This window comes from Lolium perenne, chromosome 4, assembly GCF_019359855.2.
Source record: "Lolium perenne isolate Kyuss_39 chromosome 4, Kyuss_2.0, whole genome shotgun sequence".
Taxonomy (NCBI): Eukaryota; Viridiplantae; Streptophyta; class Magnoliopsida; order Poales; family Poaceae; genus Lolium; species Lolium perenne.
The window spans coordinates 147,763,780-147,835,868 of NC_067247.2; the positions used below are offsets into that span (position 1 = coordinate 147,763,780).

At 43.5% G+C, this 72,089-nt stretch overlaps 3 protein-coding genes, 1 long non-coding RNA gene and 1 pseudogene across 4 annotated transcripts; 3 read left to right on the forward strand and 2 right to left on the reverse strand.

Annotated features, from left to right (window-relative positions):
* Positions 1-13,849: 13,849 nt before the first annotated feature.
* On the reverse strand, positions 13,850-14,789 carry LOC127347471 (dehydration-responsive element-binding protein 1H-like). Its single transcript, XM_051373654.2, has 2 exons — positions 14,766-14,789; positions 13,850-14,233 (listed from the first exon to the last, which is right to left on the reverse strand). Exons 1-2 carry the CDS (start codon positions 14,787-14,789, stop codon positions 13,850-13,852), a joined length of 408 nt encoding a protein of 135 aa, XP_051229614.1.
* A 3,843-nt stretch (positions 14,790-18,632) lies between these two features.
* Positions 18,633-21,953, reverse strand: LOC127347470 (dehydration-responsive element-binding protein 1H-like). The gene is made up of 2 exons (XM_051373653.1): positions 21,840-21,953; positions 18,633-19,061 (listed from the first exon to the last, which is right to left on the reverse strand). Exons 1-2 carry the CDS (start codon positions 21,951-21,953, stop codon positions 18,633-18,635), a joined length of 543 nt encoding a protein of 180 aa, XP_051229613.1.
* A 1,904-nt stretch (positions 21,954-23,857) lies between these two features.
* LOC139839162 (uncharacterized) lies at positions 23,858-27,254 on the forward strand (annotated as a pseudogene).
* A 6,506-nt stretch (positions 27,255-33,760) lies between these two features.
* Positions 33,761-34,286, forward strand: LOC139830540 (uncharacterized). Its single transcript, XR_011742907.1, has 3 exons — positions 33,761-33,906; positions 34,016-34,117; positions 34,222-34,286. It is a non-coding gene; the product is annotated as an uncharacterized lncRNA (long non-coding RNA).
* A 543-nt stretch (positions 34,287-34,829) lies between these two features.
* LOC127294825 (cytochrome P450 CYP94D108-like) lies at positions 34,830-36,125 on the forward strand. The gene has a single exon (XM_051324721.2). It carries the CDS (start codon positions 34,926-34,928, stop codon positions 36,123-36,125), a length of 1,200 nt encoding a protein of 399 aa, XP_051180681.1. The 5' UTR covers positions 34,830-34,925.
* Positions 36,126-72,089: the final 35,964 nt, after the last annotated feature.

A 72,089-nucleotide genomic window follows, 5' to 3' on the forward strand; every position in this document is an offset into this window, starting at 1 on the left:
GGACAGAAAAAGATTTTGAAATCTCTAATTAACTAAAGAACTTTGCAAAACAAAAGTTCTACAGCAAGTAAAACAAGTGGAGGAAGAAAGAGATGTTGTTTACCTCCTCTATGCATATAAAAAAGTATTTGTTAACAAGGTTGATCAAGTCTTGCCACCAAATAAATTTTACATAGCATAAGAAGAAATAAACCTCAAATCAATCATGTTACCTTGAATTGTATTGATATGGATCCAATCATAAGATTTTGATATCCTTCTTTAGGCTCATATATAGGACAATCAATAGTTCCCACTTTGATAGTTCTCACATTAGAAATGGTATTAACTCCACATACTTTATCAATCCTCTTGGGGAAATAGACGGTATGCTCCTTATCATCAACATTGAAAGTAACTTTTCCTTTTGCAATCAATAACAGCCCCTGCGGTGTTAAGAAAAGGTCTCCCAAGAATAATAGACATATTATCATCTTCAGGCATTTCCAACACAACAAAATCAGTTAATATCAAGCAGTTATTAGTAACTTGAACAGGAACATCCTCACATATACCAACAAGAATAGCAGTAGATTTATCAGCCATTTGCAAAGATATATCAGTAGGTATCATCTTATCTAAATAAAGTCTCTTATAAAGAGAAAAAGGCATAACACTAACACCGGCTCCCAAATCACATAGAGCAGTTCTAACATAATTATTCTTAATAGAACAAGGAATAGTAGGTATACCTGGGTCGCCCAACTTCTTTGGAACTTTGCCATTGAAAGAGTAATTAGCAAGCATAGTGGAAATCTCCTCATTAGGGATTTTCCTTTTGTTAGTGACAATATCTTTCATATACTTTGAATAAGGAGGCAATTTAATAGCATCAGTCAAAGGGATTTGCAAGAATAAAGGTTTCATCCAATCACAAAATTTATTATAGTGTTCTTCTTCCTTTGATTTTAGTTTCTTAGCAGGAAAAGACATTTGCTTTTGCACCCAAGGTTCTCTTTCATTACCATGTTTCTTAGCAATAAAATCTTCTTTAGTATACTTTTTATTTTTAGCATGCTTTTCAGGTTCATCTTCAACCTCTTCTTTATCAGAAGCATCATTCTTATCATTATCATTATCATTATCAAGTTCATTACCACTTTCAGTTTCAGCATCGGAAATAGAAATACTATTATGATCATTAACAGGTTCAGAGGATTCTACAACATTTTTATGTTTCTTCTTCTTTTTCTTAGAAGGGGCACTAGTTTCAATTCGTTGAGAATCTTGTTCAACTCTTTTGGGATGCCCTTCAGGATATAGAGGATCCTGGGTAGAGACACCGCCTCTAGTTGTTACTTCATAAGCATGTTTCTCTTTAGAATTATTTTTTAACAAGTCATTTTGAACTTTAGTGAGTTGATCAGTTTGAGTTTGTACCATTTGAAAATGTTTAACAAGCATCTTAACATCATTGGAGGTTCTCTCCACAATATCATGCAAATTGCTAATAGCTTGAGAATTTTCCATTAGATGATTCTCTACTCTCACATTAAAATTTTCTTGCTTAACAATATAATTATCAAACTCATCCAAGCATTGAGCAGGAGGTTTTGAATATGGAATATCTTCCCTAGTAAAGCGTTGAAGGGAGTTCACCTCAATCATGGATGAAGGGGGAATTATCTCACATAAATCTTCTATGGGAGGTAGATTCTTCACATCTTCAGATTTAATACCTTTCTCCTTAAGAGACTTCTTGGCTTCCCTCATATCTTCATCATTCAATTTAATTAAACCCCTCTTCTTCAATATTGGCATTGGAGTTGGTTCAGGTGTAGTCCAGTCATCATGATTCCGGCCTATTTTAGCCAATAATTCTTCAGCTTCGTCTGGAGTTCTTTTCCTGGAAACACAACCAGCACAACTATCCAAATATGCTCTAGACTCAACGGTTAGTCCACTATAGAATATATCTAGTAAATCATGCTTTTCCAAATCATGTCCAGGTCGAGCTCTGATAAGAGAGCAAAATCTTGCCCAAGCTTCTGGCAATTTCTCTCCATCTTCCTAGTCAAAGATATAAATTTTCTGTGAAGCAGCATGTTGAGCACTAGCAGGAAAGTATTTCCGAAAGAAAACATCAAGCAAATCACCTGGACTTTTAATAGAACCAGGAGGCAAATTATTATACCAAGTTTTAGCATCATCCTTTAATGAGAAAGGAAAAAAATTAGCAACAAAATAAGTACGCTTCTTGACATCATCAGAAAACAAGCTACTCATAGAAGAAAGTTCATTCATGTGTTCTACAGCACTTTCTTTTTCAGTACCACAATAGCTATATGAGATAGATAAAGAGAAAAATCATAATCTTTATCCTTAATGCATATAGGAGATGTGGCAAATTTAGGATCAGGAGATAGCTTATGTCTAACAGTATATTGTGCGAGAAACTTTTTAATTTTCCTTGCATTAGCAGTAGCATTGCATCTATTAATAAAATCATCATTAAGCTCCACATAATCCTCATCAGGATCATCACTAGAATAATCAAGTTCAGGTGAATTAACAGGTGTAGCAGCATTAGGAGTTTCAGTATTTTCAATTTGTCTAGACCTAGCAATTGTAGCGTCTAGAAAAGATCCCAATGAACCACTATCATCAAGTACAGCAGAAACATTATCAATATTATGAGAATTTTCAGATTCAGCAGAAGTACCAGCAAGTGAGGCTTGCGGCGATGAAACAAGTTGACTTATCACAGATGGTGAATCAAGAGTAGCAGAGGTACTCAGAGTTGTACCTTTTCTTGTAGTGAATGGTAATATGGCGACTTTAGGATCGCGAGATTTACCCATGATGGAGAATTTGCAGCGAACAATATCAATCCAAGTGAACCTCCAAATAAAGCTATGCTCCCCGGCAACGGCGAAAGAAAACAGTCTTGATAACCCACGAGTATAGGGGATCGCAATAGTCTTCGCGGGAAGTAAAACCCAATTTATTGATTCGACACAAGGGGAGACAAAGAATACTTGAAAGCCTTAACAGCGGAGTTGTCAATTCAGCTGCACCTGGAAACAGACTTGCTCGCAAGAGTTTATCAGTAGTAACAGTTTTATAGCAGTAGCAGTAGTGAAATAACAGCAGCAGAGTAACACAGACAACAGTAGTGATTATAGTAAACAGCAGGATTAAAGTACTGTAGGCACAGGGATGGATAACGGGCGTTGCATGGATGAGAGAAACTCATGTAACAATCAAAGCAGGGCATTTGCAGATAATAATAAAACGGTGTCCAAGTACAAAGCAATCCATAGGCATGTGTTCCATATATAGTCGTACGTGCTCGCAATGAGAAACTTGCACAACATCTTTTGTCCTACCAGCCGGTGGCAGCCGGGCCTCTAGGGAATCTACTGGATATTAAGGTACTCCTTTTAATAGAGTACCGGAGCAAAGCATTAACACTCCGTGAACACATGTGATCCTCACATCACCGCCATCCCCTCCGGTTGTCCCGATTTCTGTCACTTCGGGGCCTTTGGTTCCGGACAGCGACGTGTGTATACAACTTGCAGGTAAGATCATAAAACAATGCATATCATAATGAAATAATAACATGTTCAGATCTGAGATCATGGCACTCGGGCCCTAGGGACAAGCATTAAGCATAACAAGTTGCAACAATATCATCAAAGTACCAATTACGGACACTAGGCACTATGCCCTAACAATCTTATGCTATTACATGACCAATCTCATCCAATCCCTACCATCCCCTTCAGCCTACAGCGGGGGAATTACTCACACATGGATGGGGGAAACATTGTTGGTCGATGGAGAGGCGTCGGTGGTGATGATGGCGATGATCTCCTCCAATTCCCCGTCCCGGCGGAGTGCCAGAACGGAGTTTCTGGCCCCCGAGACGGAGTTTCGCGATGTGGCGGCGTACTGGAGGGTTTCTGGCGACTTCGACTTCTTCCTCGCGTTTTTTAGATCGAACCCCTTAAGTAGTCCAGAGGGGGGCATCGGAGGCCAGCCGAGGGGGCCACACACTAGGGCGGCGCGCCCCCCCCGGGCCGCACCGGCCTGGTGTGTGGGGCCCTCGGGCCTCCACCTGGCTTGCCCTTCTGGCTCCGTGAGTCTTCTGGTAAAATAGGCCCTTTGGTATAAATTCCGAGGATTTTCCCGAAAGTTGAATTTCTGCACAAAAACAAGACACCAGAGCAATTCTGCTGAAAACAGCGTTAGTCCGTGTTAGATGTATCCAAAATACACAAATTAGAGGCAAAACAATAGCAAAAGTGTTCGGGAAAGTAGATACGTTTTGGACGTATCAACTGCCAAGGACGCCCAAGTAGCAATACACACACCTCCAATGGCAACACATCGCAATCGATCTCATCAACATAATCATCAACTGTAAATGGCACACGCACCTTATGAGTAATCTTCAGCATACCATAGCTATTCAACCACTCAAGACGTTTAGGTTCAGGAAGACGCCATGTAGACAACCCCAATGCTGCCACCATCGCCTTGCTAATGCCATTAGTACAGCTACCGCCATCAATCATCAACTTGCAAGCCTTGCCCTTGATAAAACACTGAGTCTGAAACAAACTCCACCGCTGACCCTTGTCAACTATCTTGCAAGCATCATCTTGTACCCTCTTGAGTTGCATATTCAGCCCGCTCAATGGTACATCCTCCTCAACAGTCACAGTAGTGCTCTTGGTATCAGAGCCAGGTTTCCTCTCCTTTGAAGATTTCACCTCAACCGTAGTGACTGTTGGTAGTGGAACAATCTCCTGAATAGGAACCATGCACATGTCCACTTCCTCTATTGCATGCACAACTCTGGACGGCTGCTCACTCTCCTCCACATATGGTACCACGAAACCACTACGAAGAAAAGTTTTGTAGTCTTCCCAAGTTTCAGCAAATTCACCTCTGTCCACCGCATCCTGCCAGCAACGTTCCAATGCCTCGTCCACACGCCGTATAGCAAGATAAAATGCATAAGAACTACTGAATTTCCTGTTGTATGTGCGGCACCGAGAAAAACCCAACTCCATGTTCCTCTCCCAATCTTCATATTCCTCAACTGTCGCAAGACGGTGTAGATACCAACGAAGACTGGACGGCGAACGCTGTTCTCCCTTCAAGCAATCCAGATAGTCATTGAAAACCTTACTAGATTTCATGTCACGCGAACACCGTATGCCAAGCTTATCGTCGAAAGACAATGCAAGAACAGCGATAGCATCAGCTAACCCTTTCGTAGACGGAACAACATCAGCAACATGAGCCCGCATCACCGGAGAATCCACCGCAGCAACAGGAGAAACCGCCGGAGGAAAAACCGCAGCAGCCTGAGCCAACCCAGCCCAGGGCCTGGTTAGACCGGCCTCCAGACCGGCCAGCCCGGTCCCTGGCCCGGTTGACCGGGCGCCAACCGGATGCGTCGTACCGGGGCCAAACCGGACGAAATTTTGCGAACTTCCCGGTTTGCCGCCCGGTTGACCGGATGCCACACCGGCCGGCCCGGTCACTGGCCCGGTTGACCGGATCCCAGACCGGATTTTTCCTGGTCGCGAAATTTCGTCTTTTTCCCGATTCTTGTCGCAATTTTTCGCGATTTTGACCTCCGAAACAGCCATGGATGACCTCCAAACTACACCAAACAACGCCAAACTTCCTCCAACCAACCTCCTTCGACCGAGCGCCAAACTCCTCCGATCTTAGAGACAATCTTCTCCGATGCAAACCGATCAAAGAGATCGATCAACAAAACCTCGCCGCGATCAACCCAGAAAACTGATACCACATGATAAGGGAGCGACCCACTGGATCCTCCTTAGTTGATGCCCGATCTTTCACAGCGAGAACCTGGGGTAGAGATTCCTCCCAACAATGCGATGAACGCAGCCTAGAGAAGAGGGAACGAATCCAGCAAGCAACGAATCGATGAACGACCGCCTCAAACCAAGAGCTAGACAATCCTTGATGAACACAAGAACCTTCGCAGCGGATAATATAGATAAACGGCAGCGCCATACCCCCGGAGGGATGATACACGTGAACACACGCAACTAGGTAAAACCTAAACTTTAGACTAAACTTGTTATATCCTAAACCCAAGCCATGCCTCCACCTTATATGAGAGGGAGGTGGCCGGCCAGACTTGCTAGGCTGGGGCGCCCCACTTGATGGGCTGACCTGGTTTGGCTTGGACAGGCCCAAAGCCAAACACAATACTAATTTAACCCTAATTGGCCCACCACATGACCTGGCTACATTATTTCCTAACATAGAATGAATGACACAACCTTAGACTTAATTATTACATGGCGTACGTCGTCCTAGCGTGTCACTCCCGAATCCTCGATGGCGTACCACCTAGGTTGGTGGAGTCCTGAAATTGGGCTCCACATAGGCCTCCGTGCCCATATCAATGTCTCTATGAAATTGTGGTGTGTTAGTACCTCCTATGAATGCTCACAGTGACAGCGTGGGGTGTTTATTAGTACTTGGGAATACATCTTTAAGGTTTGCTTTTGCAGCTCTACACGGTGAATTAGTGTTCGTTATCTTACCAGAGAGTAATTCAGAATAGCATAGTGAAGTGCTTATATTTATATTCAATTATTGTAATGTTGAGAGTGTCCACTAGTGAAAGTATGATCCCTAGGCCTTGTTTCTAAGCATTGAAACACCGTTTCCAATAAGTTCTGTTACATGTTTACTTGCTGCCATATTTATTTCAGATTGTTATTACCACTCATATTCATCCATATCACTTGCATCTTACTATCTCTTCGCCGAACTAGTGCACCTATACATCTGACAAGTGTATTAGGTGTGTTGGGGACACAAGAGACTTCTTGTATCGTAATTGCAGGGTTGCTTGAGAGGGATATCTTTGACCTCTACCTCCCTGAGTTCGATAAACCTTGGGTGATTCACTTAAGGGAAACTTGCTGCTGTTCTACAAACCTCTGCTCTTGGAGGCCCAACACTGCCTACAAGAATAGAAGCGCGCGTAGACATCAAGCTATTTTCTGGCGCCGTTGCCGGGGAGGTAAGGTAAAAGGTATTCACATCCTCTGACTACTAAGCTATTTCCTAGCACTGTTGCCGGTGTGTGAGTGCTTGAAGCTATTTTCTTTAGATCCTGCAATTGCATCTTTTTGTTTCTTGTTTTTATTTTCACTAGTTAGGCTAAATGGAAAACAACAAAAAAATTAGAGATCTTTATAGTATCTATCTTGAGTTAGGACATGAGGTGTTTGAAGAGAAAATTAAAAAACCCATGGAACTTTGTTTGCAAAATAGTTGTAGCAATGTTATTAGCATGAACACTTTGAACACTATTATTGCTAATGCTACGGAAGAATTTAAGCTTGGGGAAGCTGGTTTTGATGAGCATGATATTTTTAGTCCCCCAAGCATGGAGGAGAAAATTTACTTTGATGATACTTTGCCTCCCATTTATGATGATTATAATGATAGTGGTATTTTGGTGCCACCTACTATGGAGGATAAAGTTTATTATGATTATACTATGCCTCCTATATTTGATGATTATGGTGATGAGAATAATAATGATAGCTACTTTGTTGAATTTGCTCCCACTACAATTAATAAGAATGACTATGCTTATGTTGGGAGTAGTAATTATTTTATGCATGAGACTCATGATAAGAATGCTTTATGTGATAGTTATATTGTTGAGTTTGTTCATGATGCTACTGGAAATTATTATGAGAGAGGAAAATATGGTTTTTATAGAAATTTTCATGTTACTAAAACACCTCTCTACAAGCTGAAAATTTTGAAGTTACTTGTGTTTTATCTTCCTATGCTTGTCACTTTGTTCTACATGAATTTATTTGTGTACAAGATTCCTATGCATAGGAAGTGGGTTAGACTTAAATTTGTTTTGAATTAGCTTCTTGATGCTCCCTTTCGCTTCATTTTCTATCTTCCATGTGAGCATCATTAAAATTGCTGAGCCCATCTTAATGGCTATAAAGAAAGCACTTCTTGGGAGATAACCCATGTTTTTTTATTTTACTACAGCAATTCTGTTTTATATTTGAGTCTTGGAAGTTGTTACTACTATAGCAACCTCTCCTTATCTTTATATAATTGCATTGTTGTGCCAAGTAAAGTCTTTGATAGTAAGGTTGATACTAGATTTGGATTACTGCGCAGAAACAGATTTCTTACTATCACGAAATTGAGCAGCCCCCTCTGTAGGTAACTCAGAAAAATCTGCCAATTTACGTGCGTAATCCTCAGATATGTATGCAACTTTCATTCAATTTGATATTTTTCATCTGAGCAAGTTAAGTGCCCCTGAAAAAATCGTCTTTACGGACTATTCTGTTTTGACAGATTCTGCCTTTTATTTCGCATTGCCTGTTTTGCTATGTTGGATGGATTGCTTTGTTCCATTAACTTTCAGTAGCTTTGTGCAATGTCCAGAAGTGTTAAGAATGATTATGTCACCTCTGAATATGTGAATTTTTGATTATGCACTAACCCTCTAATGAGTTTGTTTTGAGTTTGGTGTGGAGGAAGTTTTCAAGGGTCAAGAGAGGAGGATGATACAATATGATCAAGAAGAGTGAAAAGTCTAAGCTTGGGGATGCCCCCGTGGTTCATCCCTGCATATTTTAAGAAGACTCAAGCATCTAAGCTTGGGGATGCCCAAGGCATCCCCTTCTTCATCGACAACTTATCAGGCCACCTCTAGTGAAACTATATTTTTATTCCGTCACATCTTATGTGCTTTACTTGGAGCGTCTGTGTGTTTTATTTTCGTTTTGTTATTTTCATTCTCTAAATAAATTCATGCTTGTGTGGGAGAGAGACACGCTCCGCTTGTTCATATGAACACTGGTGTTCTTAGCTTTACTTTTAATGTTCATGGCGAAGGTTGAAACTGCTTCGTTCATTGTTATTTGGTTGGAAACAGAAAATGCTTCATGTGGTAATTGGTATATTGTCTTGAATAATTTGATACTTGGCAACTGTTGTGCTCAAATAGATCATGTTTAAGCTCTTGCATCATGTAGTTTGCACTTATTAATGGAGAATTACTGTAGAGCTTGTTGAAATTTGGTTTGCATGATTGGTCTCTCTAAAAGTCTAGATATTTTCTGGTAAAAGTGTTTGAACAACAAGGAAGACAGTGTAGAGTCTTATAATGCTTGCAATATGTTCTTATGTAAGTTTTGCTGTACCGGTTCATACTTGTGTTTGCTTCAAACAACCTTGCTAGCCTAAGCCTTGTATTGAGAGGGAATACTTCTCGTGCATCCAAATCCTTGAGCCAAAAACTATGACATTTGTGTCCACCATACCTACCTACTACATGGTATTTCTCTGCCATTCCAAAGTAAATTACTTGAGTGCTACCTTTAAAATTTCATTATTTGTCTTTGCAATATATAGCTCATGGGAAAATAGCTTAAAAACTATTGTGGTAAAGAATATGTAGTTTATGTATCTTATTTCTTATAAGTTGCTTGTTGAGCGGTAACCATGTTTCTGGGGACGCCATCAACTATTACACCTTTGTTGAATATCATGTGAGTTGCTATGCATGTTCGTCTTGTCTGAAGTAAGGGTTATTTATCATGATCCAATGGTTTGAGTATGCATATTGTTAGAGAAGAACATTGGGCCGCTAACTAAAGCCATGAATCATGGTGGAAGTTTCAGTTTGGACACTAATCCTCAATCTCTTATGAGAATATTATTTGTTGTTGAATGCTTATGCATTAAAGAGGAGTCCATTATCTGTTGTCTATGTTGTCCCGGTATGGATGTCTAAGTTGAGAATAATCAAAAGCGAGAAATCCAATGCGAACCTTCTCCTTAGACCTTTGTACATGCGGCATAGAGGTACCCCTTTGTGACACTTGGTTGAAACATATGTTATGCAATGATAATCCACGTAAATCCAAGCTAATTAGGACAAGGTGCGAGCACTATTGGTAATCTATGCATGATGCTTGCAACTTATAGGATGTCTTATGCGTAACACATATGCTTTATTACTACCGTTGACAAAATTGTTTCTTTGTTTTCAAAATAAAAGCTCTAGCACAAAAATAGTAATCCATGCTTCCCTCTGCGAAGGGCCTTTCTTTTACTTTATGTTGAGTCAGTTTACCTACTTCCTTCCATCTTAGAAGCAAACACTTGTGTCAACTGTACATTGATTCTTACATGCTTGCTTATTGCACTTATTATTCTACTTTGTGTTGACAATTATCCATGAGATATGTATGTTGAAAGTTGAAAGCAACTGCTGAAACTTAAATCTTCCTTTGTGTTGCTTCAATGCCTTTACTTTGAATTTATTTCTTTATGAGTTAACTCTTATGCAAGACTTATTGATGCTTGTCTTGAAAGTACTATTCATGAAAAGTCATTGCTATATGATTCAGTTGTTTAGTCATTGTCTTTACCATTGCTTTGAGTCACTTCATTCATCTCATATGCTTTACAATAGTATGATCAAGATTATGTTAGTAGCATGTCACTTCAGAAATTATCCTTGTTATCATTTACCTACTCGAGGGCGAGTAGGAACTAAGCTTGGGGATGCTTGATACGTCTCAAATGTATCTATAATTTCTTATGTTCCATGCTATTTTTATGATGATACTTACATGTTTTGTTCACACTTTATATCGTTTTGATGCATTTTCCGGAACTAACCTATTAACGAGATGCCGAAGTGCCAGTTCCTGTTTTGTGCTGTTTTTGGTTTCAGAAATTCTACAAAAGAAATATTCTCGGAATTGGACGAAATCAACGCCCAGTATCTTATTTTTCCCGGAAGGTTCTAGAGCACCGAAGAGGGGCCAGAGGGGAGCCAAGGGGGCCCCACCCCACATGGCGACGCGGCAAAGGGAGGGCGCCCCCCTAGTGTGTGGGTCCCCCAGGACTCCTCCGAGGCTGCCCTTCCGCCTACTTAAAGCCTCCGTCGCGAAAACCCTAAGAGAATAAGCCACGATACGAGAAAAGTTCCAGAGCCACCGCCATCGCGAAGCCAAGATTCGGGGGACAGAAGTCTCTGTTCCGGCACGCCGCCGGGACGGGGAATTGCCCCCGGAAGGCATCTCCATCGACACCACCGCCATCTTCATCGCCGTTGCTGTCTCCTATGATGAGGAGGGAGTATTTCTCCCCCGAGGCTGAGGGCTCTACCGGTAGCTGTGTGGTTCATCTCTCTCTCCCATGTACTTCAATACAATGATCTCATGAGCTACCTTACATGACTGAGATCCATATGATGAGCTTTGTAATCTAGATGTCGTTATGCTATTCAAGTGGATTTTACTTATGTGATCTCCGGAGACTCCTTGTCCTACGTGTGTAAAGGTGACCGTGTGTGCACCGTGTGGGTCTCTTAGGCTATATTTCACAGAATACTTGTTCACTGGGTTATGATTTGAGTTGGATGTCTCTATGAAATTGTGGTGTGTTAGTACCTCCTATGAATGCTCACAGTGACAGCGTGGGGTGTTTATTAGTACTTGGGAATATATCTTTAAGGTTTGCTTTTGCAGCCCTACACGGTGAATTAGTGTTCGTTATCTTGCCAGAGAGTAATTCAGAATAGCATAGTGAAGTGCTTATATTTATATTCAATTATTGCAATGTTGAGAGTGTCCACTAGTGAAAGTATGATCCCTAGGCCTTGTTTCTAAGCATTGAAACACCGTTTCCAACAAGTTCTGTTACATGTTTACTTGCTGCCATATTTATTTCAGATTTTTATTACCACTCATATTCATCCATATCACTTGCATCTTACTATCTATTCGCCGAACTAGTGCACCTATACATCTGACAAGTGTATTAGGTGTGTTGGGGACACAAGAGACTTCTTGTATCGTAATTGTAGGGTTGCTTGAGAGGGATATCTTTGACCTCTACCTCCCTGAGTTCGATAAACCTTGGGTGATTCACTTAAGGGAAACTTGTTGCTGTTCTACAAACCTCTGCTCTTGGAGGCCCAACACGTCTACAAGAATAGAAGGGTGCGTAGACATCAGCAACATGATATTTTTTGTTCTTCCTCTAAAATTAGTCGTAGTAAGAGTAATATGGAGTAGTGTTTGTATAAATATTGGGTTCATGTACACATGTAGTGGTTCATATTAGATTTCAGGTTTTCCTAAAAATCTCAAAATCCACATATGCGGAAATCTATGTGAGTTTGAGTCTAAGTTGGTAGAAACTCAGAAGGGAGTGGCAAGAGGTGAGAGTGCAAAGTTTAGTCTCACATGAAAAGTTGGGAAGAATCTAGACCGCCTTATAAGGTGGGTTGTTCCATCATCAGTAAGTGGGTGAGAAGAGAAATGGTACACGCAAGCTCCTCCTCCTCGCTCGCTCGTCTCGACCCGACGCACGCGCGCACTAATATTGAGTGGATTGAACCTCAAGCCGAGACTTTCCCGGATCATGGGCTATTAGTAACCAACTCAAAACGGTTGCCTAGGGTTTCCTGGGCTTATATAATCTCTTGCCTGCCTAACACATAAACATATCTGATACACGAGTTAGAATTTTGCTACCTCTTTCTACTTCTGCTGCCACCGTAGCGTACTCCATCCCGCCCACCGGCGTATCCATCTCACCCACCGGCTTGCACCAGCGAACGGGAGAGGAGGTCTCCAAAAGCACTCGCCTTTGCGATCATGTACCGGAGAGGGCGAATTAGGTTTTTAGGAAGCGTTTTGTGCGACTGCTCAACCTCTTCATGACGGGTCTTCTACCAGACAAGTCAGGCGGTGCGTCCTACCACCGTCTTCAACATCGTCTACTTTGACTTGTCTTCACCAATTCTTTTGTCAACAACGTTACTGCTCCATCCACGACTGCTTCACCTCCACCAGATTGGTACGTGTCACGTGATCCAATCTATTTAGCGATGGTCATTGTATCGTATGCACTGTTGTTGTTCATATTGCTTAATATATCTAGTATGTTCGAGTTTTATATGTTAGTAGCTGATGTTGTCATGTTTTATATTTTAGAACTAATTCTAAAAATTATACCTAATTATCAAACAATGACATGCATATGTCACTAGTCTATATTACCGCCTTTATGGTGTTTTTTTTGCACATGGCTGAAATTGTTGCCGACAAGAAAAAAGATTTACCGGGTATGTTGTTTGAGCCCCCTTTAATATAAACTAGGTATTTCACCTAGATATTCTGCCTTCCCGTAGAATACACCACTGACTGTATGTATTATTGTTTTTAGAAGCAAAAAGAGTTTGTCTCTGATGGTTAGGTCCCTTGTGGTGGAACCAGCCCACCCAGGTTCAAGTTCTAGATTGGAAAAAGTCCATTTTAAACCCTGAATTTGTAGAGGTTCGGTGGATCAAACCTCGAAGTCGAAATTCCTGTCGTTTGCACCCTAAACTTACTAATCCCAGTCTAAATCAAACCCTGAAGCTGTTTGGAGCACCGGGAATGCACCGATCCCGGCTGGGATTACAAGCTACTCTCACTGATAGTGGGACCCTTCCTTTTTCTCGTATCCTTTTCAGGATGTCTCAACCAGAAAAATATGTAGGTGCTTTGATTGGTCCTTTTTCATGTTGCTTCTATTGTTTGAAATCACATGTACGTTTCAGGAAGAGAAGAATCTGAGTCGGGGTGGCAGTCCAATTTTGAGGAACCAAATTCTTTTCATAGTTCAGTTCTGGATTTGAATCAGCTTCAATTTACTTGCTACAGAGTCTGCTCACAAAAGAACTTTGCAGAGAAAAAAACTAGAGTCAAAGCATAGTATAGAATCAGCGGGGGAAAGTTATCGACACTAGCTAGTAGCTCCAGAGCGAGAAATCGGCTGCACCGTCGCCGCAGTCTCCGTTGTCCCAGGACGAGCTGTTGGAGGTGGCCAGTGGCGGCGGGTCCTTGAGCAGGGCCTCCGCCAGGCTCATGTAGTACGAGCCCAGGTCGATTTCCCGGAATAAGTCAAGCCTGAACATATCGCTGTCATCGAGCACTCCATGGGCGGGAGGTTCTGACGTCGTCAACGGACCGCCATTGTCATGCGTGGATGCTGCCGAAGAATCGCTGGAGGTGGGCTCCTCGGCGGCGAGAGGGCCGCTGGCGGCCTCCCGGCGCTGGAAGTCCTCGACGGCCTCGACGGCGGCACCGTGGACGGTGGCGAGGTCGGCGACAGCGGACGGCACGGCGAGAAGCTTGTAATCCCAGCCAGAGGAGAGAGATGAATATTACAATTGGGTCCCACTGTCAGTGAGAGTAGCTTGTAATCCCAGCCGGGATCGGTGCATTTCCGGTGCTCCAAATGGCTCCAGGGTTTGATTTAGATCGGGATTAGTAAGTTTAGGGTGCAAACGACAGGAATTTTGACTTCAGGGTTTGATCTGTCGAACCTCTACAAATTCAGGGTTTGAAACGGACTTTTTCCTTCTAGATTTGGCATGGGTGTTTCATTTACCTGGATTTATTTCAGGATTTAACCGGCGCTATGCTTTCACGGTAGGTGACGTGCCCGTCAACAGCAAGATACCAGTGGTGACTTCGTCAACCTCAAGATATGCCGGCTCAATCCCTCGGAGGTGCTCATAGGGGTAGGGTGTGCGTGCGTTTATAGGGTGTTTGTACGTACGTGTTTGTGAGTGTCTGCGTTGTACTTTGTTCTAAAAAAAGTATTATTTTTAGAAGTTTTTGACACTTTTAAATACTGTTATCAAATTTTTAAAAAATAACGGGATCCATGTAGCCGAGCTTCATTTGTGATTTCGGACTTTATGCACCCCTTTGTTAATGCCAAATAGCCGCTCACTCCTTCAACGGATCTACAATATGCGGCTGTCAACTTTTCTTATATTGAAGTTTGTGCTAAGATCCGCGAGACCTTGATCTGCCAACTTTGTTATACTTCATCTAATTAAAATAGATGTCTTAGTTTTCTTTTTCGTTATAGATACATCTATATCTAGAAAAATGTTAAAAACTTGGGTGTGTCAAAACATATCTTTAGAAGGAGGAAATATTAAGTCAAATGTATGGAAGTCAAATGCTCGTTACTCGTAAACAAAGCATAGAACATGTACTCCATATCGGTAGTGGCTAGGGAGCAGTTGACTGAGAATTTGTTATGTCTGAGTCGACCCCCTAGAAGCATGGAGCGAGCAGCGCATGAAGAGAAGCATATGCCCCATGTTTTGCTAGCTAGATCCCTACTTGTTGAACAACATATCATACGTTCTTCTAATTTGGACGGAGCTAATTAACAGTAGTTTCAATCCCACTTAGTCTAGTACTGGTACTTCACCGAAAATTAAAATTTAGACATTGAAAGTGCGAGTGATTTAAAATTGAAGAATAAGTAAAAAAAAACTAAAGACAAAAATATGGAAACAAAAAATTATGCTAATTACATATTTCTTGAGAAAAGTGCAACTCATATAAAAAATTGGTTTTAAATTTTGCACATTGTTGGAGAAAAGTGCAACTAATATAAAAACCTCTAGTTGTACATTTCCGTAGAAAAGTGTAACTCATATCACTACATGGTTCCTAGTTGCACATTTCCAGAAAAAATGCAGCTCAGATAGAAAATCGGTCGCTGCTTTTACACATTGTTGGAGAAAAGTGCAACTAATCTAAAAACTTCTAGTTGCACATTTTCGTAGAAAAGTGTAACTCGTATCAATATATATGGTTCCTAGTTGCACATTTCTCGAAAAAAATGCAACTCATATTGAAATCGGATGGAGTTGCGCCAATTTGCCTCTCCAAAACAAAATTTTTGAAAAAGATAAATGCTAGCGCACGAAACTGATTGATCGAAATGAATCATGAAGAGGATATTAGAACCTCGAATTGGTTTACCATAATGTCCAAATTAATTCGAAACTCTACATTTCATCAGGCATAAATTACACAAAGATTGGCCATGACTTAAGGACTAAATAATCTAAACATGTTTGTTTTTGTGGATCCTGAATAAAAGGAGATGCAGTGGATTTCCCTCGGTCAATAAACAACTGGAACTTAGCACATGTACATATAAAATAGAAAGGAGCAAAGGACACATTTTTTTAAGGAAATTGCAACTTACATAGAATATAGATTGATGGTTGAACATTTCTTGAGAAAAGTGTAACTCATAAAAAAAAATCGGTGGCTAGTTTTACACATTGTTTGGAGAAAAGTGCAACTAATATAAAAACTTTTAGTTGCACATTTCAGTAGAAAAGTGTAACTCATATCAATACACGGTTCCTAGTTGCACATTTCTCGAACAAAAATTAAACTAATATTGAAATCGGATGGAGATACACATTTCTTGAAAAAAGTGTAACTTACAAAGAATATAGATTGATAGTTACACATTTCTTGAGAAAAGTGCAACTCATTCAAAAAAAATCCAAATTGGTCGCTAGTTTTACACATTGTTGGAGAAAAGTGCAACTCGTGTAAAAAAACTTCTAGTTGCCCACTTATTTAGAAAAGTGTAACTCGTATAAATAACTAGTTGCTAGTTGCATATTTTTCGAGAAGAAATGCAACTCATATTGAAATCGGATGGAGTTGCACATTTCTTTTAAAAGGTGCAACTCATGTCGAATATAGGTTACCAGTTGTACATTTCTTAAGAAAAGTGCAATCTACTTAAATGAAAAAAACTAGAAAATACTACTAACATAAAAAAATACATATAAGGCGTGGTTGCACATTTCTTTAAAGATCAACCACGAAAATGAAACTAAATTGTATACAGATAATAAAAATAATTAGAAAGAATGCAAAATAAAAAAACAAAAACGTGTCAGCACAACTGCAGGCTAATTTGCTCTTGCAAATAGACGGGAAAAAACCGGTGAAAGAAGCAATATGAATATGTCGTAGTGGAATTACAACGTGAAGTATCGATTATTGTCCTGTTGGTTGAGAACACGCGCTGGGACTCTGTAGGTCGTGGGTTCGACTACGCCCGCCCGCGTAACTTTTATTTTCTGACCACTTAGGCAGTTTTCACGAATCTTAAAGAACGATCCATCGGTTCTCAGTATCGACTGAGACATAATAGAATCTCAGTCACCTAAGACATAGCAAATCCGCCAATCACTTACAAAAAAGTACTTGAGTTGCACTTTTCCGTTAAAAAATGCAATTGCACTTTTCTACCAGAAATGTGCAATTGGACCAAGTTACACTTTTCTTTAAACAGCAGTTGCACTTTTCTGAGGTAACTTAGACATAAGAAAATCTCAATCAACTGAGACATAGACACACCCAAACCTTGACCTCTGATCGAAAGCACAGGCCTGACACCACTCGCCATGGATTTCTCTGCGACCTCATCCCCGCTGCTTCTCCTGCTCTTCCTCCTGCCTGTCCTGTGCTATCTCTGCTTGCGCCAGGACCCAACGAAGCAGCCTCGCACCCATGGACTCACTCTGCTATAACCTGGACGCGGTCACTCGGAGAAGCCCCTGCACGCCACCCTCCTTCTCGCCCTCCTTTTCCCACTCATCCACGCAAACAAAGAAGATAAAAGTTCAGTTAAGGTTCAGTTAAACCTCGCCGGAGTTTGCTTCCGCGTCGCTGTTTCCCGCCGTCTTTGGCCGCGCTGAGCACGGGGATGAAATCCCGTTTGCTCAGGATTCCTCGTCGCTGGAGATCTGGAGCCGGGAGGCTGTAGAACGTCGACTCCGACCTCGTCGGCAGCACGGACACCACGGGAAAAATCCGACAGCGGAGATCGAGTTCAGGTGGCGCCGCAGTGTCTCCATCCTCATCGGTCGGCCCGCTCTCGTCGCCGTCAAGGACGTTGGCGACGCTGCACCCGTCACTGAATGAGAAAGAGAAGACCAGAGAGAGAAAACCAAGAAAAGAGGGAACGTTCAGGCATACATGGGTTGCGGCGGCCTACTGGAAGTCGACTGCGCCGACGCAGAAGGAGGCCTGACGCGGCGTGCGCTGCTGGGGAGGGGAAAAATTATGGCAACGGAGTTGAGGCGGGCGGCGGCGAGGTGGCGGAGCGACGGGATCGATGCTGATGGTAATCTAACGGGGCGGCGTGCGCGGCTTGGAAGAGAAAAGGTGAGATAGGGAAAGGAGACGTGGGCTGCCTAGATTGTTCGATGCTCGATGGTCGACCCCACGTTCATTGCAGCACCGCTTTGACCAATGCTATTCTCCACCGTTTTGACTGCAGGAAGAAATAAATAAAGCGGCAGGGCATATGCACTCAAGAAAAAAATGAAACTACGAACTAAACCATGATATCTACAGTGGTAAAGTTAACGTGTCAATCGGTAATTGGAAAAAACTTATAGGTGAACAGTTTCCCAATCGCTGTGGTAATAGCAAACACCTTCAGCTTTGTTTTCTGGTATCCTTTTCAGGATGTCTCAACCAGAAAAATATGTAGGTGCTTTGATTGGTCCTTTTTCATGTTGCTTCTATTGTTTGAAATCACATGTATGTTTCAGGAAGAGAAGAATCTGAGTCGGGGTGGCAGTCCAATTTTGAGGAACCAAATTGTTTTCATAGTTCAGTTCTGGATTTGAATCAGCTTCAATTTACTTGCTACAGAGTACTTTGCAGAGAAAAAAACTAGAGTCAAAGCAGAGTATAGAATCTGCGGGGGAAAGTTATCGACACTAGATAGTAGCTCCAGAGCGAGAAATCGGCTGCACCGTCGCCGCAGTCTTCGTTGTCCCAGGACGAGCTGTTGGCGGTGGCCAGCGGCGGCGGGTCCTTGAGCAGGGCCTCCGCCAGGCTCATGTAGTACGAGCCCAGGTCAATTTCCCGGAATAAGTCAAGCCTGAACATATCGCTGTCATCGAGCACTCCATGGGCGGGAGGTTCCGATGTCCTCAACGAACCGCCATTGTCATGCGTGGATGCTGCCGAAGAATCGCTGGAGATGGGCTCCTCGGCGGCGAGAGGGCCGCTGGCGGCCTCCCGGCGCTGGAAGTCCTCGACGGCCTCGACGGCGGCACCGTGGACGGTGGCGAGGTCGGCGACAGCGGACGGCACAGCGAGAAGCTTGTAATCCCAGCCAGAGGAGAGAGATGAATATTACAATTGGGTCCCACTGTCAGTGAGAGTAGCTTGTAATCCCAGCCGGGATCGGTGCATTCCCGGTGCTCCAAACAGCTCCAGGGTTTGATTTAGACCGGGATTAGTAAGTTTAGGGTGCAAACGACAGGAATTTCGACTTCAGGGTTTGATCTGTCGAACCTCTACAAATTCAGGGTTTGAAACGGACTTTTTCCTTCTAGATTTGGCATGGGTGTTTCATTTACCTGGATTTATTTCAGGATTTAACCGGCGATATGCTTTCACGGTAGGTGACGTGCCCGTCAACAGCGAGACGCCAGTGGTGACTTTGTCAACCTCAAGATATGCCGGCTCAATCCCTCGGAGGTGCTCATAGGGGTAGGGTGTGCGTGCGTTTATAGGGTGTTTGTACGTACGTGTTTGTGAGTGTCTGCGTTGTACTTTGTTCTAAAAAAAGTATTATGTTTAGAAGTTTTTGACACTTTTAAATATTGTTATCAAATTTTTAAAAAATAACGGGATCCATGTAGCCGAGCTTCATTTGTGATTTCGGACTTTATGCACTCCTTTGTTAATGCCAAAGAGCCGCTCACTCCTTCAACGGATCTACAATATGCGGCCGTCAACTTTTCTTATATTGAAGTTCGTGCTAAGATCCGCGAGACCTTGATCTGCCAACTTTGTTATACTTCATCTAATTAAAATAGATGTCTTAGTTTTCTTTTTCGTTATAGATACATCTATATCTAGAAAAATGTTAAAAACTTGGGTGTGCCAAAACTTATCTTTAGAAGGAGGAAATATTAAGTCAAATATATGGAAGTCAAATGCTCGTTACTCGTAAACAAAGCATAGAACATGTACTCCATATCGGTAGTGGCTAGGGAGCAGTTGACTGAGAATTTGTTATGTCTCAGTCGACCCCCTAGAAGCATGCAGCGAGCAGCGCATGAAGAGAAGCATATGCCCCATGTTTTGCTAGCTAGCTTCCTAGTTGTTGAACAACATATCGTACCTTATTCTAATTTGGACGGAGCTAATTAACAGTAGTTTCAATCCCACTTAGTCTAGTACTGGTACTTCACCGAAAATTAAAATTTAGACATTGAAAGTGCGAGTGATTTAAAATTGAAGAATAAGTAAAAAAACTAAAGACAAAAATGTGGAAACAAAAAATTATGCTAATTACATATTTCTTGAGAAAAGTGCAACTCATATAAAAAATTGGTTTTAAATTTTGCACATTGTTGGAGAAAAGTGCAACTAATATAAAAACCTCTAGTTGTACATTTCCGTAGAAAAGTGTAACTCATATCACTACACGGTTCCTTGTTGCACATTTCCAGAAAAAATGCAGCTCATATAGAAAATCGGTCGCTGCTTTTACACATTGTTGGAGAAAAGTGCAACAAATCTAAAAATTTCTAGTTGCACATTTTCGTAGAAAAGTGTAACTCGTATCAATATATATGGTTCCTAGTTGCACATTTCTCGAAAAAAAATGCAACTCATACTGAAATCGGATGGAGTTGCACATTTTTTTAAGGAAATTGCAACTTACATAGAATATAGATTGATGGTTGCATATTTCTTGAGAAAAGTGTAACTCATAAAAAAAATCGGTCGCTAGTTTTACACATTGTTTGGAGAAAAGTGCAACTAATATAAAAACTTCTAGTTGCACATTTTAGTAGAAAAGTGTAACTCATATCAATACACGGTTCCTAGTTGCACATTTCTCGAACAAAAATTAAACTAATATTGAAATCGGATGGAGTTACACATTTCTTGAAAAAAGTGCAACTTACAAAGAATATAGATTGGTAGTTACACATTTTTGAGAAAAGTGCAACTCATACAAAAAAATCTAAATTGGTCGCTAGTTTTACACATTGTTGGAGAAAAGTTCAACTCGTGTGAAAAAACTTCTAGTTGCACACTTATTTAGAAAAGTGTAACTCGTATAAATAATTAGTTGCTAGTTACATATTTTTCGAGAAGAAATGCAACTCATATTGAAATCGGATGGAGTTGCACATTTCTTTTAGAAGGTGTAACTCACATCGAATATAGGTTACCAGTTGTACATTTTTTAAGAAAAGTGCAATCTACTTAAATGTAAAAAACTAGAAAATACTACTAACATAAAAAAATACATATAAGGCATGGTTGCACATTTCTTTAAAGATCAACCACGAAAATGAAACTAAATTGTATACAGATAATAAAAATAATTAGAAAGAATGCAAAATAAAAAAAATAAAAACGTGTCAGCACAAATGCAGGCTAATTTGCTCTTGCAAATAGACGGAAAAAACCGGTGAAAGAAGCAATATGAATATTTCGTAGTGGAATTACAACGTGAAGTATCGATTATTGTCCTGTTGGTTGAGAACACGCGCTAGGACTCTGCAGGTCGTGGGTTCGACTACGCCCGCCCGCGTAACTTTTTTTTCTGACCACTTAGGCAGTTTTCACGAATCTTAAAGTACGATCCATCGGTTCTCAGTATCGACTGAGACATAATAGAATCTCAGTCACCTAAGACATAGCAAATCCGTCAATCACTTACAAAAAAGTACTTGAGTTGCACTTTTTCGTTAAAAAATGCAATTGCACTTTTCTACCAGAAATGTGCAATTGGACCAAGTTACACTTTTCTTTAAACTGCAGTTACACTTTTCTGAGTTGACTTAGACTTAAGAAAATCTCAATCAACTGAGACATAGACACACCCAAACCTTGACCTCTGATCGAAAGCACAGGCCTGGCACCACTCGCCATGGATTTCTCTGTGACCTCATCCCCGCTGCTTCTCCTGCTCTTCCTCCCTATCTCTGCCTGCGCCAGGACCCAACGAAGCAGCCTCGCACCCATGGACTCACTCTACTATAACCTGGACGCGGTCACTCGGAGAAGCCCCTACACGCCACCCTCCTTCTCGCCCTCCTTTTCCCACTCATCCACGCAAACAAAGAAGATAAAAGTTCAATTAAGGTTCAGTTAAACCTCGCCGGAGTTTGCTTCCGTGTCGCTGTTTCCCGCCGTCTTTGGCCGCGCTGAGCACGGGGATGAAATCCCGTTTTCTCAGGATTCCTCGTCGCTGGAGATCTAGAGCCGGGAGGCTATAGAACATCGACTCCGACCTCATCGGCAGCACGGACACCGCGGGAAAAATCCGACAGCGGAGATCGAGTTTAGGTGGCGCCGCAGTGTCTCCATCCTCGTCGGTCGCCCCGCTCTCGTCGCCGTCAAGGACGTTGGCGACGCTGCACCCGTCACTGAATGAGAAAGAGAAGACCAGAGAGAGAAAACCAAGAAAAGAGGGAACGTTCAGGCATACATGGGTTGCGGCGGCCTACTGGAAGTCGACGGCGCCGACGCAGATGGAGGCCTGGCGCGGCGTGCGCTGCTGGGGAGGGGAAAAATTATGGCAACGGGGTTGAGGCGGGCGGCGGTGAGATGGCGGAGCGAAGGGATCGACGCTGATGGTAATCTAACGGGGCGACGTGCGCGGCTTGGAAGAGAAAAGGTGAGATAGGGAAAGGAGACGTGGGCTGCCTAGATTGTTCGATGCTCGATGGTCGACCCCACGTTCATTGCAGCACCGCTTTGACCAATGTTATTCTCCACCGTTTTGACTGCAGGAAAAAATAAATAAAGCGGCAGGGCATATGCACTCAAGAAAAAAATGAAACTACGAACTAAACCATGATATCTACAGTGGTAAAGTTAACGTGTCAATCGCTAATTGGAAAAAACTTATAGGTGAACAGTTTCCCAATCGCTGTGGTAACAGCAAACACCTTCAGCTTTGATATATAGTAAATATATATAGTAACCCGATGAATCAAATACGTATTTAAATCGGAAGCAAACTCCATTTCGTCGATTCCATCAACCGTGAAAGGGAACCAAAAACCTTGACCTCTGATCGAAAGCACAGGCCTGGCACCACTCGCCATGGATTTCTCCGTGACCTCATCCCCGCCGCTTCTCCTGCTCTTCCTCCTCCTCCCTCTCCTATGCTTTCTCTGCCTGCGCCAGGACCCAAAGAAGCAGCCTCGCGCCCATGGGCTCAAGGTGTACCCCATCGTCGGCACTTTGCCGCACTTCGTCAAGAACCAGGACCGCTTCCTCGAGTGGTACACCGGCGTCATGCAGAACAGCCCAACCCATACCCTGTCCTTCACTAGTAGAAACAAGGGCTTTGGTTTTTTCCCCCAGTCATTTGCACCGGATTTGGCACGAACCGGTGCTAAAAGGGGTCATTAGCACCGGTTCGTGGGGAGCAGCCGGCCGAGGGACCTTTTGCACCGGTTTGTGTTACGAACCGGTGCAAATGATCTATCTTTTGCACCGGTTCGTAACACAAACCGGTGCAAAAGGTTCGTCGCCAGGCACGTGTCAGCCGAGGAACCTTTAGCACCGGTTCGTGTTACGAACCGGTGCAAAAGATAGACCATTTGCACCGGTTCGTAACACGAACCGGTGCTAAAGGTCCCCAGCCCTATTTCAGCTCAGCTACCCGGCCAAACAGCCCACTCACTTCATTTTTGCTAGGAGAAGGTGTGTGTGTTGAGTGCTAAGTTGCTTCTCTTTGGCATGCACATAAGGTGCTCGATGAAATGTGTGAGAGAGTGATGCCGCTTGATTTTACACCCAACAAAAATGAGATGAGGTGCCGGAGCGACACTTAAGCTTTCTCCTCTTTCTTTCCTCCTCGATCAAGGTTTAAGCAACAACTTAACCCTTTCATTTGTACGGTGCTAATTTCCACTATTTATAAATATTATGATGTTTTGTAATTGTTTATTGATAAACTTAATTAATTATTTGATGTAGATGAACCGGCGGCAATGGATGTACGTTGACCGACGTCTACCCGAGTTCAGATCGGGCCTGGAAGAATTTATCCGTGTGGCTCAGGAAAACCCACAGGCGGATGGTTTTATGTGTTGTCCATGTGTTGATTGCCATAACTTGAAGCAATACCCTGAATGGCAAGTCATTCACTCACACCTGCTTTGGAAAGGTTTCATGCCCAGCTATAATTGTTGGACCAAGCATGGAGAAAGGGGGGTTATGATGGAAGACGACGAAGAAGAAGAAGAGGATGATCATATGTACCCTAACTACGGTGATACTGCAACAGGGCATGATGAAGATGAAGATGCAGGAGGAGGTGATCAAGATGAAGAGGCATCAGATGAGCCCGTTGATGATGATCTTCGTCGGGCCATCGCCGATGCACACAGAGATGCAGAAACAGAAAACGAGAAGCGAAAGTTAAAGGGCATGTTAGATGATCGCAAAAAGAAGTTATACCCAAATTGCGAAGATGGCAACACAAAGCTCGGTGCCACCTTGGAGTTGCTGCAATGGAAGGCAGAGGCTGGTATATGTGACAAGCCATTTGAGAAGTTACTGAAAATAATGAAGATGAGGTTTCCAAAGAATAACGAATTGCCTGACAGTACGTACGAAGCAAAGAAGGTTCTCTGCCCTCTAGGATTAGAGGTGCTGAAGATACATGCATGCATTAATGACTGCATCCTCTACCGCGCTGAGTATGAAACTTTGGAAAAATGTCCGGTATGCACTGCACTTCGGTATAAGATCAGGCGAGATGACCCTGGTGATGTTGAGGGCGAGCCCCCTAGGAAGAGGGTTTCTGCCAAGGTTATGTGGTATGCTCCTATAATACCACGGTTGAAACGTCTGTTCAGAAATAAAGAGCATGCCAGGTTGTTGCGATGGCACAAAGAAGACCGTAAGAAAGACGAGATGCTGAGACACCCCGCTGATGGGTCGCAGTGGAGGACAATCGATAGAGAGTTCCCGGATTTTGCAGATGACGCGAGGAACTTAAGGTTTGGCCTAAGTACAGATGGAATGAATCCTTTTGGGGAGCAGAGCTGCAGTCATAGCACTTGGCCTATAACTCTATGTATCTATAACCTTCCGCCTTGGTTGTGCATGAAGCGGAAGTTCATTATGATGCCAGTGCTCATCCAAGGCCCAAAGCAACCCGGCAACGACATTGATGTGTACCTACAGCCATTATTTGAAGAACTCTTACAGTTGTGGAGCAAACCAGGTGTACTTGCATGGGATGAGTACAAACAGGAGTCATTTAACCTACGAGCGTTGCTTTTCGTGACCATCAATGATTGGCCTGCTCTTAGTAACCTTTCAGGACAGACAAACAAGGGATACAATGCATGCACGCACTGTTTAGATGAGACCGAAGGTGCCTATTTGCATAAATGTAAGAAGGTTGTGTACCTGGAGCATCGTCGATTTCTTCCAAAGAGGCACCCCGTCAGAAAGAAAGGCAATCATTTCGGAGGTGAGGCAGATCGCCGGGTGAAGCCTGAACTCCGTACCGGTGATGCTTTACTTGATATGGTCAAGGACCTAAAAGTAATCTTTGGAAAGGGTCCTGGCGGTCAATCTGTTCCGAATGACGACGTTACCGGACACGCACCCATGTGGAAGAAAAAATCTATATTTTGGGATCTACCCTATTGGAAAGTCCTAGAGGTCCGCTCTTCAATCGACGTGATGCACGTGACGAAGAATCTTTGCGTGAACCTGCTAGGTTTCTTAGGCGTGTATGGGAAGACAAAAGATACACCAGAAGCACGGGAGGACCAGTATCGTATGAAAGTCCCAAAAGACAAGCAAGAACAGGATTACAAGGATACAGGGAGTCGCTTAAGTCCTGCCAGCTACGCTCTTACCAAAGCAGAGAATGATATCTATTTTGAAGTCCTTTACAGTATCAAGGTCCTGTCTGGCTTCTCCTCCAATATAAAGGGAATTATAAATATGGAGAAGAAAACATTCCAGAACCTGAAGTCGCATGACTGCCACATTATTATGACGCAGTTGCTTCCGGTTGCACTGAGGGGGCTTCTGCCGAAAAATGTTCGAATACCCATTGTGAAGCTATGTGCATTCCTTAATGCGATATCTCAGAAGGTAATCGATCCAGCTAGTCTTCCAAGGTTACAGAAGGATGTGGTGCAATGTCTTGTTAGCTTTGAGTTGGTGTTTCCACCATCTTTCTTCAATATTATGACACATCTCCTGGTTCACCTTGTCGAAGAGATTGCCATCCTCGGTCCTGTCTTTCTACACAATATGTTCCCCTTCGAGAGGTTCATGGGGGTCTTAAAGAAATATGTTCATAACCGTGCTAGGCCAGAAGGAAGCATCTCCAAGGGCTATGGAACAGAGGAGGTCATCGAGTTCTGTGTTGACTTCATTCCTGACCTTAAGTCGATTGGTGTTCCTGAATCGCGACATGAGGGGCGACTAAATGGAAAAGGCACGCTAGGAAGGAAATCAATGATATGTAGGGACGGCATTTCTTTCACTCAAGCACACTACACAGTTCTAAAAAGTTCCACCTTGGTGGCCCCGTATATCACTGATCACAAGAATATTGTGCGCTCAGAACATCTGGGGCAGTCTGAAGACTGGATTACGCATAAACATATGTAGACATTCGGTGGTTGGCTCCGAGAACATCTCATTAATAACAACAATATTGTAGATTAGTTGTACATGTTGGCTGGGTCACCATCTTCGACTATAGTGACTTTCCAGGGGTACGAGATAAATGGAAATACTTTCTACACGTTCGCCCAAGATAAAAAGAGCACCAACCAAAACAGTGGTGTCCGCATTGATGCAACAAACACTAGCAGTGGCAAAAAGGACACATATTATGGTTACATAGAGGAGATATGGGAACTTGACTATGGACCTTCTTTTAAGGTCCCTTTATTTCGGTGCAAATGGTTCAAGCTGGATGGAAAAGGGGTAAAGGTAGACCAGCTGTACGGAATGACAACAGTGGATCTCAACAATCTTGGTTACAGAGACGAACCATTCGTCCTAGCCAATGATGTGGCTCAGGTTTTCTATGTGAAGGACATGTCCTCTAGACCGAAGAAAAGAAAACATAAGGAAACGAGCTCATCCGATGAGCCAAAGAATCACATAGTTCTTTCAGGGAAAAGAACCATCGTGGGAGTCGAGGACAAGACAGACATGTCAGAAGATTATAATAAGTTTGCTGAAATTCCACCCTTCACAGTGAACATTGATCCAACCATCGCGTTAAATGCTGAAGATACTCCATGGTTACGGTTGAAGCGATCATAATGTATTAATTATTATCATGTACCTTGAGCTCATATTGTGAAGCATTTGTTGTGATATGTATCAGTAACATTGGTCGTTTGAACTAAATGCAATTATCCAAGTTTATTATTTTTCTAGATACACATGTTTGGAAATTTATCCTCACCTACTGGTTGTTGGGTGTATAGTAGCAGCTTCCGAGCGGGACTTGCGGGAAGAGTTACTCGGGCGGAGCTTCCGAAGATGTCTAAGACGGCCGTCCATCTAAGACATCTTCGAGAAACTCCGCCGGAGAGGCTCTTTCCTTCGAGGTCGCCGTCGTCGGGTTATATACCAGCTCCCTGGAAGCTCTCTATGCTCTCCCCTCCTTAACCTGAGCTACTGTTTGTTGGGTGTATACTAGCAGCTTGCGGGAAGAGTTCTCGGGCGAAGTTTCCGAAGATGTCTAAGACGGCCAGCCATCTAAGACATCTTCGAGAAACTTCGCCGGAGAGGCTCTTTCCTTCTTGGTCGTTGCATCTTCTCTCTTTGTTCTCTCTACTCTCCCCAGAGGGGGCTATATATAGCGGTGTGTGCCTCCAGATAATCCCCTCCCCCCAGATGAAACCACCCCAGATAAGGCAAATAACAGATAAGCCTCCCCCAGATTTAGCCCCCCCATCTTTAGCACCGGTTCCAGCCAGGAACCGAGATAAAAGGATATATAAACTAATCCACCATCTTTATCACCGATTCCAGCCAGTAACCGGGATAAAAGGGGTATATAAACTAATCAACCGTCTTTAGCACCGGTTCCAGCCATTAACCGGGATAAAACGACAACGACTTTATTGAAATTTAACAAGATACGTTAACTAAACTTAAACTAAAACAACGACAACACTGCTTTATTGAAATTGAACATTAACTAAATTTAAACTAAAATAACAACTTCTACTAGTTCTTCCGCGCATTCGTTGCTGCCCTCCTGGCTGCCGCCTCCTGCCGCAGCTCCTCCTCACGATGACGCTTATGCATCTCCTCACTATCCAGATCCGTCACACGCGGCCGCTTATGCAGCTCCTGGAGACTCTGCCTCTCAAATGCTTCTATGGTAGCCGCTAGCGCCGCCTCCTCCCACTCCTCTATCTCTGCGAGCTACGGGTCCACCTCATCCGCTGCTGCCCTCCTGGTTGCCGCCTATTGCCGCAGCAGCTCCTCCCACTCCTCTATCTCCGCGAGCTGCGGGTCCACTTCCACCGGCGGCGGGTGCGGCTTTGGGGGCATTGTGCAATGGGCTAGGGTTTGGTGATGAGTGAAATGGGAGAGACGGGGGCGTACTATTTATAAAGGGTGTTTAGGCGGGAAATCTCCGCGCTGCGCGTCGTGGCGGGAAAATATCCCGCGCGGCGTCGTGGCGGGAAAATGTCCCACGCGGCGTCGTGGCGGGAACGTATCCCGCACGGCGTCGTGGCGGGAAAATGTCCAGCGCGGCATCGTGGCGGGAATATATCCCGCGCGGCGTCATGGCGGAAACCCGCGCAGCGTCGTGGCGGGAACTTGATCCCGCGCGAAACATATAAAAAAGGTGGGAAGATAAACAAACTAGCAGCAAAAATTTCAAAAAATTTCAGTCCAACTGGGGACCTTTTGCACCGGTTCGTGGCTGGAACCGGTGCAAAAGACCCTTTTGCACCGGTTCCAGCCACGAACCGGTGCAAAAGGTCCCCAAGATAAATCGGCGCGCGCCCACCTTCTTCTCCATCGCGCGAGGAGAAGTTTCCAGGGGAAACTCTGCCAAAATGTACCCCCGCGCCGCCGCTCGCCTCCGCCTGCGCGCGCCGCCGCCGTCCGCGCCGCCGCTCGCCTCCGCCCCGTCCGCGCCGCCGCCTCCTCCCGCGCCCTCCGCCGCGCGCGCCGCCGCGCGCCTCCTCCTCTGCCGGCCTCGTCCGCGCCGCCGCCTCCTCCCGCGCCCTCCGCCCCGTCCGCGCCGCCGCCTCCTCCTTCTGCCGCCCCGTCCGCGCCGCCGCCTCCTCCCGCGCCCTCCGCCCGCGCGCCGCCGCCTCTGCCGGCCTCGTCCGCGCGCGCAGCCCGCGCCGCCGCGCGCCCGGCCACCTCCGCCCGCCGCCGTCCGGCGCCCTCCGCCCTCCGCAGTCCGGCGCCCTCCGCCCGGCCGCCTCCTCCTCTCCAACGCCCCGCCCGCGCCGCCACGCCGGCCGCCGAGTCGAGGTAGGCACCGCGCGCGCCACCCCTGCCTCCTTTTTTTTTGTTTTAGTTTTTAGGAAATTTTAGTGTTAGGAAAATTTTAGTGTTAGGAAAATTTTAGTTAGTATGTGTTAGTTTAGGAAAATTTTAGTTAGTATGTGTTAGTTTAGGAAAATTTTAGTTAGTATGTGTTAGTTTAGGAAATTAGTATGTGTTAGTTTTGTTAGTTTAGGAAATTGGATGTGTTAGTTTAGAAAATTAGGAAAATTTTAGTTAGTTTAGCTAATTTTAGTTAGTTTAGCTAATTTTAGTTAGTTTAGCTAATTTTAGTTAGTTTAGCTAATTTTAGTTAGTTTAGGAAATTAGGAAAAAAATTAGATAAAATATGTCAGTACTATATTAGTATGTGTTAGAAAATTTTTAATTACTTTGATTCATATTCATAAGCACTTTATTCAAATTCAATATTATATTTGTTAGTTTGCATACGATGCCGCGGCCTCCGCGTCCTGGAGCTAGGACAGTTTTAGAGGAGATGCAGCAGATGGGGGAAGTCCGGGACTGGGCTCCGCCGGGGTGGCACTGGGAGGTGTTATCTTCCGGGGCGCGCACCTTGGTGCGGAATCCGGGTCCCGTCGTCGACCCGGATATTCTCTGGTGGAGGTCTTATGGGCCACGTTCGTTTCAGAGGGAGCCGGCCCCGCCGGAGGAGGTAGCTCAGCGCATTGAAGCGGAGGACCAGCACTTTCGCCGTTACATGTATGCGTTAGACAACATGTATAGGACCGGATGGAGCGTTATGCAGGGATCTCATGTTAGCTATGCTCCCGTTGTTGTTCCGTGGCTTTGGGGGTACACCCAGCGCGGCTCAGGACCCGGTCGGCGCCCTCTAGGACCCGGTCTGCGCGGTTGAGTGTTTGTAGTTGTGATTGATGTATTATCGATCTATGTATGCATGTAACTGCACTATCTGCTTTCAGCACTATTATCGATCCTTAGTTAAGAACTATATATGTATTGAGCATTATCCTTAATTAGTACCTATATATATATGTATAACTCTAATATTTTGATCATGTATTGAGCATTATTCTTAATTACTTGTAAGTCTTTGCAGAAACTTGTAAGTCTTTGCAGAATCTAGCTTCGTTGTGTTTATAGCATTAGAATAACTTTTAAGTCTTTGCAGAAACTATGGAAAGAGACCTAGAACAAGAATACCTCGTCGAGGAGATTATCCGTGATGATGACGATATCACCTCTCTTTACCTAAACCAATCCGGTGAGGGAGACGAGCGAACCCGAGGAGACGGCTCCGATGAGGAAGATGAGCAAGACCACCGTGGAGACGGCTCCGGTGAGGGAGAAGGTGACGACTGCGAGGGAGAAGCTCACCACGCCGAGGTGTATATATATTAATTAACCAAGCCTACAGATATGTGCATATACATATATTAACGTTGTTTCTTCTTTTAGACCTCCCAATCAACACACTCTACTGGCAGAACTAAACGAGGCGCGGCCAGAAAGATGGAAGAGCATGAAAGGTGCATCATCACGGAAATCGCTATAGACGGCGAACCGATTTCTCCCAAGGATCACGCAAAAAAGTTTGTAAGTCAATGCGGAGTTATTGTTAGGGACACCATCCCGATCACCACTCAAGAATGGAAGAAACCTGCAAAGGCGGACGAAGGAGTTACTTACGTCGATACGAGATCCAAAAATCTGATGTTTAGGAAACTCATGGTAAATTTCACATTTCCGGAGCCAGCTGACTCTGATAGTGATAATAAAAGGCCAGACCCTGAGGATCCCGAGCTGAATAGCATACAACGAAGAGTCAAGAAGTGGGCTCTTAAGAAGATGGCAACGCAGTTCAACGACTACAAGAAGAAATTGGACAACTCCTTTGTCAAGAAAAAGAAGACTCCAGATTTCAAGGACCCCTATGAGAAGATAAAAGACCACTGGGAGGCATTTGTGAAGTACAAGACATCGGAGAGGGCAAAGACAAGGTCAGACACCAACAAGAAAAATGCTGCTAATAAGATGTACTTCCATACCATGGGGCGAGGAGGCTACAAGGCTGGCAGACCTAAGTGGGAGAAATGGGAGAATGACATAATTAAGAACAGGATCCAGCCAGAGGTACGGAAATGGAACCAGCGGTCAAGGGATTAGTTTTACGCGCATGGGGGCACGTTGGACGCACAAGGGTTCTGCATATATACACAAAGACATCGGGAAAACCCACTTCCCATCGAAGCCTTTAGAAATGCTGCAAAGGAAGTTGAAGAGGGGAAGTTCCGTCCCGAAAGAGAGAAGGACCAGCTCACACGCGCCCTTGGGAATCCTGAACACCCAGGACGAACACGAACCATACCAGGTGGCAAGCCGTGGTGTATTGGGTTTCCTGCATAAACGAAGAAATATCCCGATAGAAGCCGTCAGAGGCAAAAGGATGTGGTTCAAGAACGCGTTGCTAAGCTAGAGGAGCAAGTGAGGATGATAATGTCAGGCTCAGTCACAGTCACCCAACCTCTACCTAATCCGCGGATAGAAGAAGTTGCATTCGATGCTACCGGCCAGGGATCTCAGCGGAAGAGCAGCGTGGCTTCCACGGAGCTGCCTGGTGATGATGCAGATGTGGATCCGCAGATGGCTCCTCCCTCCCCTGTGGATCCGCAGATGCCTTCTGATCTCTACCCTGTGGACTTTATCACAGAGTCGACACCTTATGAGCTACATTTCCAAACGATGGGCTACTTAACGCTCAAGGTGGCGATCGGCTATGTCTTACCGCCGGTACCTGATCAAAGATATCACTTCAAGCCGGTTCCACCTGGATACGCTGTTGCCGGGGTGGATCAAGTTATGGACGGGTATGGGCCGCTGAGGCTTGACCACCCTGCCGGTGAAGGGGATTTGCTAGAGCTGGGAGAGGCCAAGAACACTACAGTTCTATGGCGAAAGGAATTCATTGTGATTCCGGGTTGGAAGGCGCCAACAAGGTCTCCACCGAGCCAGCATTCTCCACCGATGCAGCCGTCTCCAGTGCGTGAGCCTTCCCCGCCGGCGCGTGAGCCTTCCCCGCCGGCGCGTGAGCCATCTCCGCCGCCGCGTGAGCCTTCCCCGCCGGCGCGTGAGCCTTCTCCGCCGCCCAAGTATAAGAGGAAAATTAGGCGGACCGCTACGACACAGCTGAGTCGTAACAAATCACCGAGACGCAAACAAGAGCCCCTCCCAAGAGTGCCTAAGGTTGCTCCCAAGAGACCTTATGACTATACAGTTGAGGAAAATGCCAAGATCGTAGCTGAACAGCACAAGCAACAAATGTTGAAACTTAAAAAGCCCCAGCTTGAGCTGGAGCCAGCTATATCTCTGGAAAAGAAGTTGAAACTGCTGCAGAACCTTCATCAACCTGAGCCAAGTCTTTCATCGAACTATGACCGGTCTATTCGCAAGTCAAATGTGTTAGCAAGAGAGCGGTGGGAAAAAAGTAAGGTAGATGGGAAACCAGTTCCCCAGCTTGGAGCCCAGAAAAACTCGTGCCCCCCGCTCCAAGTGTATCCCGATGTCCTAGCGTGCCTTGATCCAACGATGGTAAAACTATACAAAGATGAGGCAGATGCGGCCGGTATGAGTATTCCTGAGTACTTAAGCCGCATCGAATTCATGGACACGGACGATGTCCAATTAGCATACCATTACACATACGGGGAACCTCTTGTCAGAGCTGCGGAGTTGCCTAATCTATCAACACAGCTGCGAAGACTACATAATTGGTACTTGGATGCATGTAAGGACGGCCAGAACTGGATCATGGTGGCAATAAGAGATGAGCACTACGGGCGAACTGACGTGATGAACATCGAATTTTGTGAATTATTTCAGTTATTCAACCAAGACGCCCTCGACAAATCTCTGCTGAGTGCATACTGTCTGTAAGTATTATTTATGTAATTAAGTCTCTACCGCGGCTCGTCCATTATTGCATGCATATAACCATACTCTCACTGTATTATGCAGAATGAAGATTCGCGAATGCCGCAAGGGGCAAATCTATGATCTTGGGTTCGTTGACCCATATACCGTGAATGGGTATACTGTCGACAACTCTCCCAAGGACACGGAGAATAACTTGGTACATGTCTTAAGGAAAAACTCATACAAAAGGGCAATACTATTTCCTTACAACATCGCGTGAGTGTTACTCTCTTCACACATTAAATCTTTTTCGCTTAATCCATGTGTTAAGTGTAATTGATGAGTTATGCATATATATATATATGTGTGTGTCCGCAGGTTTCACTATATCCTGCTAGTCGTTGAACCCGACACCGGGATAGTAGAAGTCATGGACTCGAAGAGTAAACCCCTTGAGGCGTGGGGGGACATGGCTGATATCCTCCACAAGGCTTGGAAACGGTTCACCAACAAAGCTCCGGGTTTAAAGAATAAAGAACTTCGAATAAAACATGTACCGGTAAGTACTACTGGCTAGGCCGCGCATCTCTTTGATTCTAGTTTCAATACAATTATTATCATCCTTGATTATATATATATTATTTTGATTGAACTTTGTTCTCGTAAAGTGCTTGAGGCAAGAGGACGGGAATAATTTATGCGGGTTCTACGTTTGCGAGTTCATCCGCCAGAATACCCATCATGTGAGGGACATTTTGGAACAACTTGATGTAAGTAATTAAACAACATTCATGGCTTTATTTTATCACCTTGTGTTTCATTCACATACACACATATATATATACTGACCATCGTACCTTCTTCAAATTATTAGATCGAACGGTTGCGGGACGGTCTTCTAGCAACAGAGCGTGTACGAGCAATTCAAGAAGAACTGGCAGGGTTCTTACTTGAGCAAGTCATAGCTCCAGATGGAGAACACTATGTGGACAACCGCCAATATCAAAGTTGATGTAGACATATATATATATATATGCATGAACGTGTGTCACTTTGATCGATATATGTAATACAATGGTTTCCTATATATATATTTGAATTGTTTGCATTAATATTATACCGTGTTTCGAATGGAGGCAGAGTCTGCCGCGGCAGCGTTTTAGTGAAAATTCCTGCCGCGGCAGAGTCTGCCGCGGCAGCGTTTTAGTGCAATTCTCTGCCGCGGCAGAGTCTACCGCGGCAGGGAATGGCACCAAAACCCTGCCGCGGCACAACCCTTTTGCACCGGTTCGTATTCCCCCGCCAGGCGCTCCACAGACGGCCACGTGGTGCCCCCTTTAGCACCGGTTTATAACAGAACCGGTGCAAAAGGGGGGGGGCTTTTGCACCGGATGGTTTGCACCGGTTGGCCATCCGGTGCATATGGGCCTTTTGAACCGGTGCAAAAGAGCAGTTTTCCACTAGTGCTTCAAGGTGCTAGGCCTCACCGGCGGCGCCATCACCGCCAACCCGGCAAACCTGGAGCACATACTCAAGACGAACTTTGGGAACTACCCCAAGGGCGAGCTGTCGGTGTCCATGCTCGAGGACTTCCTCGGCCACGGCATCTTCAACTCGGACGGCGAGCAGTGGCTGTGGCAGCGCAAGGCCGCCAGCTACGAGTTCAGCAAGCGCTCGCAAAGGAACTTTGTGGTGGACGCCGTCCGTTTCGAGATCGTCGAGCGGCTGCTACCGCTGCTCGAGCGGGCGGAGCGGGACGGGCAGACGGTGCTGGACGTGCAGGACGTCCTCGAGCGCTTCGCGTTCGACAACATATGCCGCGTAGCGTTCGGCGAGGACCCGGCTTGCCTCGCCGAGGACGGCATGGCCGCGCCGGAGAGCGCGGAGTTCATGGAAGCGTTGAACGACGCGCAGAACGCCATCATGGCCCGTTTCATGTCGCCCGTCAAGTGGCTGTGGCGTGTCAAGCGGGTGATCGGCATGGAGCCCGAGAGGCGGATGCGCTCGGCTCTGGCCACCATCCACGGGTACGCTGACAAGACCATCAGAGAGCGCAAGGAGGGAGGGCAGCCGGCGCGTAGGGACGACGACTTCCTGTCGCGGTTCGCCGCGGCTGGCGAGCACAGCGACGAGAGTCTCCGCGACGTGGTCACCAACTTCATCCTCGCCGGCCGCGACACCACCTCGTCCGCGCTCACCTGGTTCTTCTGGCTCGCGTCCACCCGGCCCGACGTGGAGGCCAAGATTCTGCGCGAGGTCCGCGCGGCGCGCGCGTCCTCCGGCGGCGAAGGCGCGTCGGCGACGTTCAGTTTCGACGAGCTGCGCGAGATGCACTACCTCCACGCGGCCATCACGGAGTCGATGCGGCTGTACCCGCCGGTGGCCGGCGACACGCACAGCTGCAAGGCGGACGACTTCCTCCCGGACGGCACGTTCGTCGGGAAAGGATGGCTGATGACATACTGCGCCTACGCGATGGCGCGGCTGGAGAGCATCTGGGGCGAGGACTGCGAGGAGTTCAGGCCGGAGCGGTGGCTGGACGAGGAGGGCGCGTTCCGGCTGGAGAACCCGTTCAAGTACCCGGTGTTCCACGCCGGGCCGAGGATGTGCCTCGGCAAGGAGATGGCCTACATACAGATGAAGTCCATCGTGGCGTGCGTGCTGGAGAGGTTCAGCTTCCGGTACGTTGGCGGCGAGGGGCATCCCAAGCTCATCATGTCGCTCACGCTGCGGATGGGAGGCGGCTTGCCGATGGAGGTCAAGAAACGAAGCGGCTAGCTAGCTAGGCTACTTGGACAAGCTCATCTTGTCATTTATCATAATTGGACAAGTAGTTGATGTAATCTTGTTCTGAGCTTGTGCAATTCAATACACCACATACGATGAAAGGTAGAAGGTAACGCTTGGGCTGCTGAGCTTGATAAGCTATGTCGATTGGGAGGGAAAGGGAGCATACACTTCTCATCAGTTATCTTCGTTTCTTCAAGGGATACTAACTTGCTGATGAACTGTAATCCATGAATAGAGATATTTGATTTGAGCATCGTTGGGGCCAGGAATACTAAAATTCAGGGCAAGATCCATCGCGAAGAAAAGATTTGACCAAAGATCTAAAGATAGGGCCAACCCCTCTAGATTCTAGTATTTTATCAAAAAAAAAACTTCCAATCAATTCTATCAGACGCCATTTCATAGTCAAGTATTAAAATTGGACCAGGGAGTTCTTTTTTGCATAAACCTCATGAATTACTTCATGCACAACAACCACACTTTCAAGAATGAATCTGCTTTTTTTATAAAAGTAGTTTGATTCTTTGCAACAATAAAAATTTAGCTTCTTTCTGTTATGGACCTGCTTCTTAATACACTAAAAAACACCAGATTGCATAGATTTAGGTAGCTATAATAGGGATACAAGAAGCAAGAGGTGGGGGATCAGAGTGGGAAGAAGCCGGAGGTAGGGGAAGAGAGGAAAACAGAGGACGGATGTAACTTTTTCTCATGATGATTTTGATATATTATACGTTTTTTTTTCGACGTCGCATGCAAAAGTTAATGTGGTTTTACCATTTTTCAAACATTTTTTGCAATAAATGTGAAAATTCAAATTTGTTAATTTTCCCTAATAGTAGGTTGTATAACATACAGGAATCTCAAAACATTATTTTTTTGAATTTTCTATCATTTTATTTTATATTTTACAGTGTTAAAAAAGGCGATCCACATGGGATGGGGGGAGGTGCGTGGGGAGCAGAAAAACCTTTTACACCGGTTCGTGTTAAGGTCCCGCACGAACCGGTGCTAATGCCGCGGCTGGTCCCCTGGACGTCCAGACCGCACAAACCGGTGCTAATGACCCCTTTAGCACCAGTTCGTGCCAAATCCGGTGCAAAAGCTTTTTGGAGCAAAAAAAATAAAGCCCTTGTTTCCACTAGTGTTAGCGAGGCCCATAAAACTTTCAGTTGCGTCATTTGGCCATTCTTTTTTTTGAACGGGTACGGGTTCAGAAGGACCTAGAGGATGCTTCATTTATGAGCGGTGGCTGAACAAATTACAGGGGAGTCCGCAGAGAAAGTAGAAACTGCAGAAAAGACCCCAGGAATTACAACAAGGTCCTCAGGACAAAAAGATAAAAAGCAATCGGGTCATTTGGCCATTCTACTATGTTCTACTTGAAAATTAAGTCTACCTTTGATATTTTAGGTTTTGGGGCCATGGTGTTTGATGAAATGTCTAGGAATTCAGAAATGCAATACATCTTTTTTCAAGTAATTTAATTTGTCTTCTGTTTCATCATTGTAGCAGGCTTTTTTTTGCTTGAATATGAATACACACATATCATATATGAAAAGAAGGAACGGTGAGACACCGAGTAGGCATTTTGCTTTTTTATTGCTAGTTCTTTGTATTTGTACATCAACTTTTATTGTGTCCTATATAATCCATGTTAGAAGTAGGTTATAGAACATACCCTTTCGTTGTAGAGTGTTGGTTGATTGCTTATAGTATGCAGTGCGCAAAGTTGGGAAGGTGGGCGTCAGGTTGGTTGGCGGGCGTGCCACGGGTTCTGGTGCTAGCCGGTCTCCTTGGTCGTGCGGACGGTGTGGAACCAGCGAAGCACATGGTGTGGTAGTGGTTCGACGGTTGCTTCGGCGACGGCCGTTACCTGGTGGGGACGATAGAGTGCTTTTCACCGGGGGAAACCCTTTCCCTTTAGGCCATGATGGCGGCATCCGTGGATGTCGCTCCCTTCTTGAAGGCGTCGATGTGGTGGCACTTGGTCTACCCATGTACTTCGGGTGAAAACCCAAGATCTCCGGATCGGGTGGCAGCAGCACTTCCGTGTCGTCATCTTCTTGAAGATGCCACCTTGGCGTTACCACGTCGTGCAGCTCCCCGTTGTGTGGGTGGCCGAGGTCCTCGCTCTCCTCTCCTCCCTCATCGGCAAATCTTTCTTTGTGTTCTACACCCGCGGTGTTTCTTGTTGGGTGCGTCCTTGGTGTTCTTCGTCGGTCTGTGAGCTCTGCTGGTCGATTCATGTTGGTGGCTGGCCTCTGGTAAAATCTGCAACGGTGGTGATGTCTCATCGGTTGCGTTGGTTGTCGGTTTGCCTTTGTAGGGTGAACACCGGCTCGACAACATATCCCACCCTAGGTCTGCTCTTCCTCTCCATAGACTAATAGTTGTGCCTTTTGTTCTTGTTTCGGTGGGTCTTACCTTGTGTGGCCCTTGTCGTGTGTGTGTGTGCGCAGTTCGTCCTTGTAAGCTGGGTTCAACATTTTGTATTTGTTTCGTTGTTAGGGACGTTATTAATTTAATGTTGGGCCATTTGGCCTTTTATCTAAAAAAATATTGCTTAGTTTGCGAAGAAGGATGTCGGTCTAGACGATAGGCTGAACAACCTGAACGATATCGATCACGTCGATGTACATATCCTTTGGGCGGCGTGCTTCAATGTCCCCCATCCCAACCGAACTTGAAGAGGGTAAAACATGCGTTTGGTTCGTGACTAGAAAATATGGATTGTCCCATCCCAAAGGCCGAATATTTCTGAGAAAGGCTAGATCATATGATTCGTGAATTTCATGACTAATCTCACTAGCCACCTGAGAATCCATGGCCATCAACGCGACTCCAACACCTGCCACCGTCGTATATGTGGCTCCCCAGCTCGGCGGCGGCCATCATGTCGCGGCGAGCGGTGGGCTTGCTTTTCCGCGTGGCTCCCCAGCTCGGCATCGATGGCCTCCAGGGCGCGGTGAGCTGCGAGCTTGATTTTCAACGTGGCTCCCTAGCTCAGCGGCGGCGGCCTTCATGGCGTGGCGAGCAGCGAGCTTGCTACGTCTGCGCCACACCCAGTCGACAGAAACGGTCTCGCTAAATACGTGCTGGCAGTGACCTTGCTAGGCACGAGTAGGCGGTCGGCCGCTAGGTCCGGCCTCCGCCACGAAGGGAAAGGACTCGTTAATTACATATTAACCAGTGTGTTAATGGCATATTTATCCTTTTTGATTAATCGTTAATTAAACTTATTTTATCCCATCTCATCCTGTACATATTTGCCCATGAACCAAACACACACGTTAAGTCAACCCACGAAAAGGTATCAGCAGATCCTAGCAACAACAGTACAACCACCACCAAGACAACACCTGAAATCTAGGTCTCTCCACCAGCAACGTCTCCAACAAGGGAACGGTGCATAAGCTTCGTCGTCACCCGATCAAAAGATCTTAGGTTTTTACCCTAGAGATAGTTCTCGCTTTCAAAACAATGTCTTCAACAAAACCATTGCCAGATATAAACAATTAATGCTAGACATGTGCTGTTGTCCCCACTTACATAATGTTGTTACAAGACCCATAATACCAAGCAAATCCCTGAACAACACCACAAGATCCTCCATTGCTTCCAATCTGTCCTTCAAGAAATTCTCCGCCTTTGGTTACACCATGGAGCAGAATGTCATCTGCTGGCAGCACTGAACAGAGCTTCGCGTCGCTCCCTCTGGAACCAAACGGTTGGAATAAAAGCATGGGTGCGCATGACCGAATACCTCCTACACCAGCAAACTCCAGGCACGAGCATTGTTACATTTGCCACCGGAGCTTTCCGGAACTCAACATCCAGCCAAATCCAGACGGACATGCATACAGAAGATCTTCGTCCTGGCGCACAAGAGATCCGAGGACCACCACCTTTATTCAGGCCGAAAGAGTAGCCCCCACGTGACCCGCCGGAAACCTCATGGTTACGAGCAACAGTCCATCAACCACCTCCAACCTGGACATGGAGCAGCCACCGACCACCTCAAGGCAGGAACCTCCGCAGTGAAGCCACGAAAGCCCAAAACGGCCCCCAGATCAGGCCCACAGAGGCCTAGATCGAGCCCATCCTTCTACTCTTCACCCAAGCCGACAGTCAGCGGGATACACCACCATGCACCGCAGCGCAGAGATGGCCGGCAGTCGCCACCGACTCGTCGAAAAGGGTGTCGACGCGTCCCGCTCTCCCTGCCAAAGCTTCACCGTCGCTGCCGATCTCCTCTACTCCCCGCCGAGCTCCATCGCACCACTACTGAGCGCGGAGTTGATGAAGGAGAATTTATGCGGAACATTGAGTGGAACCCCTAGGGGAAGGTATGATGAGCACAGCAGGAAGTTTTTCCTCAATAAGAAACCAAGGTTTATCGATCAGTAGGAGAAAAATGTTCTCTCCCGAGGTGTTGCGAACCAACCCGTGGCAGGGCGCACTACCGGCGTCAGCAGCAACGTGGAGACCTGCACACACACAACCAAGTACTTTGTCCCCAACTTTCAGCGAGGTTGTCAAGCTCACTGGTTTTGCTGAAAACAAAGGATTAAACGAACCGTGTGGAAAAGAATTGTTTACAGAGAACAGAACAGAAAAAATGATGTAGAAGATTGCAATTAAAAGAAGAAGGACCGGGGTCCACAGTTCACTAGAGACGCCTCCCCAATAAATAAATATGATGGGTAAACAAATTACAGAGGGACAAATGACAAACAGAGATTCTACGCTAATGGTTGGTGTAGAATACATGCTATGAAAGTATGCGGGCATTACAACAATATACATAGACCGTAATCCAACTGCATTTATGACTAATAATCCACCTTCAGGATTGCATCCGCGACACCCTCCAGTATTAAGTTGCAAGCAATGGACTATCACTTTAAGCAATGTGTGTAAAGTAAACGATGAAACTACCCTTGAATATAACATCGTTGTTTTCTCCCTAGTAGCAACGGCACATCTACAACCGTAGAGAACAAGGTCACTTCCCATGGTTAAATAGAGGCATGAACCCACTATCGAGCATAAATACTCCCCCTTCGAGTCGCTAGTCTACTTGGCCAGAGCATCTACTAGAAACGAAGAGCATGCAAGATCATAATAACATAATACATAATCTCAACCAAACCAATCTCTCTATAAATCGGATCCACATCAAACCAACATGTAGTAATTACAAATAGATGATTTTGATCATGTTAGGTGATACGTCTCCGACGTATCGATAATTTCTTATGTTCCATGCCACATTATTGATGATATCTACATGTTTTATGCATACTTTATGTCATATTTATGCATTTTCCGGCACTAACCTATTAACGAGATGCCGAAGAGCCAGTTGTTGTTTTCTGCTGTTTTTGGTTTCAGAAATCCTAGTAAGGAAATATTCTCGGAATTGGACGAAATCAACGCCCAGGGGCCTATTTTCACACGAAGCTTCCAGAAAAACGAAGGGAAGACGAAGTGGGGCCACGGGGCGCCGCCACACTAGGGCGGCGCGGCCCAGGGGGGCCCGCATGGCCCTAGCGTGTGGGGCCCCCGTGTGGCCCCCTGACCTGCCCTTTGATGTCTACGGGAGCTTCTATTCTTGTAGACAGTGTTGGGCCTCCAAGAGCAGAGGTTTGTAGAACAGCAGCAAGTTTCCCTTAAGTGGATCACCCAAGGTTTATCGATCTCAGGGAGGAAGAGGTCAAAGATATCCCTCTCATGCAACCCTGCAACCACAAAGCAAGAAGTCTCTTGTGTCCCCAACACACCTAATAGGTGCACTAGTTCGGCGAAGAGATAGTGAAATACAGGTGGTATGAATGTATATGAGCAGTAGTAACGGCGCCAAAAGACTACTATCATTATAATCATCATAAATAGGAGGCAAAGTATCATCAAAGTAAATTTTCTCCTCAATGCTTGGGGGACTAAAAAGATCATGCTCATCAAAATCAGCTTCCCCAAGCTTAGAATTTTCCATATCATTAGCAACAATGGTATTCAAAGTGTTCATACTAATATGTTCCATGGGTTTTTTAATTTTCGGATCAAACCATCCATGTCTTAAATCAGGAAATCGAATAAGAAGCTCATTGTTGTCCATTATGCCTTACTAGTGTAAACAAGAAACAAAAAGATGCAATTGCAGGATCTAAAGGAAATAGCTTCGAGCACAAACACAATGGCGCCAGAAAAGTACTTAGTTACCTGGAACCGGAGTATGAGTGCCTTTTACCTTTCCTCCCCGGCAACGGCGCCAGAAAAGTGCTTGATGTCTACGGGAGCTTCTATTCTTGTAGACAGTGTTAGGCCTCCAAGAGCAGAGGTTTGTAGAACAGCAGCAAGTTTCCCTTAAGTGGATCACCCAAGGTTTATCGATCTCAGGGAGGAAGAGGTCAAAGATATCCCTCTCAAGCAACCCTGCAACCACAAAGCAAGAAGTCTCTTGTGTCCCCAACACACCTAATAGGTGCACTAGTTCGGCGAAGAGATAGTGAAATACAGGTGGTATGAATAAGTATGAGCAGTAGCAACGGCACCAGAAAAGTGCGTTGCTATCCTGGACTGGCGTGTGGTTGATGGTGGTAATATTGCGGACAGTACAGATGCAGTAGAACAGTAAACAAGCAGCGATAGCAGTATTGGAAACAAGGCCTAGGGATTATACTTTCACTAGTGGACACTCTCAACATTGATCACATAACAGAATAAATAGATGCTAGACTCTACACTCTCTTGTTGGATGATGAACACCACTAATTGCGTAGGGCTACAAGAACCCTCAATGCCGGAGTTAACAAGCTCCACAATATTCGATGTTCATATTTAAATAACCTTAGATTGCACGACAGATCAACACAACCAAACCAAGTACTAACATAGCATGCACACTGTGACCATCACACAATGAAAGGAGGAATAGATCACATCAATACCATCATAGTAATAGTTAACTTCATAATCTACAAGAGATCACAATCATAGCATAAACCAAGTACTTCATGATGCACACACTGCCAACATTACATCATGGAGGAGGAATAGACTACTTTAATAACATCACTAGAGTAGCACATAGATGAATTGTTATACAAAACTCATATGAATCTCAATCATGTAAGGCAGCTCATGAGATCATTGTATTGAAGTACATAGGAGAGAGATTAACCACATAGCTACCGGTACAGCCCTTAGCCTCGATGGAGAACTACTCCCTCCTCATGGGAGACATCAGCGTTGATGAAGATGGCGGTGGAGATGGCAGCGGTGTCGATGGAGAAGCCTTCCGGGGCACTTCCCCGTCCCGGCGGCGTGCCGGAACAGAGACTCCTGTCCCCCAGATCTTGGCTTCGCGATGGCGGCGGCTCTGGATGGTTTCTCGTACCGTGGCTTTTCCGTCTCGAGGTTTTAGGTAGAGGGGCTTCTTATAGGCGAAGAGGCAGCGTCAGAAGGGGTCTGGGGCCACCAGACAATAGGGCGGCGCGGCCAGGGCCTGGGCCGCGCCAGCCCCATGTGTGGGCCCCCTGTGGGTCCTCTCTGGCGACTCTCGGGTGTTCTGGAAGCTCCCGGGGATTCTAAGATGCTGGGCGTTGATTTCGTCCGATTCCGAGAATATTTCCTTGCTAGGATTTCTGAAACCAAAAACAGCAGAAAATAGGAACTGGACCTTCAGCATCTCGTCAATAGGTTAGTTCCGGAAAACGCATAAATATGACATAAAGTATGCATAAAACATGTAGATATCATCAATAATGTGGCATGGAACATATGAAATTATCGATACGTCGGAGACGTATCACCCTTGCGCCTACATATAGTCTTCGTCGCGAAACCCCCAGTACCGAGAGCCACGATACGGAAAACCTTCCAGAGACGCCGCCGCCGCCAATCCCATCTCGGGGGATTCAGGAGATCGCCTCCGGCACCCTGCCGGAGAGGGGATTCATCTCCCGGAGGACTCTACACCGCCATGGTCGCCTCCGGAGTGATGAGTGAGTAGTTCACCCCTGGACTATGGGTCCATAGCAGTAGCTAGATGGTTGTCTTCTCCTCATTATGCTTCATTGTCGGGTCTTGTGAGCTGCCTAACATGATCAAGATCATCTATCTGTAATGCTATATGTTGTGTTTGTTGGGATCCAATGGATAGAGAATACTATGTTATGTTGATTATCAATCTCTTTATGTTGTTTATGATCTTGCATGCTCTCCGTTACTAGTAGATGCTTTGGCCAAGTTGATGCTTGTAACTCCAAGAGGGAGTATTTATGCTCGATAGTGGGTTCATGCCTCTATTGAATCTGGGGGAGTGACAGAAACCCCTAAGGTTGTGGATGTGCTGTTGCCACTAGGGATAAAACATTGATGCTATGTCCGAGGATGTAGTTATTGATTACATTACGCACCATACTTAATGCAATTGTCTGTTGTTTGCAACTTAATACTGGAAGGGGTTCGGATGATAACCTGAAGGTGGACTTTTTAGGCATAGATGCATGCTGGATAGCGGTCTATGTACTTTGTCGTAATGCCCAATTAAATCTCACAATACTCATCGTATCATGTATGTGCATTGTCATGCCCTCTCTATTTGTCAATTGCCCAACTGTAATTTGTTCTCGCAACATGCTATTTATCTTATGGGAGAGACACCACTAGTGAACTGTGGACCTCGGTCCATTCCTTTACATCGAATACAATCTACTGCAATACTTGTTCTACTGTTCTCTGCAAATAATCATCATCCACACTATACATCTAATCCTTTGTTACAGCAAGCCGGTGAGATTGACAACCTCACTGTTTCGTTGGGGCAAAGTACTTTGGTTGTGTTGTGCAGGTTCCACGTTGGCGCCGGAATCCCTGGTGTTGCGCCGCACTACATCTCTCCGCCATCAACCTTCAACGTGCTTCTTGACTCCTACTGGTTCGATAAACCTTGGTTTCTAACTGAGGGAAACTTACTGCTGTACGCATCACACCTTCCACTTGGGGTTCCCAACGGTCGCGTGCTGTACGCGTGTCAAGCTAAATTTCTGGCGCCGTTGCCGGGGATATCAAGACACGCTGCAAGGGGAGTCTCCACATCCCAATCTCTTTACATTGTTTTTGTCTTGCTTTATTTTATTTACTACTTTGTTTGCTGCATTATATCAAAATACAAAAAAAATTAGTTACTTGTTTTACTTTACTTAATTCCATGCATGTTTTTATTTCACTAGTTAGGCTTAATGGAAAACAACAAAAATATTAGAGATCTTTATAGTATTTATCTTGAGTTAGGACATGAGGTGTTTGAAGAGAAAATTAAAAAACCTATGGAACTTTATATGCGTGCTAATGGCAATGTTATTAGTATGAATGCTCTGAACACTATTATTGCCAATGCTATGGAAGAATTTAAGCTTGGGGAAGCTGGTTTTGACGAGAATGATATTTTTAGTCCCCCAAGCATGGAGGAGAAAATTTACTTTGATGATACCTTGCCTCCCATTTATGATGATAGTGGTATCTTGGTGCCACCTACTATGGAGGATAAAGTTTATTATGATTATACTATGCCTCCTATATTTGATGAGAATAAAAATGATAGCTACTTTGTTGAATTTGCTCCCACTACAATTAATAAGAATGACTATGCTTATGTTGGGAGTAGTAATTATTTTATGCATGAGACTCATGATAAGAATGCTTTATGTGATAATTATATTGTTGAGTTTGCTCATTATACTACTGAAAGTTATTATGAGAGAGGGAAACATGGTTATATGCGTCTTAATAATATTAAGTTTCCCCTCTTTATGTTGAGAATCTTGAAGTTACACTTGTTTTGTCTTCCTATGCTATTCACTTTGTTCTTCATTGACTTGTTTATTTACAAGATTCCTTTTCATAGGAAGCATGTTAGGCTTAAATTTGTTTTGAATTTTCTTCTTGATGCTCTCTTTTGCTTCAACTCTCATCTTTATGAGTGCATCATTAAAACTGCTGAGCCCATCTTAATGGCTATAAAGAAAGAACTTCTTGGTAGACAACCCATGTGTTTATTTTACTACAGTAATTTTGTTTTATATTTAAGTCTTGGAAGTTGTTACTACTGTAGCAACCTCTCCTTATCTTAGTTTTGTGCATTGTTGTGCCAAGTAAAGTCATTGTTAGTAAGGTTCATATTAGATTTGGATTACTGCGCAGAAACAGATTTCTTGCTGTCACGAATCTGGGCCTAATTCTCTGTAGGTAACTCAGAAAATTATGCCAATTTACGTGAGTGATCCTCAGATATGTACGCAACTTTCATTCTATTTGAGCATTTTCATTTGAGCAAGTCTGGTGCCTCAATAAAATTCGTCTTTACAAACTGTTCTGTTTTGACAGATTCTGCCTTTTATTTCGCATTGCCTGTTTTGCTATGCTTGATGGATTTTTCGATTCCATTAACTTTCAGTAGCTTTGTGCAATGTCCAGAAGTGTTAAGAATGATCATGTCACCTCTGAACATGTAAATTTTAATTGTGCACTAACCCTCTAATGAGTTGTTTTGAGTTTGGTGTGGAGGAAGTTTTCAAGGATCAAGAGAGGGAGATGATACAATATGATCAAGGAGAGTGAAAGCTCTAAGCTTGGGGATCCCCGGTGGTTCACCCCTGCATATATCAAGAAGGCTCAAGCGTCTAAGCTTGGGGATGCCCAAGGCATCCCCTTCTTCATCGACAACATTATCAGGTTCCTCTAGTGAAACTATATTTTTATTCCGTCACATCTTATGCACTTTGCTTGGAGCGTCGGTTTGTTTTTGTTTTTGTTTTGTTTGAATAAAATGGATCCTAGCATTCATTGTGTGGGAGAGAGACACGCTCCGCTGTTGCATATGGACAAGTATGTCCTTAGGCTTTACTCATAATATTCATGGCGAAAGTTTCTTCTTCGTTAAATTGTTATATGGTTGGAATTGGAAAATGATACATGTAGTAATTGCTATAATGTCTTGGATAATGTGATACTTGGCAATTGTTGTGCTCATGTTTAAGCTCTTGCATCATATACTTTGCACCTATTAATGAAGAAATACATAGAGCTTGCTAAAATTTGGTTTGCATAATTGGTCTCTCTAAGGTCTAGATCATTTCTAGTATTGAGTTTGAACAACAAGGAAGATGGTGTAGAGTCTTATAATGTTTACAATATGTCTTTTATGTGAGTTTTGCTGCACCGGTTCATCCTTGCGTTTGTTTCAAATAAACCTTGCTAGCCTAAACCTTGTATCGAGAGGGAATACTTCTCATGCATCCAAAATCCTTGAGCCAACCACTATGCCATTTGTGTCCACCATACCTACCTACTACATGGTATTTCTCCGCCATTCCAAAGTAAATTGCTTGAGTGCTACCTTTAAAATTTCTATCCTCTACCTTTGCAATATATAGCTCATGGGACAAATAGCCTAAAAACTATTGTGGTATTGAATATGTACTTATGCACTTTATCTCTTATTAAGTTGCTTGTTGTGCGATAACCATGTTCCTGGGGACGCCACCAACTACTCTTTGTTGAATATCATGTGAGTTGCTATGCATGTCCGTCTTGTCTGAAGTAAGGGAGATTTACCACTAAAATGGTTAGAGCATGCATAATGTTAGAGAAGAACATTGGGCCGCTAACTAAAGCCATGATCCATGGTGGAAGTTTCAGTTTTGGACAAATATCCTCAATCTCATATGAGAAAATTAATTGTTGCCACATGCTTATGCATTAAAGAGGAGTCCATTATCTGTTGTCTATGTTGTCCCGGTATGGATGTCTAAGTTGAGAATAACCAATAGCGAGAAATCCGATGCGAGCTTTCTCCTTAGACCTTTGTACAGGCGGCATAGAGGTACCCCTTTGTGACACTTGGTTAAAACATGTGCATTGCGATGATAATCCAGGTAATCTGAGCTAATTAGGACAAGGTGCGGGCACTATTAGTATACTATGCATGAGGCTTGCAACTTGTAGGATATAATTTACATAACACATATGCTTTATTACTACCGTTGACAAAATTGTTTCTTGTTTTCAAAATCAAAGCTCTAGCACAAATATAGCAATCGATGCTTCCCTCTGCGAAGGGCCATTCTTTTACTTTTATTGTTGAGTCAGTTCACCTATCTCTCTCCACCTCAAGAAGCAAACACTTGTGTGAACTGTGCATTGATTCCTACATACTTGCATATTGCACTTGTTATATTACTTTACATTGACAAATATCCATGAGATATACATGTTACAAGTTGAAAGCAACCGCTGAAACTTAATCTTCATTTGTGTTGCTTCAATGCCTTTACTTTGAATTATTGCTTTATGAGTTAACTCTTATGCAAGACTTATTGATGCTTGTCTCGAAGTACTATTCATGAAAAGTCTTTGCTATATGATTCATTTGTTTACTCATGTCATTTACATTGTTTGGATCGCTGCATTCATTACATATGCTTACAATAGTATGATCAAGGTTATGATGGCATGTCACTCCAGAAATTATCTTTGTTATCGTTTACCTGCTCGGGACGAGCAGAAACTAAGCTTGGGGATGCTGATACGTCTCCGACGTATCGATAATTTCTTATGTTCCATGCCACATTATTGATGATATCTACATGTTTTATGCATACTTTATGTCATATTTATGCATTTTCCGGCACTAACCTATTAACGAGATGCCGAAGAGCCGATTCTTGTTTCTGCTGTTTTTGGTTTCAGAAATCCTAGTAAGGAAATATTCTCGGAATTGGACGAAATCAACGCCCAGGGCCTATTTTCACACGAAGCTCCCCCAACCCCGAAGGGAAGACGACGGGGGGCCCCGGGGCGCCCCCACACTAGGGCGGCGCGGCCCAGGGGGGCCCGCGCGGCCCTAGCGTGTGGGCCCCCCGTGTGGCCCCCTGACCTGCCCTTCCGCCTACATATAGTCTTCGTCGTGAAACCCCCAGTACCGAGAGCCACGATACGGAAAACCTTCCAGAGACGCCGCCGCCGCCAATCCCATCTCGGGGGATTCAGGAGATCGCCTCCGGCACCCTGCCGGAGAGGGGATTCATCTCCCGGAGGACTCTACACCGCCATGGTCGCCTCCAGAGTGATGAGTGAGTAGTTCACCCCTGGACTATGGGTCCATAGCAGTAGCTAGATGGTTGTCTTCTCCTCATTATGCTTCATTGTCGGGTCTTGTGAGCTGCCTAACATGATCAAGATCATCTATCTGTAATGCTATATGTTGTGTTTGTTGGGATCCGATGGATAGAGAATACTATGTTATGTTGATTATCAATCTCTTTGTGTTGTTTATGATCTTGCATGCTCTCCATTACTAGTAGATGCTTTGGCCAAGTTGATGCTTGTAACTCCAAGAGGGAGTATTTATGCTCGATAGTGGGTTCATGCCTCTATTGAATCTGGGGGAGTGACAGAAACCCCTAAGGTTGTGGATGTGCTGTTGCCACTAGGGATAAAACATTGATGCTATGTCCGAGGATGTAGTTATTGATTACATTACGCACCATACTTAATGCAATTGTTTGTTGTTTGCAACTTAATACTGGAAGGGGTTCGGATGATAACCTGAAGGTGGACTTTTTAGGCATAGATGCATGCTGGATAGCGGTCTATGTACTTTGTCGTAATGCCCAATTAAATCTCACAATACTCATCATATCATGTATGTGCATTGTCATGCCCTCTCTATTTGTCAATTGCCCAACTTTAATTTGTTCACCCAACATGCTATTTATCTTATGGGAGAGACACCACTAGTGAACTGTGGACCCCGGTCCATTCCTTTACATCGAATACAATCTACTGCAATACTTGTTCTACTGTTCTCTGCAAACAATCATCATCCACACTATACATCTAATCCTTTGTTACAGCAAGCCGGTGAGATTGACAACCTCACTGTTTCGTTGGGGCAAAGTACTTTGGTTGTGTTGTGCAGGTTCCACGTTGGCGCCGGAATCCCTGGTGTTGCGCCGTACTACATCTCGCCGCCATCAACCTTCAACGTGCTTCTTGACTCCTACTGGTTCGATAAACCTTGGTTTCTAACTGAGGGAAACTTACTGTTGTACGCATCACACCTTCCACTTGGGGTTCCCAACGGTCGCGTGCTGTACGCGTGTCATTATGCAGCTCACAAGATCTATACATGAAGCACAACAAGGAGAGGACAGTCATCTAGCTACTGCTATGGACCCATGGTCCCGTGGAGGACTACTCACGCATCACCTCTGATGAAGACATGACGATGTAGAGGCCTCCGGTGGTGATTTCCCTCTCCGGCAGGGTGCCGGGATGGACTGCAGAACCCTCCCGAACTGGGGTTTCGGTTGACGGCGGCGTCGGAACTTTTCGTGGATGGAGGCTCTGGTCCCTGGGGTTTTCCCGATACAAGGAATAAATAGGCGGAAGGGCGGAGCAAACGAGGCGACGAGGTGCCAGTACTTGGGCCAGGCGCGGCCAAGGGTGGGGTCGCGCCTGCCCTATGTACTGCCACGTGGCAGCTCTCCTGTGCGTGTCCTTCTGGCTCCGTCTTCGTCCCGGAAAAATAAGACTCTAGGCTTTTGTTTCATCCAATTCCGAGAAACTTTCATGTAAATCTTTTCTGAAACACAAAAACAGCAGAAAACAGGAACTGACACTGCGGCACTGCGTTAATAGGTTAGTCCCAAAAAATGCTAGAAAGTGTGGAAAAGTGCACATAAAACATATAAGAATTGTATCAAACAAGCATGGAGCATAAAAAATTATAGATACGTTTGGGACATATCGACATCCCCAAGCTTAACTCCTGCTCGTCCTCGAGTAGGTAAGTGATAACAAACAGATAATTTTTTAGGTGACATGTTGTCACACTACTTTGATCAATCTAAGTGTAAAAGCAAACATAGATGGAATCATAGAATCCTAACATAGGCATGATAGATATAATCAAACAATGAAACTTAATAACCATGCTAAAACATGAATAGTATCAAACAAATGAAAATGTATAATGTGCATGGAAAGCAAAGTGATTGTCAAGAGCATAGCATAGATACATAATAAAGTGGTACTCAGCTTGTCCCATAAGTAGAAGCAAAACATAAATGCTTGGACACCTTTAAAAGATTATAAGGATGACTAGAAACAAAAAGTTTGAACAAGCAATACCATAATTATGAATCAATCAATAAAATCTTGGGACCATGCACATAAAATTAAGAATGACAACTATGCTCTCATAAGTGGTGCATAAACTAGAAGGTGGAGACTCAACATAAAAGTAAAAGAAGGTCTCTCTTTGAGAGGCAAGTAAGAGCTAGAGCTTTTTATTGAAACAACAAGAGTATAAAATGCACTTTTGAGAGGTGGTTGTTCATGTCAACGAGTAGTAAAAAGAGCTGTTATCATCTTCCATACTAAGCAAGTTTGAGAGCGGTTCTGAAATATTTGGGCGGAGCCTATTTTCATTTATACTACTTATAAAATTGTGACACTCCTCCAAACCTTCGCTTACACATACCATGGCTAACCGAATCCTTGGGTGCCGACCAAGCAATCACAAACCATGGAGGAGTGACCCTTTCTTATAATTTTCCTATTTTCTCCACCTATTGGAAGTTGTGGTCAAACCAGCTCTTCTCTTTTTTATATACTTTTTTATGTGACAAGCAAGATGAAGCTCGCGAGTCTTTGAGTTACTTAACTTGTACGGAAGACGACAACCACAATTTACTTCCTCATGAGCTAAAAACAATGTCACAAAACGAGGAACTGTTTGAATGTTTTAAAGGTAGCACACGAGAAAACTACTATGGAATGAAAATGAAATACTAGATATAGGTAGATATGGTGGACACTTTGGCATATTTGGTTTTTGGTGGTTGGATGCATTAATAAAATACTCACACAAATGGAGGCTAGAAAAAGACCGGGTGAGACCAACTAAGAGAGCGTAATGGCCATAATCATGCACAACGACAAAATATATTAATCAAAGCATAAAATGATACACAAGCTGCAAATTAAATGATAATAGAGGCAAGAATTGACTGGAATTTAGTCATAACCTGTTGCAAAACATGTGCCAAGTCGACCAAAATAAAAACATTCGCAGGAGAATATACAACACAATATTATGCTTTTCTATTGTATGCTAAAAACAATGCATGAAACCTTCAATGGTACACTAAACACTCTCAGTATTTTAGACTAATCATAATGAAAACATAATTAACTAGCTTATCATGAGAATAACATCTAGCAAGATATGCAAAAATAACTATGCCACAGTCTAAAAATGATTCCATTTGCATCACATACACATAAAACTTTTTTCATGCTTCCAACGTCAACCAAATGAAACCAAATAACTCTCATATATGAAAAACAAGTAAATATTGAGAGAGCTATTGAAACTCAAATAAATGTAAAAGTGGAGCGTGTCTCTCTCCAATGCAAAATGCATAACATTGGAGCGTGTCTCACTCCAAAATAAACATGCAAAACAGCGGAGCGTGTCTCACTCCAAAGTTAATATGCAAAGCGGTGGAGTTTGTCTCACTCCAAAGTAAAAATGAATGAAGGGATCCAACTTTATTGAAATTAAACACAAAGAAAAAACTAAAGACGCTCCAAGGATAACACATATCACATGAAGGAATAAAAATATAGCATGTTGAAAAATGATATGGTGCTTTTTGTTGATGAAGAGGGGATGCCCAAGGCATCACCAAGCTTTGACGCTTGTACTTCTTGGATATTTCTTGGGGGGGTCCAGGGGACACCCCCAAGCTTGAGATCTTGTCCATTCTTCATCTTATTGCATCATTCTCCTCTCCCTACACTTGAAAACTTCCTTCACACAAAACTCAGTATAATTGATTAGCAACATTAGTGCAAATAAAAATATATCAAGCCAACAAGGCTTCAGTAATGGCACACATAAAACACTCATTTTAACATATTCTACTGTAGCTACTTCTTCCCAAAGATCTTTTTCACAAAAGAACTAGAAAACACGAAGCATAAGACACAAATGCAAAACATGACAGAAATCTGTCAAAACAGACCAGCAGGCAGAGATCGTAATTAAAGAAATAGTTCTGTTGCTCAAATCGAAAAATGCTAAACTAACAAAAGTTATATAACATATTGGGCATAAGAACAAAAAATTTCAGCTCAAAATAACGTTCTGGCGATTTTTAAGAATTTTTTCGTGACCAGCACAGAATCTGTTTCAGAATTACAAATACCCCAAACACTGCTTTCTTTCTATTAGAGGCTACCCTTGGCACAAAAACAAAATAAAAATGATAAGGAGAGGTTATTACAGTACCAATAACTTCCAAGACTCAACAAAGAAAAAATAATAGAAATAAAAGTATAAAACATGGGTTGTCTCCCATGAGCGCTTTTCTTTAACGCCTTTGAGCTAGGCGCAGAAAGGGTGAAAATCAAGTATTATCAAGAGAGAAATAATTAAGATCGGGAATGAAAGTTGTTTCAACCAGGAATTCTATGCTATCTATAGTGGTTTTTGAAGTTTCTCTCTCAGCACTTTTAGGTTTACTTTCTTCATCAAATAAATTCTCAAGAACAATCGAATCAAAATTCCTATCGTAAGCTTCATGCACTGCTGAAATTTTAAGAGGTATTGCTATATTGATTTCATCCGGTTTAACTTTACTAATATTACCAAATAATTTCAGAATATCTATACTTGATCCTAGCATACCATAATGATCAAATATTTTCCTTGCTTCTGTAGCTTCGTACCTAAATTTTCTAAGCAAGGTTTCAAGAATAAATTATTTTTTCTCACCATCATCAATTTTATGCAGTTTAAGAAACATGTATTTCAAAGATGGATGAAGGCTAATAAATCTACTCTCTAGAATTTTAACTAGGCAAGCCATAGAGGTTTCATAATCAGGAGCAAGTTCAGCTAAAGATTTTTCTGGGATTTTCTCATACTTACTAATATGATTAAGGAACTCTCCAATATTCTTTATCCCTACTATAGATCCATCACCTATAGATAGGTTCCTAAACTCAAACTCGGGAATAATCATGGTAAACTAAATGCAATAAAAATAACAACTACACTATTTTTTTTTATTTTTGATATAAAATGCAAACAAGATAAAAATAAAATATGCAAGCAAAACAATAACAAAGTAAAAGAGTTGAGAGTGAGAGACTCCCCTCGCAGAAGAGATGCTTTTCTCCTCGGCAACGGCGCCAGAAAAACTCTTGTTGAGCTTGGAGTTGATGAAGGAGAATTTATGCGCAACGTTGAGTGGAACCCCAAGAGAAAGGTATGATGAGCATAGCAGAAAATTTTCCCTCAGTAAGAAACCAAGGTTTATCGACCAGTAGGAGAAAAATGTTCTCTCCCGAGGTGTTACGAACCAACTCGTGGCAGGGCGCACTACCGGCATCAGCAGCAACATGAAGACCTGCACACAAACAACCAAGTACTTTATCCCCAACTTCCAGCGAGGTTTTCAAGCTCGCTGGTTTTGCTGAAAACAAAGGATTAAACGAACCGTGTGGAAAAAGAATTGTTTGCAGAGAACAAAACAGAAAAAATGTTGCAGAAGATTGCAATTAAAAGAAGGACCGGGGTTGAAAAAATGCACTCATTTGACCGGTCAACAGGCAAAAAGGCCGGCCCACAAGACATGTGGGACCCACTTTCCTGTTATCAGGCCGGCCCATTTAACAAGTGGGGTCTGATGTCTACGTTCCCCCTCCTTTCCTGTAGACAGTGTTGGGCCTCCAAGAGCAGAGGTTTGTAGAACAGCAGCAAGTTTTCCCTTAAGAGGATCACCCAAGGTTTATCGAACTCAGGGAGGAAGAGGTCAAAGATATCCCTCTCATGCAACCCTGCAACCACAAAGCAAGAAGTCTCTTGTGTCCCCAACACACCTAGTAGGTGCACTAGTTCGGCGAAGAGATAGTGAAATACAGGTGGTATGAATATATATGAGCAGTAGCAACGGTGCCAGAAAATAGCTTGCTGGCGTGTAGTTGATGGTGGTAGTATTGCAGCAGTAGTAACGCAGTAAAACGGTAAACAAGCAGCGATAGCAGTATTTAGGAACAAGGCCTAGGGATTACACTTTCACTAGTGGACACTCTCAACATTGATCACATAACAGAATAGATAAATGCATACTCTACACTCTTGTTGGATGATGAACGCATTGCGTAGGATTACACGAACCCTCAATGCCGGAGTTAACAAGCTCCACAATTTGTTCATATTTAAGTAACCTTATAGTGTAAGATAGATCAAAAGACTATACCAAGTACTAACATAGCATGCACACTATCACCTTCATGCATATGTAGGAGGAATAGATCACATCAATATTATCATAGCAATAGTTAACTTCGCAATCTACAAGAGATCATGATCATAGCATAAACCAAGTACTAACACGGTGCACACACTGTCACCTTTACACACGTGCAGGAGGAATAAAACTACTTTAATAACTTTGCTAGAGTAGCACATAGATAAATTGTGATACAAACTCATATGAATCTCAATCATGTAAAGCAGCTCATGAGATTATTGTATTGAGGTACATGGGAGAGAGATGAACCACATAGCTACAGCGAAGCCCTCAGCCTCGGGGGTGGATTACTCCCGCCTCATCATGGAGGCAGCGATGGCGGTGAAGATGGCGGTGGAGATGGCTCCGGGGGCAATTCCCCGTCCCGGCAGGGTGCCGAAATAGAGTTCTGTCCCCCGAATTGGAGTTTCGCGATGGCGGCGGCGCCCCTGGAGTCTTTCTGGAGTTTCGTCAATTGGTATCAGGGTTTTCGATCCAGGAGCTTTATATAGGCGAAGAGGCGGCGCAGGAGGGTCGAAGGGGCAACGAAACCATAGGGCGACGCGGCCAGGGCCTGGGCCGCGCCGGCCTATGGTCTGGGGGCCCAGTGCCCCCCCTCTGGTCCTTCCCGGGTGTTCTGGATGCTTCCGGTGAAAATAGGAACTTGGGCGTTGATTTCGTCCGATTCCGAGAATATTTCGTTACTAGGATTTCTGAAACCAAAAACAGCAGAAAACAGGAACTGGCACTTCGGCATCTTGTTAATAGGTTAGTTCCAGAAAATGCACGAATATGACATAAAGTGTGCATAAAACATGTAGATAACATCAATAATGTGGCATGGAACACAAGAAATTATCGATACGTCGGAGACGTATCAGCATCCCCAAGCTTAGTTCTGCTCGTCCCGAGTAGGTAAAACGATAACACAGATAATTTCTGGAGTGACATGCCATCATAACCTTGATCATACTATTTGTAAAGCATATGTAGTGAATGCAGCGATCAAAACAATGGTAATGACATGAGTAAACAAGTGAACCATAAAGCAAAGACTTTTCATGAATAGCACTTCAAGACAAGCATCAATAAGTCTTGCATAAGAGTTAACTCATAAAGCAATAATTCAAAGTAAAGGCATTGAAGCAACACAAAGGAAGATTAAGTTTCAGCGGTTGCTTTCAACTTGTAACATGTATATCTCATGGATATTGTCAACATAGAGTAATATAATAAGTGCAATATGCAAGTATGTAGGAATCAATGCACAGTTCACACAAGTGTTTGCTTCTTGAGGTGGAGAGAAATAGGTGAACTGACTCAACATAAAAGTAAAAGAATGGTCCTTCAAAGAGGAAAGCATCGATTGCTATATTTGTGCTAGAGCTTTTATTTTGAAAACATATAGAGAGCATAAAAGTAAAATTTTGAGAGGTGCTTGTTGTTGTCAACGAATGGTAGCGGGTACTCTAACCCCCTTGCCAGACAAACCTTCAAAGAGCGGCTCCCATTTTATTTTATTTTGGGTGGCACTCCTTCCAACCTTTCTTTCACAAACCATGGCTAACCGAATCCTCGGGTGCCTGCCAACAATCTCATACCATGAAGGAGTGCCTTTTTTTATTTTAGTTTTATTATGATGATGACACTCCTCCCAACCTTTGCTTACACAAGCCATGGCTAACCGAATCCTTCGGGTGCCGTCCAATCAATCACATACCATGGAGGAGTGTCTATTTTTATTAATTAATTTGGGACTGGGAATCCCATTGCCAGCTCTTTTTGCAAAATTATTGGATAAGCGGATGAAGCCACTAGTCCATTGGTGAAAGTTGCCCAACAAGATTGAAAGATAAACACCACATACTTCCTCATGAGCTATAAAACATTGACACAAATCAGAGGTGATAAATTTTGAATTGTTTAAAGGTAGCACTCAAGCAATTTACTTTGGAATGGCGGAGAAATACCATGTAGTAGGTAGGTATGGTGGACACAAATGGCATAGTGTTTGGCTAAAGTATTTTGGATGCATGAGAAGTATTCCCTCTCGATACAAGGCTTAGGCTAGCAAGGTTGTTTGAAACAAACACAAGGATGAACCGGTGCAGCAAAACTCACATAAAAGACATATTGAAAACATTATAAGACTCTACACCGTCTTCCTTGTTGTTCAAACTCAATACTAGAAATTATCTAGACCTTAGAGAGACCAATTATGCAAACCAAATTTTAGCATGCTCTATGTATTTCTTCATTAATAGGTGCAAAGTATATGATGCAAGAGCTTAAACATGAGCACAACAATTGCCAAGTATCACATTACCCAAGACATTTATAGCAATTACTACATGTATCATTTTCCAATTCCAACCATATAACAATTTAACGAAGAAGAAACTTCGCCATGAATATTATGAGCTAAGAACACATGTGTTCATACGAACCAGCGGAGCGTGTCTCTCTCCCACACAAGCATTTATTCAAACAAAAACAAAAACAAGAAACATACAGACGCTCCAAGTAAAGCACATAAGATGTGACCGAATAAAAATATAGTTTCAAGAGAAGGAACCTGATAATTTTGTCGATGAAGAAGGGGATGCCTTGGGCATCCCCAAGCTTAGACGCTTGAGTCTTCTTGATATATGCAGGGGTGAACCTCCGGGGCATCCCCAAGCTTAGAGCTTTCACTCTCCTTGATCATGTTGCATCATACTCCTCTCTTGATCCTTGAAAACTTCCTCCACACTAAACTCGAAACAACTCATTAGAGGGTTAGTGCACAATAAAAATTAACATATTCAGAGGTGACACAGTCATTCTTAACACTTCTGGACATTGCATAATGCTACTGGACATTAATGGATCAAAGAAATTCATCCAACATAGCAAAAGAGGCAATGCGAAATAAAAGGCAGAATCTGTCAAAACAGAACAGTTCGTATTGACGAATTTTAAAATGGCACCAGACTTGCTCAAATGAAAATGCCCAAATTGAATGAAAGTTGCGTACATATCTGAGGATCATGCACGTAAATTGGCTTAATTTTCTGAGCTACCTACAGGGAGGTAGACCCAGATTCGTGACAGCAAAGAAATCTGGAACTGCGCAGTAATCCAAATCTAGTACTTACTTTGCTATCAAAGACTTTACTTGGCACAACAAAACACTAAACTAAGATAAAGAGAGGTTGCTACAGTAGTAAACAACTTCCAAGACACAAAATAAAAACAAAGTACTGTAGCAAAATAACACATGGGTTATCTCCCAAGAAGTTCTTTTCTTTATAGCCATTAAGATGGGCTCAGCAGTTTTAATGATGCACTCGCAAGAAATAGTATTTGAAGCCAAAAGAGAGCATCAAGAGGCAAATTCAAAACACATTTAAGTCTAACATGCTTCCTATGCATAGGAATCTTGTAAATAAACAAGTTCATGAAGAGCAAAGTAACAAGCATAGGAAGATAAAACAAGTGTAGCTTCAAAAATTTCAGCACATAGAGAGGTATTTTAGTAACATGAAAATTTCTACAACCATATTTTCCTCTCTCATAATAATATTCAGTAGCATCATGAGCAAACTCAACAATATAACTATCACATAAAGCATTCTTATCATGAGTCTCATGCATAAAATTATTACTCTCCACATAAGCATAATCAATTTTATTAGTTGTAGTGGGAGCAAATTCAACAAAGTAGCTATCATTATTATTCTCATCAAGTGTAGGAGGCATAGTATTATCATCATAAAAATTACTCTCCATAGTAGGCGGCACTAAAAGACTAATATCATTATAATCATCATATATGGGAGGCAAAGTATCATCAAAGAAAATTTTCTCCTCAATGCTTGGGGGACTAAAAAGATCATGAAAACCAGCTTCCCCAAGCTTAGAACTTTCTATATCATTATCAACAATGGTGTTCAAAGCGTTCATACTAATATTACTACTAGCATGCAAATAAGATTCCATAGGTTTTTTAATTTTCGCATCAAACCATCCATGTCTTAAATCAGGAAATAGAGTAAAAAGCTCATTGTTGTCCATTATGCCTTACTAGTGTAAACAAGAAACAAAAAGTTGCAATTGCAGGATCTAAAGGAAATAGCTTTGAGTACTTACAACGGCGGAAAATAGCTTGGTAGCCGAGGTCCGGAGTGTGAGTACCTTTTACCTTTCCTCCCCGGCAACGGCGCCAGAAAATAGCTTGATGTCTACGTTCCCCCTCCTTTCCTGTAGACAGTGTTGGGCCTCCAAGAGCAGAGGTTTGTAGAACAGCAGCAAGTTTTCCCTTAAGTGGATCACCCAAGGTTTATCGAACTCAGGGAGGAAGAGGTCAAAGATATCCCTCTCATGCAACCCTGCAACCACAAAGCAAGAAGTCTCTTGTGTCCCCAACACACCTAGTAGGTGCACTAGTTCGGCGAAGAGATAGTGAAATACAGGTGGTAATATATATGAGCAGTAGCAACGGTGCCAGAAAATAGCTTGCTGGCGTGTAGTTGATGGTGGTAGTATTGCAGCAGTAGTAACGCAGTAAAACGGTAAACAAGCAGCGATAGCAGTATTTAGGAACAAGGCCTAGGGATTACACTTTCACTAGTGGACACTCTCAACATTGATCACATAACAGAATAGATAAATGCATACTCTACACTCTTGTTGGATGATGAACGCATTGCGTAGGATTACACGAACCCTCAATGCCGGAGTTAACAAGCTCCACAATTTGTTCATATTTAAGTAACCTTATAGTGTAAGATAGATCAAAAGACTATACCAAGTACTAACATAGCATGCACACTGTCACCTTCATGCATATGTAGGAGGAATAGATCACATCAATATTATCATAGCAATAGTTAACTTCGCAATCTACAAGAGATCATGATCATAGCATAAACCAAGTACTAACACGGTGCACACACTGTCACCTTTACACACGTGCAGGAGGAATAAAACTACTTTAATAACTTTGCTAGAGTAGCACATAGATAAATTGTGATACAAACTCATATGAATCTCAATCATGTAAAGCAGCTCATGAGATTATTGTATTGAGGTACATGGGAGAGAGATGAACCACATAGCTACAGCGAAGCCCTCAGCCTCGGGGGTGGATTACTCCCGCCTCATCATGGAGGCAGCGATGGCGGTGAAGATGGCGGTGGAGATGGCTCCGGGGGCAATTCCCCGTCCCGGCAGGGTGCCGAAACAGAGTTCTGTCCCCCGAATTGGAGTTTCGCGATGGCGGCGGCGCCCCTGGAGTCTTTCTGGAGTTTCGTCAATTGGTATCAGGGTTTTCGATCCAGGGGCTTTATATAGGCGAAGAGGCGGCGCAGGAGGGTCGAAGGGGCGACGAAACCATAGGGCGGCGCGGCCAGGGCCTGGGCCGCGCCGGCCTATGGTCTGGGGGCCCAGTGCCCCCCCTCTGGTCCTTCCCGGGTGTTCTGGATGCTTCCGGTGAAAATAGGAACTTGGGCGTTGATTTCGTCCGATTCCGAGAATATTTCGTTACTAGGATTTACGAAACCAAAAAAAGCAGAAAAACGGAACTGTCACTTCGGCATCTTGTTAATAGGTTAGTTCCAGAAAATGCACGAATATGACATAAAGTGTGCATAAAACATGTAGATAACATCAATAATGTGGCATGGAACACAAGAAATTATCGATACGTCGGAGACGTATCAGGGTCCACCTTAAAGCAAGTGGGCCGGCCCAAGAAGTTATTGGGCCGGCCCAATTAGCCTGTGGGTCCCACTTTCCTGCTATCGGGCCGGCCCATTTAGTACGTGGGGTCCACAATAGATCAAATGGGTTGGCCCAACAAAAAAGTGGGCCGGGCCAAAAACATGGGTGGGTCCCACTTTCCTGTTAAAGGGCCGGCCCATTTAGTATGTGGGTCCACCATATAGCAAGTGGGCCGGCCCAACAAGATAGTGGGCCAGGCCAAAAACATAGGTGGGTCCCACTTGCCTGTTAAAGGGCCGGCCCATTTAGTATGTGGGGTCCACCATATAGCAAGTGGGCCGGACCAACAAGATAGTGGGCCGGCCCAATAAGCAGGTGGGCCCACTATCGTGTTAACGGGGCGGCCCAATAAGTAAGTGAGCCGGCCCAAAATGAAAGTGGGTCCCACACTACTGTAAATAGGCCGGCCCAATATGTTGTAGGGCCCTGGTTGTTTGACTAGTCAAATTGCATTAAATTTCATGAGCCTACAATCTGATATCAATGATACACACAATTACATACACAAATAAAATAACTAGGAAAATTACAAGGTAATTAATGTGCCCAAATAAAAAATTACATAGAATCATTGAGGACTTCTATTAGCATCATCAATAACACGTTGACATTTGGCAATCGCCTTGATTGAATCTTGTGTACTCTTGGTCAACATATCAGCTACAGATCTTAAAGCAGCAATACCATGTCTTTTATAAAGTACAGCCTTGAGATATTTACTGTTTGATGAAAGGAATGGTCTAGGTTGACGGCTATGAGAGGATGCATCAGAAGAAAGATCAGAACTTTTTGTGGGCCTCTCTTCTGATGAAGATTGCTTCATCACAACTGCATTCTGATAATAATGCAAAAAGAGTTAAACGATGAACTATGCAAACATGTATTAAGCATTGTCGATATGAGATAGTCACAAGTACTAAGCACAGACTTACATTATATCGTTGCATAGGCTCACCCCGGAACCTTTTTTGCGCTCTATCTTCTACTAAGGACTTCTTCATTACAACTGCATTCTAGTAATATTGCAAACATAGTTACAACAGTGAACTATTCAAACATTTATTATGCAATGTAGATATAAGATAATAACAAGTTGCATAAATAAGACAATGTATGGAACTTGTACTAAGCAGACTTACATCATAATGTTGCACAGGGTCGCTTTGGCGACTATCTTCTAATGATGACTGCTTCACTAAAACTGCATTCTGGTAATATTGCAAACATAGTTACAACAATTAACTATTCAAAAATGTATTACACAATGTAGAGATCAGATAACAGCATGTAGCAGAAATAAGCACAAGATAAGATAAGATGCATGTACTAAGCACATACTGGCTCGCTGCAGGTCCTTCTCTTGCGTGCACTAGTCGTGGTCGACATGCCTGTCATTTTAGGTTCAGCCATCAAGTGAAATGCTAATCCTCCTGCTCCATTGTCCTTAATCTATGTTTAGATATCACATTTAAGACCAAGTTAGCTGGTTTCAAATAACAAAAAACTTGAGCTGCCAAATGAATAAGCCAATATTTACCAGATATCAGATTAAAACCAACTAGATGTTACTTTGCATGAGATACGAATTTCAGACATTCAGATTTAGAGTAGGGTAATGCCAAGGTTTTCCACATAAAGTAAACTGGCATTAAGAGTGACCAAATGTTAGGTTCAAATCACCTTCGCAGTTGCTCCAAGACAAGCATATCAAATAGGCAGAAACATAGTAAAGCATGGATGGCATTGCTATGGCAGGGTTCCAAGTGTTAATCTCTTGCATAAGGAACAATGCATATAGGTTATAGATAATAACGGAAGTAAACTGCCAGAGTTACCAACCAAGAACTCAGATTCCAACCTTCCCTAGCGTCCCCGCTGTTAACGTTGGATATTCTAATAAGTGGTTTGCATGATCAATCCCTAGGAAAAATAACATTGACAAGTTAGTCTATGATAATACAAAGACCAGACATGCACGCAGCAATAACTATACAAGCTGTGCGACAGGAGCATTCATGGAAAAAAATAGCTATAAGCTAAAGACGAGGTATAAGAGCAAGCAGATTGGAAATGCACATAGCATGATTATAAAAGCAGTGTGAGAATAGCAGGCACAGGAAAATAGCTAGCGGCTAGCGGTGAGCTAATGACGTGGTATAAGAACAACCAGATTGGAAATGCCCATAGCATGACTATAAAAGGAATAGCATGCAGTACAAAAACAGTTGGCAGCAAATGAATGGGTATAAGGCTATAAATATGTGGATGCACACAGGTGTCGGTAGAATGAACAGGATGGTAGCGACCGGATAATGCTTTTGTACTGTACAATATTTAAACGAACTTCATGCGAAGTAACACATCAAGAAAGTTAATGGCATATGAGATCTGCAAATAACTACACAAAAAATGGCTAAAGAAACACCGCGATCTAACGGGCCAGCGTACTAACCAAGCTGCGGCGGGGTGGGCGGGGGCGGCAACTTGCATTCCAGCGGCGGCGAACGCGGGAGACGATGAGTCGACCCTGTTTCAGTAGAAGCGGGCGTTAGTGAAGCAGATCTGGTTAGCTGGCAAGGGATTCGGTGAAGTTGATACAGCCGCTGCGCCGAGGTAGTCGGAGGAATAGATCGGCTTCTGTGGAGGGGGGCTGCGGTGAAGTAGACCCGGTTCCGTTGGAGAGGATCCGGTGCGTCAATAGGAAAGGCGTTGATTGCTACGCTGTGGATGAGGTCGGCGGTGAAGCAGATCCGTCGGTGGCGAGGTCGGCGGTGAAGCAGATCCGTCGGTGGCGAGGTCGGTGGTGAAGCAGATCCGTCGGTGGCGAGGTCGGCGGTGAAGCAGATCCATCGGTGGCGAGGTCGGCCGTGAAGCAGATCCTTCGGTGGCGAGGGCGGCGGGGGAGCGGATCAGGTGGGTGGACAGCCAACACGATCAAGGCTACGTTATGGAGGAGTATGCCGACGGCGAAGCAGATCTAGTACTGTAGAGAGTCAGAGCTTCGGCGTGTGAGAGTATTTTTTAGCTAATGGGGCGAATGGTTGGTGGGTGGGTGTGGGCCTGTGGGGAGGGTCCGGGATCTAGGCAAGATATTTCATTGTTACCGAAAGAGCCCTCCATGGTCGGTGGGTTGTAGCTTCCGGACCAGGGTTAATAGGGTAAAACTGGTCACGGGATTTTCGAATGGATGCGGCGGGATGATTTGGCGCGCGGCCGAAATTTTTAGTTTCAAGCTAAGAGCAGAACGACAAAAATAATGTTCTTCCCCAGGGAGCTCTCATTTCTTCCTCTTCTCTTTCTCTCTCGAGTCTCTCCCACTCCCTCGGCTCCTCTCCCCCTTCTCTCTGCATATTGTACACCCTCCGAACTAAATTAATTGATTCAACTATCCTTAGACATGTATGTATCTAGAGTAAAAACATGTGTGGATACAACCATATTTAGATAAGCAAAGTTGAGTAAGCTAATTTGGATCCGAGGGAGTTAGTGTTGTTCTAAGCTTAGATCCAGTGTTTCCCATGAGCAGAATGGCGCAATGGAGTCGGGGATCTCGTCATCGGCTTCAGATCTGGACTATGGTGAATCTGGCGGATCAGATCTGGCGGATCTTGCCGGCCAAACCCCGATCTGGTGCCATCAAGGTGATGGCGCTAACGGTGAGGCTTGCTTTGGTCAGTGCTTCAGATCTGGCCAATGGGGAAGTCAAGCTGCTAACGTTCACAAGCTCGGGGAATACGACGGCGTCATCCGTCTTGCCCGTGAACATCTTAGCCTTTCAGCGGCCCTTCTCAGAGCCAATATGCTGTTGCTGAGGCCCTTCTTCTCCTTCGTCCTGGCGACTACCGGCGACACCGTCCCAAGTGTTGCGTCCCCGGCGATGGAGTTGCTGGAAAGGATGCGGAGCAGAGATCTGATGTGCGGTCCAGAAGGACTCGATTGATTCTCTTCTATATGTTTTGGGGTCCTTTTTATAAAGTTGCAGGTCCTATTAGTTGTTGTCTAGTTCTTTTGGACCTCTATGTAGTTTTTTGGACTAGTTTCCATTTGCACGGATAAACTTGAATTTTGACAAGTTCACGGGAAAAAAATTCCTTTGCACATATGGACTGTCATGTATGAACATTCTTGAGATTTACACTATATGTAATGGCCAGCACTTGCGCAAGGGGCTCGTCTAGTGCGCACTAGTTTCCATTAGCACCGATAAATTTGAATCTTGACAAGTTCTTGGAAGAAAAAATTGATTCACATATAGCCTATCATGTATGAACATTATTGGGATTCAAACTATACATAGATGGCCAACACGTGTGCAAGGGGGTCCCTCTAATGTGCACTAGTTTCCATTAGCACTGATAAATTTGAATCTTTACAAGTTCTCGAAAAAAAATTGCTTCACACATATGCCCTATCATGTATGAACATTATTGGGATTCATATTATATATAGATGGCCAACACTTGTGCAAGGGGGTCTGATACGTCTCCAACGTATCGATAATTTCTTATGTTCCATGCTTGTTTTATGATGATACACACATGTTTTATACATACTTTATGTCATATTTATGCATTTTCCGGCACTAACCTATTAACGAGATGCCGAAGAGCCAGTTGTTGTTTTCTGCTGTTTTTGGTTTCAGAAATCCTAGTAAGGAAATATTCTCGGAATTGGACGAAATCAACGCCCATGATCTTATTTTTCCACGAAGCTTCCAGAAGTCCGAAAGGGAAACGAAGTGGGGCGACGAGGCGCCGACACAACAGGGCGGCGCGGCCCAGGCCTTGGTCGCGCGGCCCTGGCGTGTGGGGCCCTCGCGTCGCCCCTAAACCTACACTTCCGCCTATAAGAAGCCTTCGTCGATAATTACTCCAGCACCGAGAGCCACGATACGGAAAACCTTCCAGAGACGCTGATGTCTACGTTCCCCCTCCTTTCCTGTAGACAGTGTTGGGCCTCCAAGAGCAGAGGTTTGTAGAACAGCAGCAAGTTTTCCCTTAAGTGGATACCCAAGGTTTATCGAACTCAGGGAGGAAGAGGTCAAAGATATCCCTCTCATGCAACCCTGCAACCACAAAGCAAGAAGTCTCTTGTGTCCCCAACACACCAAATAGGTGCACTAGTTCGGCGAAGAGATAGTGAAATACAGGTGGTATGAATATATATGAGCAGTAGCAACGGTGCCAGAAAATAGCTTGCTGGCGTGTAGTTGATGGTGGTAGTATTGCAGCAGTAGTAACACAGTAAAACAGTAAACAAGCAGCGATAGCAGTATTTAGGAACAAGGCCTAGGGATTACACTTTCACTAGTGGACACTCTCAACATTGATCACATAACAGAATAGATAAATGCATACTCTACACTTTTGTTGGATGATGAACGCATTGCGTAGGATTACACGAACCCTCAATGCCGTAGTTAACAAGCTCCACAATTTGTTCATATTTAAGTAACCTTATAGTGTAAGATAGATCAATAGACTAAACCAAGTACAAACATAGCATGCACACTGTCACCTTCATGCATATGTAGGAGGAATAGATCACATCAATATTATCATAGCAATAGTTAACTTCATAATCTACAAGAGATCATGATCATAGCATAAACCAAGTACTAACACGGTGCACACACTGTCACCTTTACACACGTGCAGGAGGAATAGAACTACTTTAATAACTTTGCTAGAGTAGCACATAGATAAATTGTGATACAAACTCATATGAATCTCAATCATGTAAAGCAGCTCATGAGATCATTGTATTGAGGTACATGGAAGAGAGATGAACCACATAGCTACCGGTGCAGCCCCGAGCCTCGATGGAGAACTACTCCCTCCTCATGGGAGCAACAGCGGTGATGAAGATGGCGGTGGAGATGGCAGCGGTGTCGATGGAGAAGCCTTCCGGGGGCACTTCCCCGCTCCGGCAGGGTGCCGGAACAGAGACTCCTGTCCCCCAGATCTTGGCCTCGCGATGGCGGCGGCTCTGGAAGGTTTCTGTGGTTTTCGCCGAACGTATCAGGGTTTTCCATCCAGGGGCTTTATATAGGCGAAGAGGCGGCGCAGGAGGGTCGAAGGGGTGCCCACACCATAGGGTGGCGCGGGCCCCCCCCTGGCCGCGCCGGCCTAGGGTTTGGGTGGCCTGTGCCCCCTCCCTGGTGGTTCTCGTGTGTTCTGGATGCTTCCGGGTAAAATAGGAACCTGGGCGTTGATTTCGTCCGATTCCGAGAATATTTCGTTACTAGGATTTCTGAAACCAAAAACAGCAGAAAACAGGAACTGGCACTTCGGCATCTTGTTAATAGGTTAGTTCCAGAAAATGCACGAATATGACATAAAGTGTGCATAAAACATGTAGATAACATCAATAATGTGGCATGGAACACAAGAAATTATCGATACGTCGGAGACGTATCAGCATCCCCAAGCTTAGTTCTGCTCGTCCCGAGCAGGTAAAACGATAACACAGATAATTTCTGGAGTGACATGCCATCATAATCTTGATCATACTATTTGTAAAGCATATGTAGTGAATGCAGCGATCAAAACAATGTATATGACATGAGTAAACAAGTGAATCATAAAGCAAAGACTTTTCATGAATAGCACTTCAAGACAAGCATCAATTAAGTCTTGCGTAAGAGTTAACTCATAAAGCAATAATTCAAAGTAGAGGTATTGAAGCAACATAAAGGAAGATGAAGTTTCAGCGGTTGCTTTCAACTTATAACATGTATATCTCATGGATAATTGTCAATGTAAAGCAATATAACAAATGCAATATGCAAATATGTAGGAATCAATGCACAGTTCACACAAGTGTTTGCTTCTTGAGGTGGAGAGAAATAGGTGAACTGACTCAACATTGAAAGTAAAAGAATTGTCCTCCATAGAGGAAAAGCATCGATTGCTATATTTGTGCTAGAGCTTTGATTTTGAAAACATGAAACAATTTTGTCAACGGTAGTAATAAAGCATATGCATCATGTAAATTATATCTTATAAGTTGCAAGCCTCATGCATAGTGTACTAATAGTGCCCGCACCTTGTCCTAATTAGCTTGGACTACCGGATCATCACAATGCACATGTTTTGACCAAGTGTCACAAAGGGTACCTCTATGCCGCTTTGTACAAAGGTCTAAGGAGAAAGCTCGCATTGGATTTCTCGCTATTGATTATTCTCAACTTAGACATCCATACCGGGACAACATAGACAACAGATAATGGACTCCTCTTTTATGCATAAGCATGTAACAACAATTAATAATTTTCTCATATGAGATTGAGGATATATGTCCAAAACTGAAACTTCCACCATGAATCATGGCTTTAGTTAGCGGCCCAATGTTCTTCTCTAACAATATGCATGCTTAACCATAAGGTGGTAGATCTCTCTTACTTCAGACAAGACGGACATGCATAGCAACTCACATGAAATTCAACAAAGAGTAGTTGATGGCGTCCCCAGTGAACATGGTTATCGCACAACAAGCAACTTAATAAGAGATAAAGTGCATAATTACATATTCAATACCACAATAGTTTTTAAGCCATTTGTCCCATGAGCTATATATTGCAAAGGTGAATGATGGAATTTTAAAGGTAGCACTCAAGCAATTTACTTTGGAATGGCGGAAAATACCATGTAGTAGGTAGGTATGGTGGACACAAATGGCATAGTGGTTGGCTCAAGTATTTTGGATGCATGAGAAGTATTCCCTCTCGATACAAGGTTTAGGCTAGCAAGGCTTATTTGAAACAAACACAAGGATGAACCGGTGCAGCAAAACTCACATAAAATACATATTGAAAACATTATAAGACTCTACACCGTCTTCCTTGTTGTTCAAACTCAATACTAGAAATTATCTAGACCTTAGAGAAACCAAATATGCAAACCAAATTTTAGCATGCTCTATGTATTTCTTCATTAATGGGTGCAAAGCATATGATGGAAGAGCTTAAACATGAGCACAACAATTGCCAAGTATCACATTACCCAACACATTATAGCAATTACTACATGTATCATTTTCCAATTCCAACCATATAACAATTTAACGAAGAGAAAACTTCGCCATGAATATTATGAGCTAAGAACACATGTGTTCATACGAACCAGCGGAGCGTGTCTCTCTCCCACACAAGCATGATGTAATCCAATTTATTCAAACACAAACAAAAATAAAAGCAAACAGACGCTCCAAGTAAAGCACATAAGATGTGATGGAATAAAAATATAGTTTCAGGGGAGGAACCTGATAATGTTGTCGATGAAGAAGGGGATGCCTTGGGCATCCCCAAGCTTAGACGCTTGAGTCTTCTTAGAATATGCAGGGGTGAACCACCGGGGCATCCCCAAGCTTAGAGCTTTCACTCTCCTTGATCATAGTATATCATCCTCCTCTCTTGACCCTTGAAAACTTCCTTCACACCAAACTCGAAACAAACTCATTAGAGGGTTAGTGCACAATAAAAATTAACATGTTCAGAGGTGACACAATCATTCTTAACACTTCTGGACATTGCATAAAGCTACTGGACATTAATGGATCAAAGAAATTCATCCAACATAGCAAAAGAGGCAATGCGAAATAAAAGGCAGAATCTGTCAAAACAGAACAGTTCGTATTGACGAATTTTAAAATGGCACCAGACTTGCTCAACTGAAAATGCCCAAATTGAATGAAAGTAGCGTACATATCTGAGGATCATGCACGTAAATTGGCTTAATTTTCTGAGCTACCTACAGGGAGGTAGACCCAGATTCGTGACAGCAAAGAAATCTGGAACTGCGCAGTAATCCAAATCTAGTACTTACTTTTCTATCAACGGCTTTACTTGGCACAACAAAACACAAAACTAAGATAAGGAGAGGTTGCTACAGTAGTAAACAACTTCCAAGACACAAATATAAAACAAAGTACTGTAGCAAAATAACACATGGGTTATCTCCCAAGAAGTTCTTTCTTTATAGCCGTTAAGATGGGCTCAGCAGTTTTAATGATGCACTCGCAAGAAATAGTATTTGAAGCAAAAGAGAGAATCAAGAGGCAAGTATGAAACAAATTTAAGCCTAACATGCTTCCTATGCATAGGAATCTTGTAAATAAACAAGTTCATGAAGAGCAAAGTAACAAGCATAGGAAGATAAAACAAGTATAGCTTCAAAAATTTCAGCACATAGAGAGGTGTTTGAGTAACATGAAAATTTCTACAACCATATTTTCCTCTCTCATAATAACTTTCAGTAGCAACATGAGCAAACTCAACAATATAACTATCACATAAAGCATTCTTATCATGAGTCTCATGCATAAAATTATTACTCTCCACATAAGCATAATCAATTTTATTAGTAATAGTGGGAGCAAATTCAACAAAGTAGCTATCATCAAATATAGGAGGCATATTGTAATCATAATCAAATTTACTCTCCATAGTAGGTGGCAACAAAAGACTACTATCATTATAATCATCATAAATAGGAGGCAAAGTATCATCAAAGAAAATTTTCTCCTCAATGCTTGGGGGACTAAAAATATCATGCTCATCAAGGCCAGCTTCCCCAAGCTTAGAATTTTCCATATCATTAGCAACAATGGTGTTCAAAGCGTTCATACTAATATCATTGCTACTAGCATGCAAATAAGATTCCATGGGTTTTTTAATTTCGCATTAAACCATTCATGTCTTGACTCAGGTAATAGAATAAAAAGCTCACAGATGTTTTCCATTATGCCTTACTAGTGTAAACAAGAAACAAAAAGTTGCAATTGCAGGATCTAAAGGAAATAGCTTCGAGTACTTACAACGGCGGAAAATAGCTTGGTAGCCGAGGTCCGGAGTGTGAGTACCTTTTACCTTTCCTCCCCGGCAACGGCGCCAGAAAAGTGCTTGATGTCTACGTTCCCCCTCCTTTCCTGTAGACAGTGTTGGGCCTCCAAGAGCAGAGGTTTGTAGAACAGCAGCAAGTTTTCCCTTAAGTGGATACCCAAGGTTTATCGAACTCAGGGAGGAAGAGGTCAAAGATATCCCTCTCATGCAACCCTGCAACCACAAAGCAAGAAGTCTCTTGTGTCCCCAACACACCAAATAGGTGCACTAGTTCGGCGAAGAGATAGTGAAATACAGGTGGTATGAATATATATGAGCAGTAGCAACGGTGCCAGAAAATAGCTTGCTGGCGTGTAGTTGATGGTGGTAGTATTGCAGCAGTAGTAACACAGTAAAACAGTAAACAAGCAGCGATAGCAGTATTTAGGAACAAGGCCTAGGGATTACACTTTCACTAGTGGACACTCTCAACATTGATCACATAACAGAATAGATAAATGCATACTCTACACTTTTGTTGGATGATGAACGCATTGCGTAGGATTACACGAACCCTCAATGCCGGAGTTAACAAGCTCCACAATTTGTTCATATTTAAGTAACCTTATAGTGTAAGATAGATCAATAGACTAAACCAAGTACTAACATAGCATGCACACTGTCACCTTCATGCATATGTAGGAGGAATAGATCACATCAATATTATCATAGCAATAGTTAACTTCATAATCTATAAGAGATCATGATCATAGCATAAACCAAGTACTAACACGGTGCACACACTGTCACCTTTACACACGTGCAGGAGGAATAGAACTACTTTAATAACTTTGCTAGAGTAGCACATAGATAAATTGTGATACAAACTCATATGAATCTCAATCATGTAAAGCAGCTCATGAGATCATTGTATTGAGGTACATGGAAGAGAGATGAACCACATAGCTACCGGTGCAGCCCCGAGCCTCGATG

Excerpts from the sequence above, each read along its gene's own strand:
- LOC127347471 (XM_051373654.2), bottom strand. The coding sequence starts at position 14,789 with ATGAAGCTCGGCTACATGGATCCC. Across the intron at positions 14,234-14,765 it reads AGCTCGGCTACATGGATCCC|CTTCTCGCCGTGCCGTCCGC; the intron begins GTTATTTTTTAA and ends TGGGATTACAAG.
- LOC127347470 (XM_051373653.1), bottom strand. The coding sequence starts at position 21,953 with ATGGGTGCGAGGCTGCTTCGTTGGGTCCTGGCGCAGGCAGAGATAGGG. Across the intron at positions 19,062-21,839 it reads TGGCGAGTGGTGCCAGGCCT|CTTCTCGCTGTGCCGTCCGC; the intron begins GTGCTTTCGATC and ends TGGGATTACAAG.
- LOC127294825 (XM_051324721.2), top strand. The coding sequence starts at position 34,926 with ATGCTCGAGGACTTCCTCGGCCACGGCATCTTCAACTCGGACGGCGAG.